Source organism: Quercus robur, chromosome 5 (genome assembly GCF_932294415.1).
Source record: "Quercus robur chromosome 5, dhQueRobu3.1, whole genome shotgun sequence".
Classification (NCBI taxonomy): Eukaryota; Viridiplantae; Streptophyta; class Magnoliopsida; order Fagales; family Fagaceae; genus Quercus; species Quercus robur.
Genome location: NC_065538.1, coordinates 61,941,191 through 62,013,279, shown reverse-complemented (window position 1 = coordinate 62,013,279; position 72,089 = coordinate 61,941,191). Strand labels below are relative to the sequence as shown.

General features: G+C 36.4%; 3 protein-coding genes across 5 annotated transcripts; all 3 read right to left on the bottom strand.

Annotated features, from left to right (window-relative positions):
* Positions 1-5,184: 5,184 nt before the first annotated feature.
* Positions 5,185-9,308, bottom strand: LOC126726589 (uncharacterized). Of its 2 annotated transcripts, none has more exons than XM_050431871.1 (6): positions 9,140-9,308; positions 8,226-8,397; positions 7,146-7,841; positions 6,057-6,504; positions 5,844-5,925; positions 5,185-5,591 (listed from the first exon to the last, which is right to left on the bottom strand). In XM_050431871.1, the coding sequence occupies exons 1-6, from the start codon at positions 9,167-9,169 to the stop codon at positions 5,385-5,387; spliced, it is 1,635 nt and encodes a 544-aa protein (XP_050287828.1). In that variant the 5' UTR covers positions 9,170-9,308; the 3' UTR covers positions 5,185-5,384. The 2 variants fall into 2 exon arrangements, 1 of the variants encoding a protein (XP_050287828.1); XR_007655998.1 differs by having other exon boundaries at positions 5,398-5,591; positions 6,062-6,504.
* A 16,258-nt stretch (positions 9,309-25,566) lies between these two features.
* On the bottom strand, positions 25,567-28,471 carry LOC126726588 (uncharacterized). Its single transcript, XM_050431870.1, has 3 exons — positions 28,064-28,471; positions 27,221-27,286; positions 25,567-26,187 (listed from the first exon to the last, which is right to left on the bottom strand). Exons 1-3 carry the CDS (start codon positions 28,235-28,237, stop codon positions 25,684-25,686), a joined length of 744 nt encoding a protein of 247 aa, XP_050287827.1. The 5' UTR covers positions 28,238-28,471; the 3' UTR covers positions 25,567-25,683.
* Positions 28,472-33,092: 4,621 nt separating this feature from the next.
* LOC126726586 (putative hydrolase C777.06c) lies at positions 33,093-47,278 on the bottom strand. 2 transcript variants are annotated; one of them, XR_007655997.1, is made up of 11 exons: positions 46,946-47,278; positions 45,248-45,383; positions 43,726-43,853; positions 41,519-41,666; positions 41,322-41,427; positions 39,720-39,778; positions 36,826-36,861; positions 36,597-36,706; positions 36,270-36,331; positions 36,106-36,172; positions 33,093-33,582 (listed from the first exon to the last, which is right to left on the bottom strand). XR_007655997.1 is itself a non-coding variant. In XM_050431869.1 (10 exons), exons 1-9 carry the CDS (start codon positions 47,122-47,124, stop codon positions 36,274-36,276), a joined length of 960 nt encoding a protein of 319 aa, XP_050287826.1. In that variant the 5' UTR covers positions 47,125-47,275; the 3' UTR covers positions 33,093-33,582; positions 36,270-36,273. The 2 variants fall into 2 exon arrangements, 1 of the variants encoding a protein (XP_050287826.1); XM_050431869.1 differs by lacking the exon at positions 36,106-36,172 and having other exon boundaries at positions 46,946-47,275.
* Between the last annotated feature and the right edge of the window lie 24,811 nt (positions 47,279-72,089).

The following is a 72,089-nucleotide window of genomic DNA, read 5'->3' as shown; positions in this document are numbered from 1 at the left end:
GTAACTAAAATAAGTGATCTTGAGGAGTTTCAATTATAATTTGACTAGTTTTTTTAAAAGTGCAGTTCACTCCTTTTATATATGCCATTGTGTCTTCCTATTCTCTTACTTTTAACTTAAGCCAATATAGTACTTCGTATGGTGAAATCTTGAGTGTTTCATGTGCATGGCAATGTGGCATGTTAGCTTATTTAGGGCCTATTAAACCTACAATTTGGGGTTTGCTTAAATTCCAAGCGAACCTACAAAGAGTTAGAAGGTGGTGAGAAGAATTATGATACTCGTACATTATTAGGTTTGTACCTATTCGTAAGGTTGGAATTTTCTTCAGGGGTCCTACGCTAACATATCCACAGTACCTAAAATGATAGTGACCAAACACTCTAAACCCTGTTAGTCATCCAACTTCTTGGTCCAGCTCAAATTCAGACACTGCTGCAATCAAATGGGGTCAGCCTGTGTACTGTAATCTATAAAGACTGACTATCCAGCTTATCTGAGTGATATTGCTTCACTAGTACAATTTTTGAGGTAGTCCTGACCACTATGACATTAAAAAAAAAAAAAAAATGTATTAGTTCATAAGAGTATAAGACACATGTCTACCCTAAATCTAATCACCAATTATAAAAACATTAATGCCTTGCTTCTTTTTATTTTTATTTTTTTAGAGTGAAGATATATTCAAGCATTTAAACTCGTGCCACTGATAAAAAAATTTCAAATATTTATTTATTTATTGCTAGGTAAATAGGGGAGGGGACTAGTGGGGTTTGAACACTAGTGTTCAGCACTAGAAAAAACGCTCTGGGAGCTTGGAACCATTGAGATATCCCTCGAACCTCAGACATTTATTCATTATCTTATTGAATTGACACTAATTATATTTATTCTCATGCTAATTAGCTTATTAGTTCTTTTAAAAGAAAGAAAAAGAAAAATGATAGTGATTTTAGCAATTTTATTTTGTTTAGAGTCGACCTGTTTTTTAATATTTTTGCTGAAAAGGAAGATTTCGTTCAAAATCACATCACACGCACAACAGACGACACGTAAGTTAGAACCAAGTAATACACCCAAAAACATCATACACGGACACTAGAAACATCAAAACACTATAAACAAAAGCTAGCTAGAAAGCTAGACACTAAAGCCAAGTACCCCCTAGGAGCTAGGACATGTACCTGTTTAACTTTGAGTGTGGATGGATATTTTATTGATTGGCTGATAAATCACAATGCTTACCGGAACAATGCTGGTGCCACAACTTGTGGTGGGTTGTGATTAGTGGAGAGATGTCCTTATATAGACCCACCATCACCCTTCCACCAATAACATAACTACAATTGGAATGTAAAGTTAAGACCGATTTACAATTATTTCATATCATCAATTCACAACTAAATTTGTCTAAAATCATAATTTTGAAAAAGTAAAGATTGTCTTACAAAATTTGGCCAAAAAATAAAAATAAAAATAATGTTCCGAATTTATATTATATAACATCATATACAGTGTCAAGAGACTTGTAACTCAATTGACATTTTGTAATGTTTTCAACAGAGACGTTACGTACAATGTTCAAATCTCTCTCTCTTCATTATAACTATTGAATCGTCAAAATAAAATTACACGCAACATAAATTGAACACCTTTTTTGCTACAGTAAAGATATCCAACATTTATGAACAACAACAACCAAAAATAGCAGCAATTAATCAATAATAGGCAACAGCTCATTCCCATCATTAATGTAGTTAGATGCAAAAATAAAAGAATTTCCATGCACAAACAATTGAACTGGCGCCAACCTCTTGGGGGTGACAGTGACACCTACATTCAAATATGAAAGCAATAATTCATTCAAAATTGGATGATAGTGTGTGCAAGTGATGATGCTGCTACATGCAATAACAAAAGGCTCGGCAAAGTTACCCCAGTAACTATTACACGATGCAATAGAAAATTAATAGTTGAAATTAAAAGTTGCAAAAGTCATTTTTCTTTTAATATCAGCCTTTGAATAAAAAAAAAAAAAAATTTACCTTTAATTTTAACCATTTTACTTTTACACTTTACTTTTTAACTTCTCTCTTACATAGTCATGGTTAATTAGATGGTGCAAGTTATTGCACCGGATCTCAATCCAGTAAAATCACCATTGGTTCATTTGTAGTTGCTGCAACCAATAAAATATTATCTTTACCGAATTGTAGGATGTGAATGAAAAAAAAAATCCCACAAATTTATAGTCTGGCTATGACTAAAAAACAAAGGATAATTTTCTTACTCTCTTGAATTGTTTGTGTTAAGTGGGCTCTGGTTGGCCAAAACTGGGCAGCCCATCAGTGGGCGCGTGAAAATAATGGGAGCCTGTCTCTCCGTTTTTCTTATGGAACCCTCATTACATAGAAATGGATACAAAGGTTTTAATGTTTTATCTCTGTGTCTCTCCAATGGGCTTTCAGGTTGTCAAGTTAGTATGTCTTGCTCTTATAAGAAGCACCACCTCCGGGTACTGATAAGTGATAACAATTTTTTGGATCTGTATCACCCCAAAATTTCTGACTTGTGAGTCAATGTGTGGGGGAGGAAGAAAGTATTTTTTATTTTAAAAAATATTTTCATTTCCAAATGATTATAATAGTTATCATTTATTTTTAAAATTAAAAAAAAACCTAAATATTTATATTAATTAATCAATTGTTGTCTCCCTGGGGTACTATCCTAATTTTTTCGAAAATTGTCATGTCATGGTACTAGTACCTCGTGTCATGCTCATGTCGGTGTCAAGGTGGTATTACATGCATTGGGTGCATGTATTCTCCCTTACATGGGGGCGGACCCCACAACTCGATGCATGGTAGAGGTCCACCCCATGTGAGAAGGGGGATACAAGCACCCGATACATGGTATATTTTCTTCTTTGGGAATTGCAGCATGCTCGTGGCAGCCCTACGTGGACATACAGCCAAGATCATGGCATGCCCGCGTGCACGCTGCCTAGGCCATGGCAGCCTAGTGTGGACAGCCAGCTTAGGCCATGTTGGTGACAGTGGATGTATCTGTGTCCATTTATGCTTTTTAATATTTACAATTTGTATGTGAGATAATCCCCCAAAGTTTTTGGCTCTTGTATTTCAGCTGCATTAAGGAATGCCCTAAACTCCATGCTTTTCCCCACGATATGTTCTCGTCAATATCAATTTCCAACAAGCTGGAATGTATATTGGTTTGAAATTTACATAACCAAACTTGAAAACCAGGTTTTAGAATGAAATTTCATCAACAGACGGCATTAATTCTAGTGATTTGATTAACCCCGGTAATCATTAAATCTAGGGCTGTTCGGCAAGTGTACTAGATTTAATTATCATACGATTTAGCAAGTCCAGGCAAAATTGCATCCAAGGACATGTATAATCTCACAGTAGGCTTGTTGAAAACACATTAGTTAAGATATTACTACAAGTCTACATGGTCTAAGAATTAGAAGTTTTTATGCCTGGTATATTTGTTTTTTAGTAAGACCACAGAAAAGAAATGTAAAGCCTCTTCGTTCCTTTGCTTTCTTTTCGTTTTGGCTGCTTCATTAAGGTCCCAAAACAGCATTATATATGTAGCTGTTGGTGGCCGCTCTAGAAATTTTTTTTAAGGTGGTCACTAGAGAGAATTCACAACCACAATATTTTTTTTGGTACTTTTTTTTTTTAATGAAAATGAAAAATGAAATTATAGATTATTTTTATGTAATGTGCTGAATGAGTTACAAATTTGAATAGATTAAGGATTTTTATTTTTTATTTTTTGTTTTCGAATAGGGTTTTTGTTGAATAATTTGTTCACTTGTCGTTTGGTTTGGTCTTCTTTTTATTTGGATTTTTTTTGGCTAATTTTTATTGTTGTTATTAAGCTTTTTTTTTTTTTTTTTTTTTTTTTGGGGGGGGGGTAGTGTTTAAGGGTTAAGGATTATGTTAAGGGGCAAAATTTATTTTTGGAATAATGCTACATCCACAACATTTTCACAACAAATCTTATACGATAAGTTATTTTTATTTGGATTTTTGTTGGCTAATTTTTATTGTTGTTATTGAGCTTTTTTTTTTTTGGGGGGGGGGGGGGGGGTGGGGGGGTTTAAGGGGTTAAGGATTATGTTTAGGGGCCAAAATTATTTTTGGAATAATGCTACATCCACAAAATTCGCAGTAAATCTTATACGACAAGCTATTATTGGTAAGTTTAAATGTGATGTAAATGTTGGGCCCAAAATAAAATAGTAACTACTTACTACATAGGATTTGTTGTAAAATTGTTGTAAATGTAGCATTACTCTTATTTTTGTTGAACTCAAATTCTTGTGATTTTTAAGTCAAGGTGTTCAACAATTTTATTAGGGATTAACTTTGAGGTGGAGCGCCATTGTAGCCGTTAATCAAGAATCTTGTAATTCAGTGATATTACCTACTCTTTATAAGAAGAATCGGTGTTCGAATCCTCTCTCTCTCCTATCGTTATAACCATCCAATTATATATAATAATAATAATAATAAATTGTATCCTTTAGTTGCAACTCTTTTGGTTTTATTCTGTTTAGAGAACAAGTTTGTGCAGGGCTAATATAAGCAGTTTTTAAATTCATGTCTTAGTGCATCTTGACTTTTTAGATTACCTTTGAGTAGATATAAAAAGGGTGGTTCTTGGCGTGTAAGTTACGGGCATAGTATGAATATGACAACAGCAGAGTAATTGTACATGCTTATACCATTTGAAGAGTAAATTGGTGTTCCATTATTTTAAATTAAATTGGATGCTTCTTCTTTGGATGCTGATTTGATGATGAATACCCTGTACCAATTTCTGGAATATTCAAATTCTTGACCCTGCAAGCACCATATGTTTGACTGAGCTCTGACAACCACACCTTAACTCATCACGAGATGCAAGAGCAGCAGCAGAGCCCTTTGTCATTTAATAATCTAACCATCATATTGTGGCATGGGAGTGATAGTAAAATATGATTTGTCAAAGTAGATGCATTCCTCGATCTTCACCATCTTCAATCAAAAGGCATTTATGTTAGTCTTTTGCAAATTTTCTATTTGGCGTGCTATATGTGATTTTTTTTTCCTTGGTTGCTTGTTGAATTTAAGAGCTCCTAACATAAAATAACTATGAACAATTCCATGACCAAATTTTAACGCATAAATTGCAAATTTCCTTCATGTAACAACTTAAAACACTGAGGTTGCTTAGTTACAGGATTGATAAACAAGCAGGACAACACTCTCCAGGTCAAGAATTCATTTCCAAACAGACTACAAGAGGAAGGCTACTTCGGCAAAAGCTACCATACGAAGCCTTTCCTTTTATCTGTAATTTATTGTTTATGACAGCCAACCACAACAGATGTAATGCCTAGATGGCATTTGCCCGGTTTGACGAATATATTCTGTTTGGGCTGCAGTCCTTTCTGCATCACGGTTTCTTCTGGCTTCAGCTGCAGCACGTTTTTCTTCTGATCTTTGCCTTGTCATTGCAATCTTCTTCACCATCTTCGCTTGAGCTTGGACTCTCAATTGTTCAACTTGGGCCTGAAAAATGCCAAATTGTATTCAGAGTCTAACAAACATGTAGAAAGACTATTATTCCGAGTGAACAACGAATAACATGGCATTTGCAGTTGATTGGTACTGCCATCCTCTCTATGGTGGAGAGTCTAGAATTCTATCTGTCAAGGGTGTCTTATGGGATTTTGTAATAATGAAATATAAGCAACGAATGGATCAAATCTGTCTCATGTTTGACAACAACACAAATTCTCCTTCACTCAAAAATTTAAATACCTCTATTCTTCGCATCTCTGATTCTAGTTTTGCCCTCTGCTGACTTTCCCATGCCTGGATTTTGATTTCCTCACGCTTATATCTGAGCAAATTTAACATCCTCTTATCAGATTATGATGGTAGAATGCATTGAGATAAGCGTACAGCAGAACATATACATGGCTAAAAAAAAATGTTTTGCTATTGAAAGGTATTTGGGGCTGTAGAAGAAACCTTGCCATATGTTTCGATTTTTCAGCATCTTCCCATGCAGCTGCACGTTTCTCATTTTCAATACGCTCAAGCTCCTCCATATCAATACTTTCATTACAAGGCCTTTTCTTTTCTTGCTCATCCTTACTTGCCCATGCAGCAATGTTCATCTTACCTAGTTGGACACCCAGGGCTACAATTTCTCTCCTCGTCTTGAGCTTCAATTCTTCTTCTGACAATTCTTTTTTGGTTCTTTCTGTTGGATTCTGTGATTCCTTGTCAGTGCTGTGCTCCTTAGGTGTTGGAGCAGGTGCACCTCCTCGGGGAGTAGATGGAATTGAGGAAGTTGGGCTGCGAAGTGGAGTTGTTGCCCCAACCGGAGTAGCAGTCCTTGAAGGCTCTTGACTTGTGGCAGGGGTCATTTCTGTTCCCATGTCTCTCATTGAGACTGATCTTATGGCAGGAATTCCTGCATAATTAGATCAAGACATCATCAAATTTTGCACACTAATAAATAATTGCCAGGGATCCATGAAGCCATTTCCATTTTAATGTAAAGACATTTATCGATAGTCTATAACCATATAATTGAGGAATAGACAACATTATTTAACTCATCCATATATGTCAACTAGGGATAAAAGAATGTGAAGGGAGTGCACATATATATATTATCACCACTTTGAAGTCTGATATCTAATTTAAGATAAATAAATAGGGCCTAGTATTGAACCACCATATCAATAAGACCAGATCAACCCTACATGGTTGGTCCTCATTGCCATAATTGTTTGCAACAGACCTAGATTGCTAAGCTTTTCGCCAATCAAATCATTTATAGCCTTTTTCATATAAATAATCATTTAGCTGTTTGAATGTTACATAAAGTATGACCAACCCAATTGTTTTGCACACATGAAAATGATCAGTGTATGATTTCAGTGCAGAGATGTAGCTCTGTCCTGCATATAGCCATATACTAAGAACAAATCCATTCATAGAATATAAATGCTTTTGCATGGCATTTGTCAAAAACATATCAGCATCTTGATCAGTTTCTAAATTCTGAACCTATCATTTAACATAAGCACAATGAAGGCTTGTACGTACCTGTTGTATCTCCCGTTGAACTTTTTGTGAAGGGTAAATCACTGTGACCAATTTCCTTCAAATCCTCATTCTGAGGACATGGATCAGTTACTGCATTTCCCCCATATGCTTGACCCGAATTGGAGTGACTCCCTGAGGGAACAAAAGAGAACTTCTCGAGCCCAATCTGTGACGCAGGTTGACAGAAATCAACCCTCTTTGTGTCTGCTGTTCTGCTAACTGTTAACTTATGATCATAATTAGCAGACTCTGGAGCAATCCTTACCATATTTGACACTGGCAACCTATTTGGTTGGTTTTGTAAGCAATTCTTTTTAGAATAATGGGCTTGTACATTTTGCCTATTCATTATCCATTTTTCTGCATCATTCCACTTAGATGGCATTTGTCTTGAAAATGATCTTGTAATGGGATTGTGTACTGATCTCTCCCCTTTATGAAACTCAAAACTGGAAGAACTAGCATTGCTATCATAATCAAGATTTTCCTCATCTATTATGTTTCTCACAGGGTGCACTGCGCTTGAATTACCATTTTCACACTTTGGATACTGCTGCACTTTAACACGACCAACATCACCGTTTTCCCTTGGCAATGACTCTTTTGGTTGGCAACAAGTCTGGTCACCTTGTGTGGAGTTCAAGACTGCCTCACTTGATAACTTTATGGAAAGAACTTCTAAGTTGGCAGATGTAACTGGAAAGGCACATATGCATATCTAAGTCAGTACAAAAGTTCGATACACATGTTTCATTCATTGCTACAAAACCTATCCATAATCAACAATTAACCACTACTAAACCAACCCGAGTTAATTTGTTGTCAGTGTTTTAATGCAAAACGTAGTATATCTGGCTTATTAACTTGAACCAAATGCACAAAGCCCCCAGTTCTAAGGAGGTCTGGAAGAGGTGATTGGTAAGCAACCTTACCCCCAATTGTTTTTGGAGAGGCTGATTCCTAAAATCGAACTTACCACATATCAGTTTAGGTTGAAAGCACTTGCCATTACACAAAGGCCTCTATATCTGGTTTATTGACTGGGAAAAAGAGAGAGGAAAGATTATGAAAGTTTCTGACCTTCTTCATCAAAATCTCCATTTTTGGAGGCTAGCAAGCTGTTCGCAAAATCATGATCCTCAAGCTTGGAAGGAGAAGTTCTGGAAGAGTTACTGTTTGATCCATCCTTCTTTCTAAGATGGTGAGGCCCTATGAGCTTCATCCTCAGTTTACTTGGAGAAATTATACCAGTCTGCAATTAAGAAACCAAAACACTATAAACTGTCAATCTACAGCTCATTTAGAAAGTTCCAAAGCCAAAACTTTTAACAAAGCAAACCCAATAATTACTTAAACCATCTAAGTCATTTCATTTCTGTCCATTTCAAATACTAAATTTGTATTCTTGAGGCATACTTCTGTGGTAGAGCAGAGTAATAGTTTGCCAACCAAATATAAAAGCAAAAATCAGTTTAAAAAAATTAATATATATATATATATATATATATATATATATATATATATATATAAGAAAAATCATGACAAGATAAACTATGTCATTCACAAAAGACTTAGAAAAATTAAACAAAAAAGGCCAAATTTATGTAGAAATCATTTGTACAGAACCAAATTCCAGGAAGTCATCATTGAGAAAATTCTGCTATCCATCCACACAGACACTCTAAACTAATAAAAAACATAAACTAATTATAATTCTCACATTGTTCAAAACCTTTTTGAGGACAAAATCAAGTGCAATTCTGTCACGTTTAATGCCCACATTCAACCATTTCCATTCCACACCCCATTACAGTCTACAGAACAATGAAAAAGAAAGAGAAAGGAAAAAGAAAAAACCAATACTTTTTCACAACCCACAAGAACAAAAGCACTTTTAACATGAAAAAGAAGTTCAGAATTTCAGAAGGACAGAAAAATATCACATGGGTGCTTGATATTTTCTTTCAGAGTAGAGTTGCAAGAACAAGCCGAACCTGAACTTTGTGTATCCTCTCGTACTCCATTAGATCTCTCTCTCTCACTCTCTCTCTCTCTCGAATTTAGCAAAGCAAGAAGATAGAGATTTTCTTGCAGAGAGAGTAGGGTGGTGAAGACAACGTTTGCTACTTTGTGTTCAGTCTGTGTGTTTGTGTTTTTTATTTTTGACTGTTTTTGTAGTCTTCACTGACAAAAGTTTGTGTGTTTGATCCAGTGGGCCTCGTCTTCAGCGTAGAACTTTCTGTACCCCCTATTGTGATCTCGCCACGTCAGCATCTGGGTCCACCTTAGTGTGTTCCATGTGACGTGGCAAGATCTTATTGGGGGTACTAGATTTGGAACTACTCGCCGACCTTTAAAAACTGGTGGTCGGCGTGTTACTCTTACTACATTTCCCACCCAAACAACCCAACCATCCGAGGAATTGCCGAGTTTTTAAACTCCTTGTGTTTTTCGTGTTTTTGTATGGACTTATCGCCGGTCCTAAGCTTCGTGACAATAATAGATAATATTATGTCTATCATTGGAGCTTTGATTGAATTAACGCGAGAATAACACACTCGTATAATTGTCACTATTCAAAAACGTTTAAGGCATGTTTGGTACATATATTTAAATATACATTTTTATTTTTTTTAAAATAATATTATATGTATTTTTATATATTTTTTTTATCCGCATATATTTTTAAAAAAATTGAAAACTATTGTTTAAATATATATACTAAAAAGGTTTTTAATTTCTACTAAAATATCTTATATTATTATTATTATTATTATTATTAAGATCATACTAACATGTACCTTTAAGATCATGATTAAAAATTTATTAAAAAAATTTTTTGACACTATTTTTATTAAAAATAAAAATAATTATTAAAATATATATATATTTTTTTTACTTATAAGGCATTCGTTAATATTTATTTTTATTTTTATAGGGATAAATGTATTTTTGCTTTTGGAAAGAAGACAAAGGAAAACGTGGAAATGATTGAGAACGGTGTGCTCAACAGTGGCAATGATGAAAAGTAGAATTTTACTTTCCTCTTTATGGTAACTGATCACAGTAAATGGGTCATCATAACCAATCAATCACAAAAATTACATCTCCATTCTCCACCATATAAAATACCAAAAATAAAAATTAAAATTAAATTAAATTAAATCATTAATGTGTGATAAGACTAGACTAATCAATCAATCAAGTTAATCAAAATGAGTAGTCTTATATTTCTTTTTTTTTTCTTCTTTTGTTGAGATAGTCCTATATTTCCTTTAATTATCACATATTACTTTGCTTTCACTGTCAATGAGGATATTATTTGACTATTTGCTTTTTACCAGTCCCCACCTAACCTGTTTTTCTTTTGGGTAAGTAGTCCGAGTCCCCAGTCCCCACCTAAGAAGTTTGAACTATATGAGTTTCTCATTATTTTAGTGGCAAAATATTCTCCATGAAAATCACATTTATTGTTTTCTATATTTGATTTTTAGTCAAATTTCGTCGCTAGATTTTGTCATCTGGTACTTTGAGTAAGTCTTACTTTCTCTCGTGGACTGGCCTCAACTTAAATAGGCCAAATTTTTATGCCGCCCACCATGAATAATTTATTACTACCTATTTTACATTCATATATAGGTTTCACTCTCTTTTTTTTTTTTTTTTTTTTTGAGGAAAAAAAAAAAAATATATATATATATATATATGTTCCATTTCGAGTAACTTGATTTTAGTGGATTGCTTTGATTAAAAATTAAAATAGGTAAAATTATAATCATATTAAAAAAAAAGCTTCTAAAAATTGTGCATAATTGGTGATAGTGAAAATAAATTGTATTTTATACTTTATTTGTTTTAATGTAAAATTATTTTTTAAGAACACTCACATCAGTCAATGTATAATAGCATAATAAGTAGAAGATTTTGCATGACCAACCTTAAAAATGACCAACGGTAGTTAAGCTAAACTTGTGTAAATTTACATTTTTGTTATAATAACCATATAAATATTTATTGTTCACATGTAAATATATTTTTTAATACTTTCTTTACTCATATACACAGAGAGAAAGAGAGATAATTTGAGAGAGTAATAAAAATTTTATAAAGAAATAAATTTTAATGAAACGAAGTGTAAAATAAATAATTTAATGTAAATGTTTTTAAAAGTGGTTATGTGAAATAGAAAATGTAGGTTTTTATGTTAAAATAGATATGAATTTTTGCATGAACTTATGTAAATGCTCTAATTTTTCATTTTTTTTGCAAACCCTAGTTTTCTTTTTTAAAATTCTTCAATTGCCAAAATCTTTTTTTTTCCTAGTCTTTTAAGAACATTCACATTAAGTCGTGCAAATTTTGTTTTATCTATTTTAATATAAGGACTTTTTTCCCCCTATTTTACATATTTATTTTTCAAAACACCTCACATCATATTATATATTTTATTATTATTTCTTACATGGGTTTACATAAACTGATATGAGTGATTTTTTGAGTTGAAATTTATTATACATTGAATGGTTCGAATGCTAGTTCTTTATACTTACTCATATACTAGGCTACATTACTCATCCTCCATACTCCTCAGTACTCAGAATACTCCCTGATTGGGCTTTTACCTGCTTTCTTAAATCAATTTGATCCAGTGGCATCAGTGATCTTTTTCTGATTGTGACACAAACTCTCATTACAAGTTTGTAAGATAAAGTCTTTACTTCGAAGGTTTTTCATCTCGGATTAGAGAGTTTCTTGCAAATCCAGACAGAATTATTAAGCCGAGCAAAAAAGACCCTTAATTATGTTAGGTAAAAAAAACAAAAAAAAAAAAAAACAAAACCCTAAAAGCTAGTAAGAAAGAAGCACTTAATTTCTTTGGGCCAAGAGCATGTGTGAGTGTGACCTATCGAAGCAAGTTTGCATGAATGGATGAATTTGCTTTAAACAGAGTTTGATAGAGAATCATGTAAGGCACGTTAAAGGTACTAGAATCCTAAATTGTGGCGAAATGTAAAGCCTTCATGAGAATAGGAAATGAGATTACAAGGCATTAACTTATATAGAGGGAGGCCCTACACATGATTAAGCTAAGGTCTTTAATTAACTGAATGGACTTTTCATATAAGAAAATTTGGATAATCCTTTAATAAAGACAAATGAAGATAATGTGATCACTTTTGTGGCTGTGACGAGTTCATCCAAAATGGAGAGAATTTATAACCTTGACTCTAGAGATTCTCAAAAAAATAAAGATAAAAATCTATATATGTCGATAATTTCAAATTAATGTCAAAATTGTGTTTGTTTTTTAAAATTGTTGTTTTGTTTAGGAGCATTTCAAGTCTAATTTAGCTTGAACAAAGCTTAGTTTTCTTGATACGTTTGTGAACCCTAAACCAAGTTAGACAAAAGTCACAAAACCTAAAATAATAGGAACTTAAAATCATAATAAAAATTGAAATTTCAGTTTCAAATTAACACAAGTTCAACTTGTACTCAACAATGATGTGGATGAATTAAACTTGAATATACCTTAGTGCTCAAGAAAGCTGCAAACTTAATTCATAATTTTTGCCCTATTTTTACCAATATTGATGAAGATATATAAGATGAATCATATAATCATCAAAACAACAACTTTGGTGGCTCCCATGAGCTCAACTCTTTTTGATACTTCGCATTTCAAACTCTTCAATTTTTATTTTTTATTTATCATTGTTAAGTTCAAGTTGAACTTGAGTTTAAGACTGAATTATCTAAGCTTGGTTTGTAACTTCCTCAAATCAACGAGAACCAAGAGTTTGGTTCCTATATTATTTTAGGTTTTGTCTAACTTGGTTTAGGGTTCATAAAAATATAAAGAAAACTTAGGTTTGTTGATGTAGGATACAATTTTCAAATTAATTTATGTAATTTGTTATTTTTAGTATTTTTATGTAATTTTAGGTTTAGGGCATTTATTTCATTGTTTTTAAGTGCTTTTAATTCTTTTTAGGTCAAATTTGATTTTTGTTATGATTATGTATTAATTAGGACTTATTTTAAATTTTTTTTTTTCTATCAAATTTTATGGAGCTCGTAAATAGGTCCTTAAATCTGTAAACGTTTTTTTAGATATTATTATCAATAAAATACATTTTGTCAATTTCTTTCTCTGATGAATTCCAATTTATCACCTTATGAATTTAAGAAACTACTTTTAAATTTGACGTTTACTATCAGAAATTAATAATTTAATTTCTGTTTCACTAAAAGAATATTGTGTATGTTTTCTTGTATACGTACAAGTTTCCTATAAATGAAGTGGATTTGAAATGGTGATTCAGCTTGGTTGACTACGTAAAATCAATGAATAAACAAATGGAAGAACGGTCTCACTTCATCTTTAAAAGCTGTACCTGATTCTTTCACAAATAAAATTTGAAAAACAACGTATTTGATTCAGTAGATTACATCATTGTAAAACTGAGAAAAGGCGGGAATCAGTATGCTGATTGCTGACATTGACCAAGTTTATGATTGAACAGTACGTGGTAGGAAATTTGAGCATTCAATCGTTTGAATTGTACTCATTCTGAACAGTGGAAAAATCAGGACGAATATAATCACGGGCATGAGGTTTGGATGTGGAGAACCCAGTTATAAATTCAACTGACTTCGAATATAATCACGGGCATGAGGTTTGGATGCGGAGAACCCAGTTATAAATTCAACTGACTTTTAATATATATGACATTAAATATTGCAATAATAAAAAGAGAAAGATTCTCAGCCAAGAAAAAAAAAAAAAAAAAAAAGAGAGAAAGAAAATGATATCAGATTTTCGTATCCGTGCAATGTGATCTTGACTCATGAGGCAGAGGCAGAGGCCAGACAGCAGTTGGAAATTACTGATATCAGATTTTTAAAGTCAATTGTTTTTCATTTATCAACAGAAAAATGAATGATTTAAAATGATACTTAATAAGTTAATGGATCCTCGTTTTCTAGGTAGGAATAGGTTTATTTCTTTTTTAATTTTTGAAGGCATACATTTATTGTATTTAATTTTCTCATAATTTTGTAAAGAATTTTGATGGCACTTTATGGAATACAATTTTTAGGAATATTTATTATCGTGGTTAATACGAAATAACAATATGGTTTTAAAAATCAGTATGGTCAAAGATCCAAAAAAAACTTTGTTCTCTTTTTTACCAATTTTGGAAGGGTTTTATCAGACGAGATTGGTGTCTTGTTTTACCAATTGGATGGGGCAATGTTGGATAAAGGATGACTCGTCCTTGTCCCCTTTAGGGTAAGTAACAATTTGGTTTTTATTTTTTGGTAGAAAAACATGATAACATTTTGTAAACACATATTTTGATATTCAGTAAGTTTTCATAAGTGCACTTAATGGCCCCACTATCATGATTTTATGCGTTTTTCATTACACCATTCGAGTTGCAATTGCAAAACGCACTTAGAAAAACAAGTTTTCAAATGCCCAAAAATATAAAGTTGATCCCATAATAAATTATAATTAGAAAAAAAAAAATTGAACCAAATTGACTCTAGGAATGGGACAAGTCAAAAAAAGAAAAAGAAAAAAAAGAACAAAGACATTTTATCATTCCTAATAAGGTAGGTCAAATTTGATGGGAGAAAAGAAAAAATAATGAATATAAGAGTATCGGAACTCGAAAAATAAATTATGTAGAAATATAATACTAATATATGTATATTAAAAAAAAAAAAATCAAGAGCCTTGCAACTTAAGCTCAACTGGCATTTTCAAACCGAAATTCAAATCCTCTTCTCTCAAAAATTAAATTATTAAGAAAAATATATAAAAGAAGGAAGGCAAAATTGGGTCCTATACGAGGTAGAAAAGCTCACATGAGAATGGATAAGATGAGATAAGAGGTTTGTAGTGATCCTTTTCACCTTTCCCTGATTGATTGTTACAATTATTATTATTATTATATGTTGTTTTGAAAATTACTTCCGCTAATCGCGTCATCATTTGTGCCCTTTATTATCTGCAACAGGTTGAGATATTATATGAGGTGTATGATTTGTATACATTCTTTAAATTAGTTTGAATTCCTCGCAGGTGAATTGGCGATTATTTAAAGAGATGTGTTTGTTTTAAGAAGAAAATGAAATAATAAAAAGGGTCCAGTTTAAATTGGTGAGGTCATGAGTCAAAGATAGGTTTGCTAAGCACATTCACCGAAGCAGAGACTGTTGTTTATCGTATGTGAATGAAGGAATGATTAATAGTGCGTAGTCTGTAGACTGTAGACTATAGACTGTAGAGGTCTATGGTTCAGAATTCTATAATGGTCCCAAATGGTCTCTGGTTCAAAAATGGACCCAAATGGTCCCATATTCTATTTTTTGGTTTTTGCCAGAGTTGTTAATAATAGACTTATAATTTTATTTATAATTTGTTGAAATGACATATATATATAATTTACCTATATTTAGTCTTTAAGCAATAATATAATATTATATTATTTACATATTTAATGGTGTATATCTTGGGGCTGAGCTCTCATTAAAAAAAAATTTATTGAGGCTGATGAAAGAGGACCCTGAACCCCATACATTAATCATTATTTTGTACCTAATCCACAATATAGAGAATGGACACTAAAAAAGAATTTCTCTACCCAGCCCATGTATTCTTGGAATGCTAAAATAGAATTTCTTTTTGCTAGTATTTCTGTATTTGTTTAATCTGCCTAAAATATCACCCCTACCCGTTTTTTGTGCCACAAATGTTGCTATTGTTAAGGTTGAGGTGAGATCTAATTAAAAGGGAAGTGATGTCATCGACTTTATTAGGTTTATAGAAATAATAAATAAAAGTTTTTCATTTTAAGTGTATTTAACTTATGGATAAGTTTCTCAAAAAAAAAACTTATGGATAAAAAATTGTATTAAAAAAAAACTAATGGATAAAACTTATGAAACTCTTTCTAAAAATAAAAGAAGAAGGTAAATTTCAAAATATACAGCTAAAGTTTGGGGCTTGAATTTTATATCTTAAAATTTGAGAAATTTGATTTTACACCTTAAAATTTAGTTTCATTAGCAAAATCATACATTTAGTTAGTTTTACTATTAAATGAAATGTCATCATGCTGAATTTTTTTTTTTTTTTTGTGCGCCCAAATCAGCCCTTAAATGGAGCCATTTTGCCCAAAATTCACAACACAAACTGCAGATTTAATATTACATTGTTTCACAGCTATTACCAAACTTAAAACCCCATGAATAGCTCATTTCCAAATCCCTTTTTTACAAATTTTGGCAACACATTATTTTTTTTCACCGAGCGCCCCATGAATGCTCCAAACTGGCCGGGTTGAGTGAGGCACGCCAACTGTTTGACTAATCTGCCTATCTTTTGTCTTTTTAAAGAAATAATTTGTTTAAATCTATTTTTATCTTGAAAATTTAAAGACAGTCACTTGATTAACAAAATTTGATAAAAAAAAAAAAAAAAAAAAAGTATTTGGGAATGAGGTGTTCATGGGGTTTTGAGTTTGGGAATAGTTGTGAAACGGTGTCATATTAAGAGCATTAGCATCAGAAAACTCTAATTCTACTCTATTTTACCATTCTAAAAAGCCACTTTATCATTATACCATACCATTTTACAATTCCTTCATCATCTCAAAACTCTATTTCTATTAAAATATTATTTTTTAATATTTCTTTATAACTGTCATTTTTTTTCAGACTCATATTTCCTAGACTTTCCAACAATCTTTTTTTTTTCCTCTCCTTCTCCCTCAACCTCTAGCAACACACAAGCCATCAACAACCACAGCCACGGCACCAAAAACCCAAGCCACCGATCAACTCAAGCCACTGATCAACCCATCAACAACCACAGCTACGACACCAAAAACCCATCAGCACCTCAACCCATCAACAACCACAGCCACGGCACCTCAACCCATCAGCACCTCAACCTATCAACAACCACAGTCACGGCACCTCAACCCATCAACAACCACAACCACAGCCACGGCACCAAAAACCCATCAACCCATGCCGCCGATTTGAAACCCACCAGAGCAAACCCATTAAAAAAAATCATCACTGAAGCCACCATCGGAGCTACCGATGATCAACCCAACCGATCAACAGATCCACTGTTTCAAACCCACCATCAACCAATCCCAGCCCACCGATCCAACCATGACCCAAACACCGGACCCAACCCACTTCAGCAACAACCCAACCACAACCCAAACATCGGACCCAACCATGACCCAAACACCGGACCCAACCACAACCCACAACCCCTTTAGGCACCGGTCATAGCAAAAAAAAAAAAAAAAAAAAAAAAACCACAACCACCACAGTGACCCATGCCGTCAGCCACGCAAAAAAAAAAAAAAAAAAAAAAAAAAGCAACCATAGAATCGCCGGATTGCAACCTACCGGAAAAATTGAGCCACCGTGATGTGTGATGTACGTTGGGAGGAGAATGATGTCTGGGTCTGAAAAGAGGAGAGAAAGAGAGAAGGAAGAGAGAGAAGATAACTGAATAATGAGATAGAGGAGAGAGATTTCGGGGGAAAAAGGGAATAAAAAAGTATTTTTTTTTAGAATACTTGCTACAGTACAATTCTAACTTTAGAATTGTACTGTAGCATTATTGCAAAAAAATTTGCAATAGTTGAGTTTAGCATTGTCTGATGCAAAGGATTTTAAAGCTTAAAATGCCAAATTGGTCTTAGATATGGCATTTGGAGAAATATGTAGTTTGCGTTGTGAGTTGTGGGCAAAACAGCTTCGTTTAAGGGTTGATTTGGCACCAAAAAAAAAAAAAATGTTAGCATGATGATGTGTCACTTAATAACAAAAACTAACCGAGGATGTGATTTTGCTAACAAAACCAAACTTTGAGGCATAAAATCAAATTTCTCAAACTTTAAATTATAAAATCCAAGCAATTCCAAACTTTAGAAGTGCACTTTGCAATTTACCCAAAAAAAAAAAAAAAAAAACCTTATTGATAAAACTTACAATACCATAAACAATAAATAAATAACTATATATATTTGTGTGTGTGTGTGTGTATATATATAAATAAAGGGAAATGCTAACAAGTGCCCTTAGGGCACTCGTTAACAATCCAATTAAAGAAAGTTTTTATGGGAAAAGGAAAAAAAAAAAAACAATTAATGTTTTGACAACTTTTTTCATTTCCCATAAAAGTGATGTCAAAACTTTCCTAAAATAGATTGTTAACGAGTGCCCTAAGAGCACTCATTAGCACAACCCATAAATAAATTTAAGGAAGATAAGTTTAATACTTTTAATATTTGATAACATTATTTATATTTTATTGATCAATGCAACTATACATTTAAATATAATTAGAAAACTTAACATGTTACACTTTAAATATTGTGTATAAATTTTTTCCTTTAACCTATTTGGTAATATTGAGAATTTTTACCTATTAAAAAACAAATTTAGTAATAGAGACAAATTTAGGATGAATGCAATTACACACTTGTGGGGCTAGTGAATTCGCGGCTCAGTCCCACTCTACATGGGGGCACAGGCCCTACGGCCCAAGCCGAGGAGAGCCATTGCCGAGGACGACCTCTTGCTCGGCACCTCATGAAATGCCTGAAGAAAGGGAGAAACTGAGTTCAGGGGCAGGGTAAGGGAAAAAGCTGCCAACGTCATAATACCAAGCCCTGTATCTGACAAGTCCATCCTTTAAACCATACCCTTTAACTTTCCCAACGACCCCAAATCATACTAGGTATGGGTTGACAGGACAGGTTTGCACACCAGAAAAGTGAAACTTACACATGGACTCTAAATAGGAAAACAAACATGGGTATAAAAGAAAGAAGATCCCCAGAAGAAGGGAGGACTCTCTCCTCCAGGTAAAAGGGGAGAGAGGGAAGGACACAAGGATTCTTGGACAGCGTCCGAGGATAAAAGTCCTACAACCCGTTCCAATGGAGGGCTTAGCTAGTCAAGCCAGGCCCGCCCGTACAAGAATTTCCATGGACGCCACGATCTAACCGTCCACCTATACCCAAGGTCATGCCATTCAAGCCCACTCTCTACAAATCATATTGTTGGGATCCATTGCATACGAGCCCAACGTTACTCTTGGGCCGTTAAACAAATCGTGTCCCCACAACACTCTTTCACCCAAACTTACACATGCAAAATGCACTGAAATCGTGACTTTAAATCATGAATTCAATGCACTTTATGTGTGTATAAGTTTGTGTAAAAGATTGTGTAATATACACCACTCATGAACTTATTGGCACAATTTGATCAAGGAGTTTCTCTCTCTCTCTCTCTCTCTCTCTCTCTCTTAAGAAAGAAATTTGTCACCATTCAGTTTTCAGGCAAGGAAGGAATTTTACAAAAAGAGACGTGATCCAATGAGAAAACATCTGGAGAATAAGAAAAGATTTTTATCTCTTCACCGAATGTTTCTAGGGTTACAAAGTTCGATGTAAAATAGGCTGACCCATTATTGGAGAAAACCCTTTCTAGAATTTCCCACGGGCCATAGCCAAAGGCATCAGCAACACTAAGAAGCTAGTGTAATTATTAATTAGTACTAATCTAATGAACTTTGGTTCCCATTGTACGAAGCTATAAAGTCTTAAAGACTTACACATGGCTGTATGGCTCACTAGTACATAAAAACAAATCAGAATAAAACCCATATAATTAAAGTTTACAAAATAAGATATATGCTTTTCGACCAATTAATGATCATTAGTAGATAGAGTTCACCATCACCTGTGATAGCTGTGATTATGTGATCACTACAAGACCCAGACCTTTGTTTCTCTATCTAGTATCAATGTCTGTGGGGCTCAAAGCCCAAGATTATTTGTCTCCTTCCCCAATATCACCATCTTTAGATTAACAAAATATAGGTAGAGTTATCCATAAAAGCGAATTTAATACTCAAAACCCTAGGTAAAGTAAGGGGTCCCCCCATTTCAAGTGTTAATTTTGATGGGGTCCTATACTAATTGCAGTCCTAGCAATAACCTTCTCAAAAGAATTAGAGCAAAGGTATGTGTCCAAAAACATTCTTTATAACAAAGTGCTATTATTAAACAATAGTGGCTAGTGTGGGGACTGTGGATTGTTGCTTAAGGCCCTACTCACATGTTGTGTTCCCCTTGTCTCTGATCCGAGTCATCTGACCCATGTCATTTGCTTATGATATCTCATCCTGGTTGCCTGGCTTAGTTTATATACAAAGAAAGGGGGAAAAATTCCTAGGTTGGAGTTTGACCCATTGGTGTTTTCATCACCTTACAAATACACGGGAGCACCGACAATGGGAGGAGATATACCATGCATCCGGTGCATGTATCTTCCCTATCACATAGAAGTGATGGGGTCCACCTCCATGTGAGATGAAGGCAACATACATCGGATACATTGTATATTTTCTCCTACATTGGAAGTATTAAAACTCCTAAAATGCTATTTTAGCACTCCTAAAAAAAATTCATTCGCTATCTCGTCTCTTTGACTTTTCTCTCTCTCTGACCTCACCATTGGCACCTCTGAATTGAGTGTGGTTGATCTTGGGTATTAAAGTAATATGGGTATAATTTATTTTCCTCAACATGTAGCCGGAATTTAAAGTGGATTGCACCTCTACAATACCTTATGCCAATTTTTTTTGAAGAAAAATACCATCAGAACTAAGGGCTCTTCAAAGGGTGTATATGGAACATGGCATACTTGACTTCCTCAGCTATGAAGGGCTATTGCTGTGGATTGAACTAATTACCTTTTTTTATAGTGGCCAAAGTGTCTTCCATATGGGGGGTCACTCCAACAAAACAATATACTTATTTTTAGGTTGAAAGGGCTAACATATTAGCTAGACAACAACAAGAACTAGACTATTACAAGTAGTAACTGCCCTAACAAGGGGTAGCAAGTTCTCTATCATAGGCAGTGGTTTATCAAAATGCACAAAAGAACAAGACAAATAAAAGCTCAATTTTACGAGCGCATCAGCGTACTAGTTAGCCTCGCAGTAAATATGCTCAATCTGAGTCTTGAAGATAGTTCTCAATAGATTCCTACAATTTGTGAGCAGTGGTTCCAATAGTTGGTTAGCAACAGAGTTCTTCCTCAGTTGAACATTAGATAACATCTAGATTCCGATTGAATACAACTTATTTTTGCTAAAAATTAAAAACTGAAAACTAAAAACACGATAGTAAAATAATTTTTAAATGTATGAATAATACCGTGAGACCTATTTTTAATAAAAAAATTGCTGAAAAATGTAGTTTGTAGGTCAGTAAACAGTGCACGGATCCACTAATACTAGTTTGTAGGTCCGTAAACAGTACGGATCCAATGATGCGCACTGTTGACTGAAGAATAGCCACTGATGCGCACTGTTGACTGAAGAATAGTCAACAACTGCGGCTGAAAAAAAAAACGCGCAAATAAGAAAAAACGCACAACTAGTTTGATAATAAAATTTTCAATGTGGAGTTTTGAGGCTAAAGTAAGCCCATCTCTTTAGGCCCAAATTTCCTCTAGACAGCTTGTAGAGGTGCCATTTCCTCTGGAGAAACCACAGAGCCATTCACCACTCGAGCAAAACATTGCTTTTAATGGAAAACTCCATTGATTTATTGTCACTAATGACATAATTTTAAAAGGCAATGAACTGAAAGATGAAATTAAAATTTAAAAGGTTTTGTTTCAAAAAAAATTTAAAAGGTGCAAAACGAATTTTCATTTTTAAATACGTTTAGAGCTAAAGTTTTCAACTTTAACATGTAGATGTAGTTGTCCCAATAAAGCCTCAAGAAAAAGAGAGTAGCAGGAAAAAGACATATGGGGGGAACCAACTTTATAAACCAATTACGTTTCTCATTTCCATACTTTTCTTTAGTCTCACCGCGTAAGAGAATTCAAACTTTTCTTTGCTTTGCTTTAATTTTTATACCACAACTAGGGCCTAGAACCCATTTGGTAGCGACCCTTGAGAAAATCTCTCACATGCCTAGCTTATATTGGATTGGAGAGAATACTATGTTTGTTGGGACCTATATAAGTTTGACTGAGACTGGCATAATGGTTACAACCTTTCTAACATGGGTCCCCAAGTTTCCCTCTTTTCTTCCATTCTTTAAAAAGTTTGAATAATTTGGTTTATAAAAGTTCCTTTTTTGTTCTCCAATTTCAATTTTCAAATAAGGGTCTATGTTAGTTTGGCTTCAAAGTCAATGATGCTATACAATTTTTTGCAAGGAGAGCAATTGTAGAAATACTTTGAATTAATTCTCAATGTGGGCCATGTTCCACTAAAAGGTTCTTTGGCTTCTAAAGTGTAAGTATATTTCTTCAAGAAATCAAGTAGGGTTGGATTAAAATGATTGAAAAATCATTTATGTAGCTACATGTGTCTTTAACTGGCATAAGTTATATAGAAATGGCCTCAATCTAAATTCAATCAAAGTGGTTTACTCCAAAAAGGACATTAGATAGGGACAAATATATCAAACCAAGTTAGAGAATATGGGTTGATAACAATTTGATAAGAGATTTCAGTATATTTCATACCAAAAATACAAAAGTAGAGTAAATTATGATTTATCACCTTTTGATTAAACGTATTTACAGTTCATCTCTTTGTAGTTTAAAAAAGGGGAACAAGGACACAATTTGGTGAACCAATCAAGTGATGCCATATCATTATCTATGTGAAACCCTTTTTGACACAACAACTATATGAAATCCTAGTTGCACATAATCCTTTTTCATTCTTCCTTTTTCTATTACGGTTGCATTCTTCCTAATAGGGTGATTATATTTGTGGTTTAGCTCTTAATTTTAATGAAAGCAAGGTCCCAAGTGATTGATTATGTCGTGTGTTGAACCATAGACTCTAATAAAGTGTGGAACTTAATTGGTAAGAAAAAGGCTTTCATTAAGGTGAGTCTTTAACTAGTTGTAGCCACAAAAGAATCACTCAAGGACGAGATTCGTTGGCATAATAATCTAGTTAACCTTATACCTTAGGAACATCCATTAATCATCAATTTTAGGAAAGTTTTATGACAAATTGAAAAAATTGTCAAAAAAATTAGTTATTTTTTATTTTACCATAAAAGTTTCGTAAAATGATTTATTAATAGATGTGTAAAGGGCATTTGTTAGTAAAACTCTATTAACTTTGAAAAGATAATATTGTTTAATTAATTGGGTCCCTTATTAGGTTTTAATGGGTCAAGATTGAATTGGATTTGAGTGTTGTTGATTCAATGAAAAAATATATTAACTCAAAAAGTTAATATTTTTTTTTTGAGTTAATATGTACCAAGCTCTCTCAAACTCAAATATCAAATTAGACAATAAATATAAAAGGCAATTTTTATCATGGGTTTGGAAGTTTTTGGATCAAATCATTTTTTCTACGAAGCTTAATATAAATAAACTCTAAAACGGTAAAACCAATCCGTCCTCAACTTTATTCATTATATATCTCATGTCAACTCAAAATTTCATTGTTTTAGAAGTCGAAGAAAGCTGTTTCATGAAAATTTTGAGAAAAAAGAAATCTTAAATCGGATGAGTTTAACTTAAATACAGATAACAATACTTTGCCACAATCTATTAAACTATCGGACCTTATATAAAATTTTAATCGATTCATTTAGCTTGTGAGAAGCCCTTGAAGTTGATTGCGATCCCAATATGAAGGCCCCTTTTGCTTTAGGGGTTGCCTGACTCGGGGCCTTTGTTTGAGGAGATTCCAGCCCAGCTTAACTGCATCATGGGCTGTCCTCGTTCGACAATCAACTCATGGGCCTCATCTTTTTCTTTGTTTATTGAAGATTTTTTTTTTTTTTTTTGTTGGGAGTAATTATTAAGGGCGTTTAAGAGATTTCCAATAATATTGTTTAAATGTTGTGGAAATACGTATAAGTAAAAAAATATTATGAAAATACGTGTTGTGGTGTTTAAATAATAAAAATGATTGTTTAAACAACATTACCTCACGGGACCTAGGTTACAGTGATGTGATACTTTTTTTTTTTCTCACATTTATGACAAATTTGATTAATAATTTTCGTTCTTTTCAGCATCAATCCGTTATCGTCATCACACCACAGTTGTATTGCCTGAAAAAATAAAAAATAAATAAAAAAAGGGGAAAAAGAAAGAATTTGTAATTACTTAAACATGTCTCCCCTCGTGGAAAGAACTGAACAACACCACTAATCACAAAGCTCTTGGTCCAAACTCCACCAAAGTTAAAAGCTTATAAATTTTGTACTGTGCATTAACGTAATTTAGGGATTTGAAATCCCAAATCTGTATCTTACCATTCTTACGTGCCTAGATGGATGTGAGGTTTATTTGTTTGTTTTTGTGTTTTTGTGTTTTTTTTTTCTTTTTCTTTTTCACATGTTAGTACTTAGTCCACGTGGACAGGGACGTAGCTACCTTTGGACTAGGAGGGACAATGGGCCCCCCAATTTTTTTTTAAAAAATATTATTATTATTATGTAATTATGTACTAATTTTAGTAATTTTAAATTACATTTTTTCCCCTTAAACAATATCATTAATTATTTTAAGAATAATGTGTTATACTCACAAATTTTTTTACAACATTTTACAAACTGTTTTGGTAGGAAATTCTTATTAGTTCTCACATGGGCTCATCGCTCACATCATTTTTTTACTTACTAGTAACCACTTATCACATCAATAATTTATAAAAAAAAGTTTGTTGCGCTAGTATTTTCCTCATTTTAGTGACTATAAAAAAAAAAATTATAGATCTAAAATCTAAAACAAAATATACAAGCCCAAAAATAATAGCCCAACAACAAAAATTACCAATGGTAAAACTTAAAAAAAAAAAAAAAAAAAGCTCAATTAACCAATTTTATTTAAAATAAACGACCCTGCCCCTTAAAAAATTCTAAACAAAAATAATTTTGTTCTTACCATCACCAAAAAAAAAAAAATCTCAGCAGCTAAATAGTAGCAGAGTCAAAGATTGAAACCGTTGCACACAGTTAACAGTAAAACCGCCCCCTCAACTCAAAGTTCTGACTCCGTCCCTGCATGTGGAAGCTCGAGTGACATACAAAAACACATTTTATTTTGATCATTGTCATGTCAACATTTTTCATCTATCACTTATAATGGCAAAAACTATTTTAACATATCACCAAAATATTATAATCTAAACTAATACATTTAAAATGTTAGAAACCATTTTGACATACAGTCCAAACGATAGGAACTAGGAACCAAAATGATAATTAACCCTTAGAGAAATATATGCTGTCACCAATTTCTCGTGATTTTTAAAACAACATTGAGAGGAGAATAAATTTCTTGTTGAAAAACCAAAGTAATATGGTATTAAGGTCGCCATAAATTCCTTCACTTTATAAAACCAGAATGATTCATTTACATAGCATAAAGCATGCTAAAGTAAAGGGGAGACAACATGCATATTCCTTGGGAGCATTACTCAATTTTGCATGATCTGCCCTTCTTTGCTTTCTCCTCCATTCTCTAACATTTCGATAGGAGATAAAGACTGAAAATTTTGTACATTGTCACCATTAACATAGACTACCTTAAAGATGTCATACTTAAATTCGAGAGAAAGACGATCAAGATAAGGCAACAGCATTGAACTTCTATGATCCGAGTTTAAAATCCACGAGTAACAAAATTGGAGAGACTTCCACACATAAAGACATGCCACCCTTGGGCTGCTTTGGCATTTCAAACAAACTCCAGCAGCAACACCTTCCATCTTTAGAAAGCGAGATTTGAATAATGCTAAGCATGCATAAGAAAGGTCATTTAGGTCTCCACCATCAGAGGTTATTGCTGCATTCATGGATATTGTGTCACCAGTGGAAAACCTTACGGCTGAGAAGCCATCTCTTGATTCTCCAGCATATGCATCAAAGAAGCTATGCTCAACTAAGATAGCCATGCTTGATATACTGGTTAACATTGAGACCTAGGACAAGAGTGAAGAGGGTATTAGAGGAGAAGTGCCAAAAAAATTAAAGAGAATCTGATGAGGGATGCAAATTATGACAAAATACTTAACAAAAGAAGTCATTATATGATCTTTTTTGAGCTAAAATCATCGGAGAATTCCCACTCTAATTGATTAAACAATTATAAAAATGAAAAATTATTAGGTATTCATAGAATAAACGACAACATGATACTCCACACCAATAAATATAATTTATTTATTACATAATTACTGATATAAACTCAAAAAGTAAATATTAGATAGCTTATATTTATTAGTGTGAAATACCATGCCAGTTGTAATCTAGGAAAACTCCCCTCCTCTGGCTCCATGCATCAAAAGAATTTAAGAATAGAGGAATTAAGAGAGTATATTTTAGGATCAATATTTTTTTTCCCCTTCAAAATTTAACAACATATATAATGTCATGTCATTAAAAATTTTAAATAAATAATATTAGATATATATTTAGATCTTTAATATTTAATATGAAGATTATAAACTATTAAGTAGATCAAGTCAAATAGAGGAGATTTTTTTTATTATCTGAGATTGAATTTTAGCTTTAGACTAGCTTAATCTAAGTGTATGTGTGTTGAGTTCTCAGAGACTTGAACCTCGATTTTTACCCCTCTCACACCTTAGAATTAGAAGTATTTATACTTATGAAGTAACCATCATGTCAATGAAGCGTTGTGATAAATACTAAATAGTGGAGATTCTAAGAATAAGTAAAAATTTAAAATTTTCTTGAGCATTAATCACGCAATTAAAGGCAAATAATCATGTGGTAGATGGACCTCATGCGGCCCATTACCCTAAAGTAATGCCCCATGGTTTACTTTGTTGACTTATATGGTCTATGTAATTTCTTAAGGAGAATTTTTTTTTTTTGGAGAAAATTAAGAAGAATTATTTTAGTCTATCTAGAAGTGAACTACATAAAAATAAAGCTAAGCTATTTAAATAAAACACAAGGAAAAAAAATTGAAAAAATTATTTAACTTACAAGGCTAGTACTTAATGATTCTTTGTTTTCACAAGATCTCTTCAGCCATGCTCCATACCATATAATCTGAACGAAAGATTAATCAATTAAGATCTCCAAAAAAAAGTATGTTACTGTTTGGTTCTTCCCATTCAAATGAAAATGGCATAAATGAATTATCAAAGAAAATCAAATACACTTCTAGGACCAAAAATACACTAATAGTGTGTGAGGCAATGTTTAAAACATCTTAAGTTATATTAGTCTCATTGGACCATCGAAATATGTGCCTGGAAATCAGGCTGATTGGTTTAAACTTCAAAGGACAATCAAAAAATTTGATTTGATAGGAAAGGAGAAACAAAATTAGTACATATTTTCTATCCCAAAAAAAAAGGTACATATTAAATACCAATTTACTCAAATCACAGGATGGCCAAGTGTTACTCAAATGTAACCATAGTTGATTAAATGATTAGTAGTAATAATGATACTAAATAAACAAATAAAAGATTGATCCATTGATTCAAAACTTAAGTTGGAAGCTAAAAAAAGGGCTTATACTTACATAAAACTGCTTTTTCAATTAATTTTATTTAGAATAAGAAAAGGAGGTAAAGAAAGTTATATATATATATATATATATATATATATATTGTAATCCAAATTCCAAAGACAAATAATAGTTTAAAAAACTTTATGGAACACTTTTAGTGAGAATCAAATTCGGAAACAAAAGCAATTGAAACAAATTTTGTTCATGTAAAACAGTATAATGGAAACTGAAATACAGTAAAGCAATTGAATATAAATACAAAGCAAGTAAATTTAATCTGAAATGAAGTGAAACATGAAAGTTCTTACCATATTTCCATGAATGCTCTTGAAAATAGAGTTTTGTACACAACCAAGAGTCTCAGTGCATAAAGAGAATTGTTTGAGGGCGTCAATAAATTCATCAACCAATACTACTGTTGGCCTGAAGATGAAAAGGCATACATCCAAATTTCTATTGTTAAAAGGCACAAAGCAAGCCATTCTTTTTCTCTCTGAGTCTCAGTCTCAGCTTCCTTTGCTTATTTTCTTTGAAGCTTCTGTCTCTCCTAAATGAACCAAAGGAGAGCAAGAAAAGCCAATGAATACTCAAAACTTCGATGAGGAAATTGTTTAAAGGTATAGTTGAAAAGACAAAAATTCACTTGGTCATGGTGACTTGCCGGGTCTTCTTTGGCTACTTCAGCTTTTGAGACAGTGAAAAAGTAATTTAAAAAAATAAATAAAGGAAGACTTTGAAGTAGAGATGCTCAAGTCTTTTGCATTGACTAGTTCTAGATGTTCACTGGCAAAAGAGAAAGACTGATTCTAGACGTTAATATACAGAGAAAAATGTAAAGTAAATAATAAGAAATTGAACAAGGTTACTTGTATAACTCAAGGATTGGAAGTTCTTAACCAAATTATTGACACCCTAAATCCAAGTTATTGGTGTTCTTCTTTGTTTTTGTTTTATTTTTTTATTTATTTATTTTTGGTAATGTGATTAATAATTTACTTGAAAATTCGATGTCTCTTTCATTGCGTGATACTGATATGATACAATTACATGAGCCTACAGGCTCATGTAATTGTGAGAACCTGAGAAGGCTGAGATAGCTATCTCAGCCTTCTCAGGTTCTCACAATTTGATTTATTATATTTATATATAAGCCATAGTTAATCTAATTAAGCTAACCATTTCTATTTTTATTGGGGCAAGTTTCATTTTAATAAATTTCAAATTTTATGTGTGATTTCAAATTAAACCATAAATTCCTAGAAGTTTTAAATTAAACCTTTTGCTATAAAAAAAAAAAAAAAAAAAAAAATTCAAAGTTCAAAGCATAGACCCATTCATAGTGATGTCATTAACAAAATAAAACAAAATCTCTAAACAAAACACCGTCGTGTAATTATTTCAACACATGTGCCTTTTTCTTTTCTTTTATTTTTTTCCTTGAGAAGAACACATGGGAATACATCCTATCTGATGTCACTCCGTGTAAAACGTGCGCATCATGGATTTGCAGTTTTATTCCAACCCATTTTTCATCAAATAAAAAATCAAAAAATTCTTATTTAATTATCCTTAAAAATCTATCCATTCTTTTTATTAAGAACAAAATTTAGGATGTGTTTGATTGGGGTGAAAACAAGGAGGATGGAAAATAAGGTGGAAAATGTTGTTTTCCACTATTTGGTTGAGGACAGAAAATAGTGGAGAAAGTTTTCCTTCCTGGACTCACTTTTTTTATCTTTCTAAATTGGGAGAAAAATGAGGAGGGAAAAGTGATGATAAATGCATTTTACACAAATACCCCCATTTTATTACACTTACCTACTTCTCTCATTTTCCCACTATTATATAATAAGGACATAATAGTCAATTTATATAAACTACATTTTTCATCCTCCTCTTTTTTCTCTCCAACCAAATAAAAAAGTTTTCCACCCTCCCATTTTTCCACCCCTCCAACCAAACACACATGAGAGAAAACCAAATCTTTTCTATCCTCCCATTTTTCCATCCTCCCACTAATTTTCTATCCTCCCATTTCTCTACTCTTTCAACCAAACGGACCCTTAAGTACGAGAAAGTATACAATGTTTTAGTAATACCAACTCAACATCTGTTTTGGTATTTCCTACCCAATAAATGAGTGACACTTGTTTCAAAAAACTATATTAGACTACTCCAATAAGTTAATCACAATCTTATATACTATTGGGAAGATAAATTAATCATTTATTGGAGTAGTCTGATGTGGTTTTTTGAAACAGGTGTCACTTATTTATTGGGTTGGAAATACCAAAATAGATACTGAGTTGGTATTACTGAAACATGATATACTTTCTTCTTAGGTACACTAGATGTACATTAAATTTCCCAATTAAATTCAAACATTTTGGTAAATTGAATATAATTATTTTTTAAAAGGTTTACTTAGAAATAGATGTATTGGTTTACGTAAGAGTGTGTGTAAAATATAAAAAATAGTTAATATTCAAGCAAGTTTCAACGATACCATTGTAACAGTTACAACTCCGCTTGTACTTGTGGTTTCAAGAGTACATGTAGAGATACACCCCTTGTGGTCCAAACTACAACAGGAAATGCTATTCGGACGATAGTTGATCGAGGTATGCAATAAGCTAAATAAAAGGCCCCAATCTCATACTAGATTTGTTGTTTCAGTTTTATTAGCCAACTAGGTATTTTAATTTAATTGGGGAACTAAGTGTATTGCATCTAATGTATTTATTATATTTGTGTTTTATCCTTTCATTAATATCCCAAATTAACCCATGAATTAATGATAAAAATATGAAGTTACAAGACCAATGCATAGTGTGAAATATTATAACTAGTCTCATTTCTCCTTTGTTATATTTCAAAATTATGTAAACGAGTTTGATCTTTATTAGGGGTGTAATCGGTTTGGTTCGGTCGGTGTTGAATGCAATTTTTGCACCGAAACCGATTTGTAAGGAAGGGATGTCGAATTGACCAATTGCATTCGGTTTCGATTCCGTTCAGTTGGGTTTCGGTGTTTGGGAGAAACAAAACCAATTAAAAAAAAAGAATTTTTTTTTCATCAAACGAAGATATTATTGAAACATAATAGCAGTACAACAACTAACAAGAAAAGCAAGACCAACACAGACCTTGTTTTCAACACAAAATACAGAGCAACACAGCAAAAAACATAAAAAACACAAACTAAGATTAAGCCACCATCTACAACAAAAGGTAGCAGCTTCAGAGTTTCTTTAAAACAAAATAAGAAGACATACCCATAGCAAGAAACCGTGAGAGAGAATCGATGCTGGAAGAAATGAGAAAAATAAGATCAAGGTATGTGAATATCAATAAAAGAAAAAGATGCAAGGTATGTGTGGGGACCCGAGGACCGAGGAAGACTAAGAATGCTATGACCATTATTCGTTCATTAGGTGAAAGCACCTTAAACCCGAAGAGTGGGATTGCCCGCGAAGAAGGTGGGAAGGAATGAAATATTTCCTGGAAGCTTGAGTGAAGAAAATGGCATTCAAGGAGAAGGTCAAGGTATTAGAAAGAAGTTTCCTGTGGAAGCCTACCTACTACCTCTGCATTAAATGATTGCCAACAACTTTATCAGCTACATTGATGAGGAAATGACACTGAACAGTGGATTCACAACTAAACAGCTCCTTCTAATACCTTCAATAGGAGTTTGATGGGACAAGTGTCCTAAAGAGGACCTAGAAGGATGCAGATGGAAGGTTAGGATGCAGGAAACATAGGAGTATATAAAGGAAGAGAACTTCCAGATGAAGGGACTAGGAAAAAATTAAGAAAAAGAGATTAGAACAAGAACAATAGGAAAAAGAGAAAGAGGAGAGTGCATATCTTTGTGTAAGAATTATGTCCTCAAGCTAGCTTGAGGAAAACATTAATACTACTTGATTTTCTCTTCTAACCGATTCCTTCTTACTTGAATCTTAGGACTCGAACACGGACTTGTTTATCCCACTCTCTTTATAAATTCTATTTGTTTGGGCCTAATTTGGTGGTACAGGCCCCACTATTCTAAGTGGGTTTGGGCCCCAAACTTTTGAATTCCTACAATATGTGTTTGTGATAGGGAGAGAAAATTGGGGGAGAGGTGGCTGGAATGAGAGTTGTAGACTATTAGGGTTTCAAGTTTATAACATATAAGATGCTAAGGTTCAAATTTTTTTTAAAAACTCAAAATGGGTAGGGCGAAGGCTCAAACCTGTGAATAAGTGGCTGAAACACGTGTGTCATTCCACTAAGCTACTCACACTATTATGTTTTAAACTTACATAAACCTCTATATATCAGTTGATTCAGTTGGTTTCGGGGTGAAAAAATCCAGCACCAAAACCAAAATATTTCGATTTCAAGAAATTCAACTCGAAACCGAATCGTATCGAAATTGAACCGAAAAATTGGACTTGGTTCTGCCGGTTTTAGCCAGTTTTTTCGGTTTATTGGTTTTTTGCGCACCCCTAATCTTTATATACATAATTATAATAGACCACTCCAAAAAAAAAAAAAAAAAAAAAAAAAAAAAACAACAACAACAACAACAATTTTTTTTTCCTCTCAATGGTAATATATGCCAGAACAGTATTGTTAAGAACAAACTTTTTCAAAACTTACAGATATAACAAGTTTTGATTAGTAGAATATCATCTTCATATGAGTGTATCTTTAACACTATTTCTACCATATACCAATCACCACATGTTACCTTAACAAAAAACAATTGTTCCATTAGACTACATGTTGGAAACATTTATGTGTGGCTAATTTGCCCGACCATTGTGAAAATATGAACATACTGTTGTGATTGTACATGGCAAGGAACTTTCCTTGCAGTCCTCCATATAAATTGAGAAGCATTTTGTCCGTAATATTTTCACAACACTTTAAAAACAAATCTTAGGTAGTAACTTGTTATTGGTTTTAATTTAAACTAATCATTGAAATTACTCTTTTGCCCATTAGTAACAACTAACAACTTGCCACTTAGAATTTGTCATTAAAGTATTATAAAAATGTTGAAGACATAGTATTTCTCATAACAATTACATAGAATTGATTATATTTCCACCATCCGTTGCAGGCCAATAGTTTATTTACCCCTTCATCAGCTAAAGCCTAAAGCATAGTTTTTGTGGGATAATAAGCAAGCCCATCCCATAACTTTCCCCGGAATGCAAATCAAGTGCATCAAGCTAATTGCTAAAGGCTTGTATTGGTACTGACGCAATAGCAAGCTTAGCAACCCTTGGAAATAAAAATAAGACTTTTTTACAACCCGTCATGAGCATAGAACCCAAAATGATCTAAACACCAAGGCATCCAACTAGAAGTTCATAAAACATTAGCTATCAAACAAGTACTCGTTCAAGCCATCGACTTGTACCTGACATATTAATCGAAATTAAAAGATGTCTAGTGGAATATTCTTTGTCCAACATTATTGTCATCCTGTGACATAACTCAGAGTTCTTGGTTTACTGCATGTAGATATTCACTTCTCTTTTGCATCTTAACACTTTTCTCATTTGATAAATGCATGACAGATTAATTGCTTGGAAATACATTATAAGGTCCTTCCTAATACCAGTTCTGAAAGCATAACCTTCTGCCTCTAGCATGTGAATCAAAAATCAATTTCTGCACTACCCTCCATATAATTGTTTTAATTCTTCGGACCTTGCTCTTGAAAATACATATAGATGACTCAAACATTATTGCCTTAGTTTCCTCCAATCAATTTGGGCTGGGAACTGTAAGTATATATCTGATCTTAATTCAAGGTTCATGCATTAACCTACATACAAAAAAGTAGAAAAGATATTCATTAAATTTTGGCTTTTCTTCTTTTTCCACCCAGTGCCAGTAGAAATTATAGATGAAACAACTTTAAAACAAGAGAACTACCAACTTGTGCACTAGTTTCAAAGACATTTGGTGCAGTCCAAATAAATTTTATACTAGTGACTGGTGTTAATATTACACTAGTCATCAAATCAAGTTGTGTTTGTGTGTGCTCTGTGCAGTGGTTAAATTTAATTATGTACAAAGAACCAAGCTAAACTGTGCACAAGTGAGGTCTTTAATGCGATGAGGTACATGGGTCCTATCTATTAGGATATGATTAAAATTTGTGTGTTTCTTTAAGGTCTCCATGGAGCATGATTGACCATGTGGTTGTGGGTTTGCAGTGGGGATGGTGGTGAGCTTAGTTGTAGATCTGAAATAATGGAATCAAAGAGGAAGGAGAAAAAGTCACTTGTAAAACATGTTGCCTCTCTTAGGCATTTTAATCATAACGAAAAAAAAAAAAAAAAAAAACTCATGTGTGCTCTCCTCCATCCAAAGTTGTCAGGATCGAGGTCCTACGTAGGATTGGTGAGAGGGTCCCGTAAATTAGGTCATAGAATCAGATCAAGGATCTTAGGATTCTACTTTCTTTAAAAATAAATAAATAAATACTAGTAATCATAATTTACAATATATTTTAAAGAATCATTAGAAAAAAAAGGGGAATTTTGACATAAATGATATATAAAGGCAAGTATATATATATTTTATAATCAATCCATTAACCAGATATAGATATGTATTATATATTGATAATTTACAATATATATTTATATATATTTAAATCTCAACCCAAGGCATAAATTAAACCATCATTTACATCAAGACATGATCTGGCATCAACTATTATTATTAGTCAAGTTTTATATAGTTTATACAGTTTTAAGAAAAAATAAAAAAAATCAACTCCTTTTGTCTTATGACATCTATATATTGACATACGCGGCTTCCACTACAAGCTACTCCTAAATAAAACCATCATCACTGATAAAGTCTATCACACATCTGGCTCCTAATTTCAAGCCACCCTCCAAGACCAAGTGCAAAGAAAGCACAGAGCAATTGAGAAAGAAGTGGAGAAAAAAGGGGAAAAAAGAAAAGAAAAGCAGAGGAGTAAAGGGCATAAAGCTGAAGCTACAAAAGGCATCCTTCAGTCAGTGGCAAAAAGCTATCGGTGATCAACGCTCCCTCCGATAAGTGCATCTTTGTCAAGACCATCGACATGCAAGAGGCCGTCTGTCCATACTACCATCACCATCTGGGCCTCTCTCTCTCTCTCTCTCTCCAGGCTTATGATTTTTCTTTTTCTTCTTGAAAATTGAAGTTGGTATGTGTGAATGGATTTGTTAGCTATGTCGAGAAGCATAGTGTGGATAAAGGATTTTGTTATTTTGGCTGAAAGAGGTTTGATTTGGGCCTGTGGTAGAATCATCCAGAATCGACACTGGATCGCAATCCTACGCGATCCAACATGAGACTCTACCCTGATTCTAATGTATGAACAATTTTATTCCGGTCCGGATTGCAATTTGATGACCATGCCTCCATCTATGTAAAGACATGTGATGAAAGGTGGAGAATACAATAGTTCTTAAACTTTGAGGTTTCCATTGCTAAAAACAACAAGACACAGACAAAATAGAAACCAAGACCAAAGCAGAGAGCAGTTAGACCAATTTTCTAATGATACATAACTAGAATGAGGTGTTACATTTTGCACGTGTTATATGTGTGACGTAGGATAGATTTCAAAAATCAATTAACGTGTGCTTGTAGTATAGTAGATCTAGGGTTAGGAGAATTTGTGGATTTAGAGTTTAGAACCTTAGAAAGAAGGGTTAAGTTTCAAGAATGTCTAGGGTTGAGTAGGGCATAAAAAAATTTTGATTTGATGGGTTGCAAAAGAGATGAGAGGAAACTGGAGTTGAATATACCCACAAGCTGTGAGCAGTGCACATGAACAATACACATGAATAGTGACAGAATATCAAATACAATAGAGAAGGGAAGGGAAAATGAGAAATGAGCATTGAGCACTCTAAGACCAACATGCCTCAACATTCAACACTCAACTTTTCTATTAATAGACTCCATATACTCTTTAAGTATATTGAGCACAAATGGAATTAGGACTCCTAGCATTCTAGAGAGGAAACTTTGGTTGTCATCGTAATGGTGTTATCTAAAAGGCAGTCCCTCATTGTTTAATGTAGTGCATTTGGCGGGAGAGAAACAATCGGAGCTTTGTGGATTTTGAAAGGACAATAGCAAACCTAAAACTTTTCTTTTTTAAAACGTTATCGGATTGAATGTCAACCGTATGAAGTCATTCTATTTTTTTATGATTTGAATAAATTTCCATTAATTACCAAAAGAGAAAGAAAAAAAAAAAGGGAAAAAAGAAAAAAGAGTATAAGGACTCCTAATTTGACTAGTAAACTGAAATCCAATAAGGCAATGAAAGACTAACTTTGTAGGGGTTGATGTGATTAAAAGCTTGTTCATGCGGCCAAGAACTCAGAAGCCGCATCATTCAACTCATGTATCATAAAAAAATTTCTAACTAAATAATTATGATCATAGTATAATAAAATAAGAAGAAGAGAAATTTTAGTTTTAAGGGCATTTCCTCACCTTATCATAGGTCTATGGGTATTCTCAAACCATCATGCGCAAGCTGCACAGAGATTCCTTCCCTAAACACATTAAATGGAAAAACTGAATATGAGTGTCTTACTTTATAATATTTCCAGCATCTACAGATAGAGTGCAGAATAAAATCTCAATCCCCCAATTCCATGGGGTCTTTCAACTTTCTAGGTCCAGCTCCATAGTGAAACAAGAAACTGGTAAACTATATTAAATACACATTAAAGGTTAACAGCCAAGTCAGGCTGTTACTTAAATGCATTTGGACCAGTTACATTGTGATTCACTTCTAAAAAAGAGAGAATTTTGTACCTTATAGACCATTCCATTAGAAATTCATTGTCCTTGTGATGATCAAACTCATGAGTCATTCCAATTAACAGGGCTCGCTTAGGGCATATCCTCTTCAAAGCTTCAAGGGTCTGCAAAATTAGTTAATGTGATATTAGCAGATTATGTGCTTAAGGGGGAAAAAATCAAAAAAGAATATGTCCTTTAGGGAAGTCAGATAAAAATTTTATTTGTGAAAATGTAAACAGACCTGTGGGAGGCAAAAGTGGACATTATGGGATCCTTCCTGCAATGAGAAGAAAGGCAAAGCAAAATATAAATAAGACTAATTATTAAATGAAAAGATTGGAGCAAGTCGCTTTTAGTACTATAGATGATTATGGGGCCAGAGTTTCAAAAATCACATTTCTTGCCAACAGATAATGTCATTGTCTATCTTGCAATTTATCAATGCCAACTAGACGTCAATGGAAATATCAAGAGACATATTGAGATATTAAGATACATGTTAAATTAATCAACTCTTACCATTTTTACCCCCATCTACCCCTCCCCCCCCAAAAAAAAAAAAAATGGTGAAAGGAATTCTTTTTAAACAAACTACAATTTTGTTATGCAAAACGGTGATCATAGTCAAGTTATTCTGTATAAACATACTTATCAAAAACAAAAACAAAAAAGTTACCATATAAACATAAACTAATAGAAAATATGTGCAGGTAGAACTGCAATAAACCTATTTAGTGTATACATAACTTACCTTATCATTATGTTGTCTGTCCTGCAATCTATCTGTGAACATACTCCATTGGATATGTTCTCTACATGCATACTGACATGCTTTGACTACCCACATCACATACTTGATTGTTGTGCAACACATGATTCTGCTGTGACTTGTTCACTATTATCTCTTTACCATTTTCTGATTTTATAAATAAACTTAATCTTTAGAAATTGATATCAAACATAGATATCAGTGTCTTTGATTTTATGAACCTCGACAACATACATTTAAATTTTCTTGGCAAGTCATATGCATAAGGTAACAAATAGAAACAGCAAGAGTGTTGAATATGCCTCTCTTAAGTTAGTCATTTACTTTGTAAGAAATGAAGACCACAGCAATGAGGTGGTATTTGTATGATGGGGATATATAACACCCCACTCACATAGGGGTGGGTTACACACTTGTTGGGTTAACTCCTATGTGAGTGGAGTGTGGGGTCCACTCACAACAAGTTAGAAATTCTTCATGTAATCTCAATAAAAAGATGTCATAATAATTAATAGATTGCACAAAGAGCATTGACAAGGTGAATTAATGGTCAAGACAACCAGGCGGAGTAAATCAATTGGTTGAAGATGTGCACTGTAGCATTAATGATCAAGCATTGAGTGTTGTCAAACTGCAATACTTGAAGATAGCATTTATGCTGCATCATAGATATGTAATAATTCCAGCAGATTCATTTATGTTATAGCCGTGCACTGGGTATAGCAGATACATATAAAGCTGTGCATTACATTGTTTGTATGTAATTGTAAATGCATCAAGAACAGCCATAAATGGTAAAAGCAAAAGAGTTATTCATCAACTTCAGTTGACAAAAGAACAAATCACAAACATAAAACTAACAATGGGGATGAAAACTAAAAACCTACTTTAAAGGGGACAATGCTCTTCTGGTGTGGATACAGAGCAAGGATGCAAGGATTTTTTTTCCATAGTTGCCATATTGGGGATACCATTTCTACCACTTTATTCCAGACTTTATTGCTTCAGATAATTTCTCATTTTACCAGTTAACATTTTCAAAATTTTGAATATTTGCTTTTATTGTGATTGAGTGATTTATGACGTACTAATGTCTAAATGTAATCTTTGGAGCCTATTAGAAGGGGACTCCACAAACCTTTTGAGTAGTGCATTTTGAATGAAAATATTTTATGGTTAGAATTGTTTATTGCTTAGTGGTGATTCCATGCACCCTTAGGTATGAAGCCTAGGACTTTCTTTTTATTTATTTTTTGCTTTCCCTCCCACATGCTCTGCATCAACTTCTAATCAGGGCACATAAAGAATCTATTGATGCTATTTTGGATGAGTAATTTGTTTTCACTAGGGATGGAACTATTCAGGGCTTAGACTGCACTTGGATTAGCAGAGATGAACTACAGCAGCTTGATCCAGATTCATTTGAGCACTACCAAAATGGCATGGATATCACCCATCTATCACGCGAGTTTACGAGAGACGGAGATGACGTAGCACTCACCCGGCAACCTTATGGCTGGATGATGGGGATTCATTTCCTATTGATTGACTTGCTACAAGAACACCCAGGACTTTACTCGACAGGGTTGAGTTGCTCCTACCCCAGGGGAGCTGGTGCAAACACAGAGCATGGATGCAAGGATTTTCTCCATAGTTTCCATATTGGGGACGCCATTTACTACCCCTTTATTTCAGACTTTGTTGTTTTTGATTGATTCTCATTTTACCAGTTGACATTTTTAAAATTTGAACACTTACTTTTATTGCTATTGAGTGATTTACAGTGTATTGATGTCTGATAGTAATCTTTGGAGCTTAATAAAAGGGCACTCCACAAATGTTTTGAGTAAAGCATTTTGAATAAAAATATTTTCGGTTGGTGATTCCAAGCACCCTTAAGTGGTAAAACTTAGGGTTTTCTTTTGTTTTCTTATTTTCTTGCTTTCCCACCCACACATTCTCCATCATCTTCCCAAAAGGGGAAATTACATCGAATATAACACACACACAAAGACTAGTAAAATGTGGAAGGCCGTGGCTGGTCCCAAGGAGAGGTGGGGGGGAGTACAAGTGTAAAACTTTTTTTTTTATTGGTAGGTTACATACTCATGGTGGGTCTTGAACCCATGACCTCACCCTCCACCATACTCTTATAAGGGAAGGAGTTCCAGTTGATCTTTAACCATAGATGAAAAGAAAAAAAAATGCCCACAAACATTTTCCTTAAAAATTGTCTATTTAAGTGTCCGGATTTCCATTGTGCATATCTTTTCATTAAACTTCATGCGTATCCTCCAATTCAACGTTAATGATGTGTTTAGTTGATCCTCTACCCATTATGAGTATATGAAAAAGATTTGACTAACCTTATATAGTGTATCCAATATAATAAGATCCAACTGTCCAGCCCCACTTTTTGAAATAACTACAAAACCAAAGATCAAGGTTACATAGATTAGAGGACACATTATCACAAATGATAATTCTTTTTACACTAGTGCCTAATAAATGTCACAAAACTTAAAGAATAATATATGTAGATAAATACAAAACTTCCAGTATATAGACACAAGTGGTACAGAACACAAAATATGATCATTCCTTTTGCAAGAAAAGTTAAAAGAGACAGATGCAATAACTTGTAATCTTTGAACCAAGGGCACAAAATCAGCCATTGACACGAATCATAAACCATTAAATTTTACATTTACTATGTGCAGAAAAAAAAAAAAGCAATACTTATAGGTCAACAGTCACCATCTTCTGCATGTGAAAAGAAAGTTACCCATTTTCTATACTAATTCTTGGGGATCATGGAGGGGTGTTTTGGACATCCCTGCATTTATTTATTTTATTAGTGATCAAGTAATCCATAACAACTATAACTCATAAAAAACAAAAAGACTTTTTTTTTTTTTTTTTATAAGTAAGAAGAGAATATTATTACAAAACAAAAAGACTCAAATAATTTAAAGCTAAAAAGGTACGGAAAGCAAGCATAATATTTGCCTTCAGCCAGAGAAGAAACATAAACCATTGATAACAATAAGCCATGTTCTTTTGCTAAGTGAAGGTCAAGGAGAATCGATCCCCGGACCTAACCCCACAAACGAAGGCAGAATACTACTAGGCCAATTGGACCATAGATTAAAATGAATCATGTTAAAATAAATGTTTGTCTAGAATGACACAACACTTCTAATGTCAATAAGCCACCAAAATTTGTCCATGAGAATTCTAGATTAAACCTTTGGTCCCTAAAGTTTAAGGTTGGTCCAATTTGGTCCTAGAAACTCAAAAAGTTGCAACCATGTCCCTGAAGAAGTGATTTCAATGTTGGTCTAGCACTAATCAAGGTGACACTTCCATGACAAAAATGGTTGATGTGGCTTAAATTTTTCTATAATGATGTATTTAGTTGGATAACCATTCTCAAAGTGACCCAACTGTCTCCCATATGCACCCCCATTTTTCTTCCAATTTTCCTTCACAAGAAAATGTCAATAGTGTGCTTAATCAACATCATTTCACTATGAAAAAAAAGTTTTGGATTGTCATATACAATAGCTACCTACAGATATGCAAGTCATTCTAACAAGTCAAAAGCAGGAGTTGCTACAAACGTGTCCACAGATTATTGTTAGATAAAGTATTCCAAATACATTGACAATGTATGGCTCAAAAGGGGAACCCTTAGTTGATAAAACTACTTTTTTGATAAGTAAAAGGAATTATATGAAAAAAAATAAATAAACAAAGAAAAAAGAAACAGATTCAACAAGAACAAGTATAAATACCATATACCTAAAAGCTCCATGGAAAAAATTACAAAGCATCCAGAAAATCACACAGGTTGGAAGGTCTACACCCAACTAATGACATCCAATAAAATAAAGATCCAATCATCCTATCTCTTTGTACCTCAAAAAACCTCAGATTTCTTTCCTTCCATATAATCCAACACTTACCATACTCTGTGCTTGCAGGAAAGCGTGAAACATCAGATATATAAGCTACTCTAGACTTGTCACCAAAGAGAAAACCCAAACAGATGTAATCTTCTCCATGCATAACCTATAATTAAAATATAAGCATTAAGATACTAATAAGACAGACAAAAAAGGGTATAAATATAATGATTAAGAAAGATGTGGAGCTAACTAACTGGCAAAGGAACAAATTTTAGGCTTGATGCAACAAATGGTTTCTCACAGTCATCCTCAATTATCTTCCAGTCAAGCTGCGCAACCCGTCTCAATTCTTGACCTTCTTTTAGTTTCTTTGGAATCAAGTAAGGAAATTTCACTGCAAGACTGTTTCATAGGTATAACACACATATGTCAAGTAATAGTACAAATTTGGAGCATGAAAAGTTAAACAGAAAGTTATATTAGTATATTCTAAACCATTTTACATCAAGTGATTTCCTGATTATAAATTCTCTGTTAGGAAATGTAGTGCACATAAGCGTGATGCTCAAGTAATTCAGAAACCAGACAAGTTCCACCGTGTTTTTCCATCTTAGTTGAGTCAGTAACCCAGTAGTCTGGGCCTGTAAGCAACTTAACTATGATAGATCACAGGTGTAAAATCTTCTCAAAAAAAAAAAAAAAAAAAAAAAAAAGATCCCAGGTGTAATATGTAAAAATATATAGAAAAATAAATTGTATATAAGCATCCAATTGGTTCTAAATTTAACATGTATGATCACAAGAGCAAAATTCTCATTGATGAGGATATTATAACACAAGTCTACCTTGGCATCTGAAATGGAGGGGGAATATCTGTTCAAGCCTTACAGACCGTAGAACAAACTTGTTTAACCTATCGTATTGCTTCTATATAGAATTGAATCAGAGATTAAAAAAAAATGTTTCCAATGGCGCTAAAATATAATAAGCATGAAGCAATAGGTCAATGAGATTTGAGAACCCAAGTGGACCAAGTTGATCGTGATCATGATACATGCTACAATAGTCCTGCAGTAAATAGTGTCTTGGTGCCTCCTAAATGCATGAGAGTTGTTCATACAAAGGAAGGCAATAAGCCCCCTTATAATTTATTAAAATGGACAAGCAATTTTATGCAAAGACAAAACTCATTCATCAAACTCACACATCTCCATTGCCTTAAGAGGGAATGCATGCTTTTAAAGAAGTCACTTTCTCAAATGTAAAACAAAGAGTCCAAATAAAAGAATGATTAATGCTTCAAAATTTTTTCTTTAAGAAGTCACTTTCAGACGTAAAGCAGATGCATCAAAGAGAATTATGAAGGCTCCAAAAGCAGGATCCTACCAAGGTACCATGGAAATCCTTCACTGGCTGAGAATTAGAAAATAACAAAGTTCTCTCCACTTGCAAAGGGTCTCCTCAATGAAAAGGGGCATGCCCAACACTTCCATTAAGGGATATGGCCTCCAAAGAAAGAACATAATGAGAATGGATACAAATAAGGGGAATACAACACCAGGACTGCCCAAATATTGAAGGCAGGTATGTATTGTTTTCAAGTCTCATTTTCTAATTTTATCAAATGTTTCAAAGGCTTGATAAGGAGGCCAAGTCTCTCTTAAAGGGGGTAATATAACAGACATAAAAGCTAATAAATACTAAGAATTATATGGTTACCCTCATATTAATAACCCAAAAAGAGTTGTGACCACATTCTGAATGGCAGAACCTTGACATGGTAGATAAACCATACACGCGATAAAAGCACTTATTAATCAAAATTATCAAATTACAAACTAAATAAGCCATAAAATTTCATATCTTGACTAAAGTACAAAATATAGGGCACTGCATTTCCAAACCCAGCAAAAAATTGATTGCAATTATCAACTACGACATTCAGTTTCATAATAACTTCAAACCTGATCTCTTGAACTACTTTCAACCCCAAGTTTATAAAACCAAGACAGAAATACAACATCAATGCATCACATGGTACAAGTACAACTACTGCATGTATCATAATCACATCCTAAATATTAAAGTTCAATTTGAAAGCTATTGATAAAGTTGATGTAAAAATAGTATACACATCTCCCCCTTCTCACAAAAGCAAAAAAGATATAATGAGATAAACTATGAATTAAAACAATTCCTTTCTACAAAAAGATTGACACCTTTTTTTGTTTGTTCCTTTAATATAATTTTCCTTTCAACTACTACAATCCAACTAAAATTTGACAAATGTCTAAACTCCAAAATCCATAGATTAATTTGAGAGGTTTAGATTTAAAGTAATCCCATTGATACAGGCAAAACTGGGTGGAGCCAAATCAACCTTGAATAATGAGCACCCTATCATAATTTATACAAAAATTAAAGATGGAAAAACAAAGAAGAAAAAAATAGATATAAGTACCTCTCCATTGCATGCTGAGATAGGTATATGGGAGTGGGATCAATGTCATTTGTAGGACTATATGGTTGCACAATACGAATATCATCCAGACCAAGAACTGCATCAGCATGTTCATGAGTCAAAACAATCTGCAGTTCAACCAAAAGCAAGTTGTAATAATCCCAATAAGGGCAGGGTTTCAGTTATCAATAAAATTCAGATTTTTCAAAAAATTACCAGCAGGCATGCAAAATAGATGCAAATCCGCAATAAGAATAAATGGATTTCTCTTCAATTTAAGAGTAATTAAGATTCATAAACGTCCACAGCTCATTTCATTCAACATTTTATCCACAATAAAATAAACAGCAGCCTAAAAGAGCAGATTACAGCATAGAAACTCTAATGCAAAGCATGTTATAACATCTCCAGTGGCCCAAACATGCATTTCAATCAAAGAGTTTTAGAGCTGCAACCTATTCTTTGTTTGTTTTTTTTTTTTTTAATTTATTATTATTATTATTATTTTTTTTTTTTTAAAGTAGATCTGCAACCTATTCTATTGCTCAAGCATTATTGTTCTTAAAGTGATGCTTGACAAATTTGTTTCATCTGTTAATCGGACTAACTTTCACTGTATGTGTAAGTGACACCACAAAGGGTTAGTGAATTAAGTTAGAAAGAAGTTCCAAACATATGTTCAGAGGGAAAAAGTGTTTTATAAGTTCGATTAACAATAATGTACTGGCATGGATTTAGAAATCACAAATCAACAAATTTCCGTTCTAAATGTCAACATCATAGCCCAGGTACAAACTCAAAAATATCATGCCAAATTGCCAATGATAATCATCCATCAAATTAATCACTCACAAAGAATTGAAAGCAAAACAAAAAGGACATAAATGTCAATGAAAGATCAATAAAATGGGCCATAGATGTTTGGGTGTGCAGGGAAACTAAGAGCTTCAATAAGCCTATTTATTACTAGAGTGTAAGCGAGAGAGGGAAGTGGTTGTAAATCAACAAGGTCTTCCAGCACTCCCATTATCACACACACTGTCCAAGACTGCCATTATTTACTGATAAGTAATAATGATAAGAGGTGAAATACAGGGAGAACACAACGAAGTCCCCTAAACAATTACAAAGGAATACAGTTGAAAAAATTTGAATCCCCCCCCCCCTTCCTAAAGTTACGGGACAATAGAAAATTTCCCACTAAAGTTCAAAATCAAGCAATAAAGCTCAACATTTGGCATAAAGAATCACTGTGATTGAGTCAATTATATTCATGACCTGCTTTACCCTCATGTGCATGCAGGAGCTGGGGAAGGGGGTGGCTGGGAATTGGGAAATTACATATAAAAATATATATGATTATGAAGATTAATTGTACGCATGCAATAGGTGAATGGAGGTGCATACTTTAATATAGCGTCCTTACGACAGACCTAAAATGTCATGTTTTAATAGAATACATGTTCTACAAATCATAGTAATTATCATAAACATGAGAAAAATGTGGATAAAGAATACTAACGGAATCCACTCTAGGAATCTTATGGACAGTAAACCACCGGAGTACTTGCTCCCGAAACGTCTTCCCAACATCAATCAATATATAGCTGTGATTACCATCGCTACGGAAATAATCAATCAAAAGGGATGTATTGCACCTGTAAATCCACATTGTTAGAAATAATCCAACACATTGCTACACAAGTCATGGACAGAAACCATATCAAAAGAATACCTACTATCAAAGTCACACAATCAACTCATGTCCTTTGTAAGCCCAAAGCTGCAACCCAGCCTAAGATTCATCTACAGCAGCCCCAACAGCATAACTATACACGTGTGGAAGGACAAAACATAAGGCTAGGATCAAAAAACTAGTGCAAGGCTAGCCAAGAAAGTTAGTTTGTTTGTTACAAGTACTTGCATAAGTTGTTAGTTGGTTGAAGAACCAGTCTTTAACTTTTCTTTCTCAATGTTAGTTTGGTAATACACTAGGCACGCATTTACTTATTCTTCATTATGAAAGTTTATGTCAATTGCCCAACTATCTTTCCAGTTTCTAGGTTCTCTTCATTATCCCCAATCTTTTTCTCTTGGAAGTTGACTACCCCGTAAACTCTCCATTACCACAAATCATTTCATCTTGCAACCCTCTGCACCCGAAGCAGATTCATTACATCCTCTTACATGTTTTGAGTCCTATCACTTTACGACCCTTTTGCTATTCCTAAGAACAAATAAATCTCCCAAACTAACTCAATTTGTATTCTAGATAATTGGAAGTTTTAGTTCTCTATAATTCCAAATAACAGAAGCTTTGCTTAGCTCATCAATGGTGAATGTCCCTGGACTGGCCTTTTTAGCCCATTATGCTATTTTTGCAAACATATTCGTTGTGGCCAAAAATGAAACATATTAGTAACATGGCGTCATTTGGAAGAGTCACTCGAGCCTTAGAGACTCAAGTTCAATAGAGAAAAACCTGAGGGTTGCATTTGGATACTTGAACTTGGATTTGAATTTGAAAGTGATGGATTTGAAATGCCTTGATTCCAAATCCATAAATATTTAAGTATGTCATATGAATTTCTAAAAAATTCTATGGGTTTTGATGTTATTTCAAATTCTAGGATTATAAGGTTTAAAATCCTTGGTGGATTTGTCAAAATCCAAATCTTTGACCCTTTGTAAACTATCCAAACAAGGTATTTGAATTTTAACCACCCAAATATAAATCCATGTGCCCAAATCCTGCCATCCAAACACACCAGAGAAGAATTTTTTTTTTTTTTTTTTTTTTTAAGTTCCTAGTGGAACTCGATTTCTCCACGTAACTAATATATTTCATTTTTAGCCACATAACGAATATGTTTACAAAAATAGCCCCTGGATTACTCTGCAACTGTTTAAGACGGTGGGGTCAGTTTCCTGTAGATTTTACTGGCTAAAGGCAAGTCCAAATGGCTCTTTTTTAGAAACGTTCAGTACGTCATATAAAATTTTTAAAAAAAAAAAAATCAAAAAATTCAAAAACTTGAGCTCTAACAAGGAAGATCAACCAACCACTGGATTCAACCACTAAAACACAACAATAGCATTGAACTCGAGTGAACGCTAACAAGCTACCAAACAAAACAAGCCTGGAATACACAATGCCAGATCTAAGTTACAACAATTAGGAACAAATCAAAGCGAAAGTACAACTTCAAAGTAGTAGTACCTGTAATTAGGGTTACGATCGGGCGGTACGGACAAGGACCGAAAGCAGACCTCGCAAGGAGGATCGGAGGGCTGGATGAGGCACCGCGCGTTGGGGACGGCGCTGGAGCACCCGGTCCCCAAAAAGATCAGCGCCGACGAGTCGAGGACACCGTTCTCGGTCAGATTAGGGTTCGCCATTTTCGCCCAGAAGAGAGAGAGAGAGAGAGAGAGAGAGAGAGAGAATATTTGGTGGAAGTTGCTGAGAATGGAAGAGCAAACGCGTAGTGTAGAGGCAAGGCAACGACGTGACTAAAAAGACTTCTCATTTATATTTGGAATCTCGCCCGCGTAAGGTAACAGTTTTGGCGGTTGGACTTTCTTTTACAACAGCTCTTTTTTTTTCTTTTTTCTTTTTTTTGATTCATTTCCTTATTTGAAAAGTTTTCTAAATTTTATTCAATAAACTTGATTTTTTTTCCCTTATCAGTAAACTTTAAAATTGAAAATATATGTTTTTTTTTATTTATTTATAAATTACACTTTGAGTAATATACTTGTTCAAAATTATTTAAAATTAATTGAATTTCAGTAACTTTTATGGACATCACGATTGTGAGATGGTAGATGATTCATTATATGTGACATACAAAATTTATGAGTAAAACTAGAGACATATTCCTTCCTACATTCAATCGCATCTTACTTATGTATTAACTTCTGAGTCTACCATATGTATTTGAAAAAGTTGAAATTCAATCAAGAATTGATACATAAGTATGGTGTGGACTTTAGTGTGGGAAGGTGTGTGTCTCTAGCATTGCTAAAAAAGGATTGAAAGATATTGATGTTTAATATGAAACTTATTAAATATCAATATTTTTAATTTTGGGTGTGGGAAGGGGTGTGTCTCTAGTTATGTGGTGAATAGTCTGGTTGTGGGGTTTAGCTTTGAATTGAGTAGTGAGAGATCAAGGACATGAAGTAGGAGAAAGGGAGTTCAAAGATGAGAATATAATCAGTTTCTAATGTCCATATTGGACAGAGGGGGAGGGAGAGAGTAATGTTTGCTAAAAATCGCAACCAATTTCCAACTAGCTATACTTTACTCCTCCTCCCTCTCCCTTCATCCAAACTAGCCATAAGAGAGATTGCGTTAGGGTTAGGGCTAGGGTTTGTGATAGAGTTAGAGAAAAAGCACAGACTAATGAGGTATTTTAAAATTTTTAAAAATTAATTAAAAAAAAAGTTTTTTTTTTAAAAGAAAACAAAATAATTTTGTAGAAAAAATTGTGAGGCCTCCAAATAGGGCTATAAATAAGCCAAGCTTTGCCAAATAGTACATGTTCAAGCTTGAGCGCTTGGCTCGTCAGTAAAAGTTAAAAGCTCAAGCTTGGCTCGAGCTCGTGACAAGCCTAAAAATAATGTTTGACCTTGAGCTCATAGGAAAGCCAAAAAGCTTGAGTTTGGCTTGGCTTGGCTTGATTAATTAGCCAAGCCAAGTTCAAACTTAATATCAAGCTCAAACTCGAGCTCAGGTCAAGCTGTTGAGCTTGAGATCTAAGAAAATTACATTATCAAATGCTTAAATCTCTAAAATTAAGAAAAAAGAATAAGAAAATGTTATACTCATTTTATCATGCGTCTAATCCTACTTATGATTAGCCATTATTCAAATTAAAAACTTACATAATTAAATTCATTCATTCATCTTTCCTTGTTTACAGTTAAAACAATTGTTCAAAATACAATTTTTACATTCATGTTAGTTGGTGAAAAACTAGAAAAATACTTGTTTGTATCAATTATGAGTGGGAAAATACTAACATGTTTCATAATTTTACATTAGATGATTGATGAGGAAGTATTATATGTGGTCCACTTAATTAATTAATTATTTTTTAAAATGTAACTAAAGTCTAAAGTGATTCTTGGTCAGTTTAGAGGGAAGGAAAAAAATTAAGGTAATGGATAGTGGTTCCATGTTGGCCATATCATTATTAAGACAATGAGTATATTTAGCTAACACATATAAACATATATATGAGTCTATGCTTGAATTGTTTTGTATAAAGCTTTATAACTCACGAGCTTGTTCGCAAACAAATTTTTTTGCTTGGACTTGGCTTTTTTATTAAATGAGCCTAAAACTAATGCTTAGGCTTGGCTTATTTATAAACAAACAAACATGAACAAGTTTTTTATCGAGTCGAGCTCGAGTTGTTTATGATCGCCTTGGTTCATATATATATATATATATATATAAACGCTGTTAAAAAAAAAATTTAAAACTACAAGTTTATCACCATACTCATTGCTTTTGCTTGGAAAAGGTTCAACTAAACTAGAAGTATCATCTAAAGGGAGGGTCAAGTTGCTACCTATGCTTCTTTAGATCCCAATGACTATGTGTTAAAAACCCCCCTACATGTTCTATATCGACTCTCTATTTGTTTCAAAAAAATGCATACAAAGTTAAACTATTATGCCAATGGATATAATGGTGAAAAGAAAAAATGTGACTTCTACGTCAGTTATTTTATTGATGCTATTAATTATAAGGTCTTAGGCGTCCACTCCTGATAATAGCTCTTTATCATCAGATCAAGATAACAATAAGTTTTTGGTGTAGGCACGGATTGAACCCCAGATCTCTTATTCAACTATCAAAAATTTTACTAGTTGAACTAACTAGAACCACAGTTACTATTCAAGATCACTCAGCCCTAAAGTTGGCCTCCCATCATTGTGTCCTATATCTTAACCCTATTAAAAACTATTCAAATACTTGGATTCTAGACTCACACGCACACTAACATACATCTAACTGTAGGGGCCTTTTTTGTGTGATATGGTATGTTGGGCTGCCTCCTGCGGTGATGGGCCCTAGTGTTTCTGAGTAAGGGAGTTGGGGCCGGTCCAATTGTAACTCAACTTGGGCCGGTTTGTGCACAAACTTATGCCTTGTCTGCCAGGAGCAAATTTACGGCAAGCAGAACTGTTGCAGACGAGTTACGGCAGGCAGATATAATAATAACTAAAACAGAGTATTTAGACTTATTTAAATAAACGGCTATGTATTCCCTGCTAATAAAGCACGATTACAGTCATAATGATATCAATCACAGAGAAGAATGAAGAAAATAATACTGGCTAATTTAAATGGTCATAAATTAAGTTTTAGGCTTAGTCTGCTGCGGCAAGGCCAAAGAGGAGAAAACGCCTCTTCTCAATGCAAATAATCTCCCCAGGAAAAGGATCCTGCTGTGGAGATTAATGGCTTTGAGGGAGTCAGCCCTGAATGGTTGTTGCCCAAAAGAAAGAATCCTTGTTTGCGTTTTAGAAGAAGGTAAGATTTGAAGGGGGAGAGAGAGAAATCGATCTATGGGTGCATGCCCTATTGAACCAACTCTCGTTTTCCTTAGTTTTCTTTTCTTTTCTTTTCTGTTCTCTTTCTTATCTTTTTCTTTTCTTCTTGCTCTGTTCTTTCCTTTTATTCTCCAAAATATGCTATGTTTTTTGATCTCCCCCCACAGGGCACGGCAAGAGCCTCTTTATAGTGCCTGCTGCGACCAAGGTTTTATTATTTTGCCCCTTAACTGCCTCTGTCTGGTCTGGGCATACTTGCCGACCACCAGAGGTGTGTGCCACTCACCTTTGCCAGACAGAGGCAGGTTTCAGTTCTCCCCCTGCCGTAGCACTTCTTTCCTGCCACGGTATAAATGCTTTCCCTCTCTACTCTCAGAGCATGCACCAACGGTTCCCCCTCAAACTTGCCTCTTTTGGGTGGTCTATCATCCCAGCAGGACGTACTTCTCGAAAGAGGCTGGGCAGGAGCCGTAAATAGATCTTTTCCCCTCTCCTCACCACCAAACCATACCCCCCTTTACCTCTTACCTTTGACCCATGGCCCCACCATGTCCTATATTGGCTGGGTACAGGCTGGTGGTGTCTGGGCCTTATGCGTGCTTCTCTTTCAAATATGTCCAAGAGTCTACCTGCTGCTCATGTGTCTGCCGTGACCTGGAGACTCTCCGTCTGCGTTTTCCTGGCCTTTCATGTGGGCTTTCCTTTGGTTTTTTCGCTCCATTCAGGAGCTGAGCCTCGTATGATAATGGGCTTCACATTTCCTTGGCCCACTTTTGATTTTCTTTACTGCCTGCCATGTTGAACTGTTATTCTTGCCGTAATAACTTAATCCTGCTGGACCTCCTTTTGGGCCAGCCGTTTATCCCTTTTCTCAGTGGCCTATTGTGGGCACTGTTTTGCTTTTACTCATGGGCTCCTATGTCCCTTTGGGCTTTTCCTTTGGACATCCGTGGTCTGATTGCTTTCTTTGGGCTTCCTCGGCCCGTTTGCTAATTCCACACTCCCATGGGCTTCTTACTAACTTCATTGGGCTTCCCCGGCCTAATAACCTTATCCTTATCTTTGGAGTTCATGGGCCTGCCATAAACTCCTTACTCTCTTAGTTTACAATTGCATTGGGCCTGCGACAGCCCTTTCTCACCTTTCTACCTCATACTCTGCCCATGGGATGCTACTTCTTTCTTTCCTGGCTTCTTTGAGCCCGCTTGCCTTTTCAAGGGCCATTTATTCATTTGTTGGGCCTGTGATCCATTATTCCTGCCGCTTGGGCCTAACGAGTTCTTTGCTATTTATCTTGTCAATTCTTTGTGGCCCTCATAATTGGGCTTTTCTGTCTACTGGGCTTCCACAAATGGCCCTCAACATTTAACCCCCTGAACATATGAAATGTTCCTGCGATTCATATGTGAATGAAAAGGCGTTTCTGCCCTTCTCTCATCTTTCTTCTTCTTCTCTTTTTTTTCGCAGGTCTTTTTTAAGCTGTGGACCCCTTCTTATTCATACATATATTCTCCTTCCTGCCGCGAACAGGGTTGTCTCTTCGAATTTCCCAGTTTGGCAGTTATTTTCAAAACAGAGCCGCCGCTTCATTAATTCCATTCCCTTCTGATGGCTGACCCGTCACCTCCTTTCGTGCTGATATTAATGACCTGGGTATTCAAGGAGGAATCCTTCTGCACTTTAATCACAAACTCTTTCCTTTCCCAAAACACACACTCTCCGTCTCTTACTCTTTTTCTCCCTCTCAAACACCTATACCCATCTTCTCCGACTAAGCCTCATCACCATGTCGCCGGTGAAAAGTCAAAGCTTTTCCCGCCGCAAAGGAAAGGCGGTGGCTTCCGATTCTCCTGTCGTTCCTGAGGAGGTGGATAGTTCCGATTCGGAGCGGTCCGCTGAGGAGGAGACGGAGCGCGACCCTGACAGCGAATGCGCTCCTTTACTCAACCCTTGGTATGAAGTTAACCTTCACTTCCCAAAAATCTTCGGTGACTATGTACCGCCGCCACCGGGTCGTGTATTGATTACCCTTGTTCGGCGAGACCCCGATGTTTCTTGGGCTCCTTTGACATCTTCAATCCCCGATCTGTCCATTCACCAATGGGTTTCGCTTCCTGTACCCCTTCATTTTGAGTTTGGGTCCGGCACATCCTCGGGTTGGAAGGAATGGGTTAACAGCAAGCTTTCCGACACGGGTTTCATGGGTTTGTTGCAGCGAGCCGGTGTTTTGAAGGCCGTAGTCTCGTCCCGTTGCTTGTCGAACTTCCAGGACCTCTATAACCTCCGTCATTTGGTCCGGCGATGGTGCACCACCACCCACACCTTCTTCTTTTCGTGCGGCGAACTCACCGTGACTCTCGAAGATGTGGCTAACCAATTGCTTTTGCCCATTCTCGGCGATACCGATCCTGCCGCCTTAGTGCTTTCTCCTGAGGAAGAGGTCATTGAGGTTGAACTGAGGAAAAGGATGACCGGAAATGCCAAGTTGTCCTACTGGGTGAGTTCTTCCTTTAAGTTTTCTGCTACTGCCCGCGGTGCGGCTTTTATTGCATTTTGGCTTTGCAAGTTTGTTTTTGGGTCCCATCCCCACTATGCCATAAAACTTTTGTATTTTCATTTGGCTATCAAAATATCTGCGGGGGTGAGCCTACCGCTGGCTCCTATGTTCCTGGGGCACTTGTATGTTCAGTTAGATATCCTCCGTAATGATGAGAATCAGGCCGGGTCTTGCCACATTGTCACTTCTTCCGTTCATTGCACTATACTCCAGCAATGGTTGTTTGAGCGTTGTGCTCAATACTTGACGAAATGTAGACCTGCTTGGTTTGCCAGAGAGAAGTACCAGAGTTGTCCGAAAGTGATCACCGATTTTTGTGGCAGGTTTGAATCTGATTTCCCGCTTGCTTTTCGTTGGTCTGGTTTGAAGCCGATTGGCTTTTCTGTGGTTGAATCCTTTGATGAAGGTGTGGGTTTCTCTTGGAGAGCCTATAGAAATTTGAGTGCTGATTATACTTGTGCGGACTTTGTCATGGGTTCGTTTGTTGACACCGTTGGGACTACGACCCCATTGGTCAGCTTTGATGAAACTGGAATTACCTATCTTGCCGCTACCAATGCCGAATGGTTGCCCTATCTAGCTGATGAAGGCATTAGATTTGTTCACTATCTTGCCAACCGGGTGAGGAGGCAATTTGGATTGGATCAAGACATCCCTGACGACATTTCTTCCCTCATGGGAGCTCCTACTTCAGTCCGTCCTTTCTTGCGGCAGACTGCCTTTGACTTTTGGAAGAAGCGTTTCAACGCCGTTACAGTCCCCGGTTCGCTAAGGGAGGGTGTCTGCACTTTTCCCATGCACGGCTACTGGCATGCAGTGATGGATTCATTTGTGGCTGAGTTAGCAGGGAGTCGTGGCTTCTCCCTTATTCCTCCTGAAGGGTTAGGCATGGTTGCCTCGGTTAACCCTCGCCTGCTGCTTCCCTCTAAATCCGTTGTGGCGTATGCTAGAAAACAGAGCCGGTCAGCCATTTTCGAATGGGACGCAGAGAAGAAAGGATGGTTTTGGCATGCTGACGACTACCCCCCTGGTTGGGAGAAAAAAGTTAAGGTAATCAATCTTTCTGTACCGAGCAAGAAAGCGCCTGCCAAACCAAGTCTGCTGGCAAAACCAAGCCTGCCACACCACTGCCTCCTGCAGGTGCTCCGCTGGCTAGCAGGACTCGTGGTAGCAAAAGGAAAACTACTCCTCATCCCGTTTCTGCCACTGAACGGAGGGTAAGTTATTTTTCCCCTTTTCCTTTTTTGACAAGATTTCTTAATTGTCTTGCGGCTAACTCGCCAATTTCTTCTACCTCTTTCCTTTTAGTCTAAGCATAAGGAAGATTCATCAGTCACCCGCCCCATTTTACTTGATGATCCTGAGTCTGAGGTGAGTCCCTTTTCTCCACTTCTTTCTTCTTTCTTTTTCGCATGCCTCTGCCACGGGTCTTTTGCCCCCTTTTTTGTTTTTACTTAACAAAAATTTTCTTTTTAGGAGGAGCCTGAGCCTCTGTCCATATATCGCCCCACCGCCGAGGAGGTTTCCGCCTCCATGGGTGTGCCTATGGAAGGCTTTTTTGATGGGACCGAGGCGGTATTAGCGACGCCTGCCCCTCCTACTGCACATAAGATTCCTGCCAAAACTCCCACCCCTTATGCTGAGCCGGTACCTAGAGAGGGTACTCATGTTGAAGGGGTTGATGAGACTACACCTTCGCCTGCTGAGAGACCCACTCCTTCAGAGGGAGCTATTCCTCCCGCCGCTATTCAAGCCAAAACTACTTCTCCCGTTCTGCCGCTAGTGATTTCGACTAGTGATCCTTTTGCAGCTATTTCCCAGGCTGCAAAGGGTAGTGCTTCGCTTGTTGTTACTCCTTCCTCCATTCCAGACTCCGCTACCCGTGGTCCTGATCCGGACTTATCTTCAGAGGGATCCGATGACATTTTTGAGGATCCTGATGATGCACCCGTGTTGAAAAAGAGAATTTCTGACTCTGATGAAGAGGGTAGTGCTTCGCCCGAGCCTGACTTCATGGGTATGTGTCTTCCTTTCCCTTTATCTTCTTTCTGCATTTGCGTTTCATTTGCATACTTATCACCTCACTTGCAGAAACTTCTGAGGGGCCAGAAATTGCAGCAGGCGTGGGAATGACTGCTCCTACCGCACTTGTAGCGACTATTCCTGCTGCACCTTTAGTACCTGTTTCAGCCGTACCTACTACCCCTGTTTCTTCTGTGCCTGCAGTACCTGTTTCTGCTACACCCGTAGCCCCCATTCCTGGTAATTTTGGCACTCTTTCTTTCTCTTCCTATTTCATCCTCTTTTCTTTTGCAAGTCTTTTCTCCCTGTGCCATCTTTTTTTTCATTTTTGCCTTGCATTCCCCTTCTTTTTTGTTGTAGGTCCATTTCCTACTATCCCTTCTCAGTTTGAGGCGGGTAGTAGTTCTGCCGCCGTCCCGGATGATGCTGCATCTTTCTTTGTCCGTTTTGACCAGCCGGAGGTTAACGACCTTGGTCCGGCAGACTTCTGGGCCTCCGGTCCTCCCTATGTGGACTTCTATGGCTTCCGAGTCCCTGAGGACTGCGTCTCACACTTGGTGATGCTCTACAGTCGCCACGGCAATTTTATGCGAGAGTTTCGCCTTGGTCGCTTTTCTAGGGAGCATTTCTTGTAGATGCTAGGATGTGTGCTAAATGACATCGAGCATAACTTCATCGACTCTATTTCTGCCGAGAAGATCTTGCAGTGGAGGGCCGTGATACAGGAGCTCATCAATGTGGGATTCGCTGTGGAGTTTATTCTTGAGCATCTACGTGAGATTGCTCGGGCCCTTTTCATGAGGAGAGTTCAGCCAGCTGTTGAGGCCATAGACGCTCGTATTGAGCTTTTGAAGAAGGAGGTGGCTGATTTGGAGGGTCGCTATGAGCGTCTTCTTTCCGGCGTTGGTGGACCCAGTCGCTTTGGAGATCAGAGTCTCATTACTGGACTTCATTGATTATAGCACCTTTTCCTTTTCTTTGTTTCTTTGTTTTTTGTTATGTCATACAGAACACTTTTACGTTTCCTGCCGTAGTTACTTGGCTTGTGTTTGCCACAGTTTGAGTTTGTAATAATGTTACATTTTGCTACTTTTTCTTTACTATTGCTATGATATGATGCTAATACTTTGTACTTTTTCATTACATACTCATGAAAGCACGTTACAATTTCTTTTGTGACATAATCACTTGGAGGAATAAAAGAAAAAGTTTAGTAAAGGAAACATAGACAAACAACTAAGGAAAGGGGGTCAACCACACAACTTTCTTCTCTAAGCAAAATAACGCTTCAGCCATTTTCCATTGATGGGGTCCATCAAGTCCTTGTCATCCATTTGAGTTAGGCGATAATACCCATTTTGATGCGCTTCTCTTATCACAAGGGGTCCCTCCCAATTTGGTGCAAACTTGGATGGTCTTGCCAGACCTCGCCTGACGTAGTCTGCCACTTTTAACACTAATTGTCCTTCCGCAAACACTCTTTCCTTGGTCATCCTACTGTAGGCTTCAGTAATCTTCTGCCTGTATCTCCAGTTGCGTTCCTGAGCTTCTTCCCTCTTTTCATCAAGTCCTTCCAGGTCCTCAAACCTTTCAGCCACGAAGACTTCTCCCTCTTTTTCTTTTTCTCGCATCTGCATAACCTTTAGGGATAGTGTCATTATTTCTGCCGAACTCACTACTTTAGTTCCGTAGATTAAGGAAAAGGGTGAAAAGCCTATGGCTAACTTTGGTGATTTTCTGTATGCCCAGAGAGCATCTGGCAGGTGCATTGCCCATCCTCTCGCATACTCTTGGCTCATCTTACTGATAATCTTTATAAGAATTTTGTTTGTTGCCTCTGTCTTCCCGTTCCCTTGAGGGTAATAGGGTGATGACCTGTGGTGCTTGACTTGGTAGAACTCTAGCATTCTCCTCACATCACTGTTGACAAACGGTGTGCCATTGTCGCTGATGATCTTGTGGGGCACCCCAAACCTCACAATTATATTTTCTTTGATGAAGTTTGCCACTGCTCCTCCTGTAGCCTTGCGGAGTGGTACTGCCTCCGCCCACTTGGTAAAATATTTTGTAGCTACCAATATCCATATGTACTCACATGATGGCAGATTGACTGGCCCTACCAAATCTAGCCCCCAAGTGTGGAAGGGCCATGGGGTGACCATGCTATGCAAGCCTTGTGGATGGGTATGAATTAAGTTGGCTTGTACTTGACAACTGTGACACTTCTTTACAAATTCTGCCGCCTCTTTCTTCATGGTTGGCCAGTAGTAGCCCATCTGCAGTAGGCACCTGTAAAGCTTTTTCTTCCCCTGATGTTCACCACATTCCCCAGAATGTACTTCTTTTATCATTTCTTTAGCCTCTTCAGGACCCAAACACCTCAAAGGGTCTCCATCATATCCTTTTTTGAAAAGGACCGTGTTATGCAGGAAGTAATGTGTTGCCAGCCTCTTAAGCTTGTACCTTTCACTGTGCCTTTGTGGTAGGACGCCTTCTGCTAAGTACTGCATGAAAGGGCTTCTCCAATCCTTGCTGATGAACACAGTATAACTTTCCTCCTTGTCTGCCGCAAGTTGGCAGGTCCCACACTGGGTTTGGACTTGATCTGCGTCTTTGTCCATGCTTGGCCAATAGAAGCCTGCTCTCTGGAGTCTGCGATAAAGACTGACTTCCCTGCAGGACCCACAAGTCTTGTAGTGTATTTCCTTCAATTTTCTCTGGGCTTCTTCTTGGCCCACACATCTGGATAAAATCCCACTTGGCATCCTGCGGAACAGCTCTTCTTTTACCAAAGCATAGTCTTTCAATATCTTCAATTCTGCTGCGTCGTCTCCCTTCACCAAGGTTTCCTTTATGGGGATTCGCCAATCTCCTTCGCCTTGTTCTTCCCAAAATTTTTCCTTCAACACTTCAATGATGGATTCTTCCCTTTTACTGACTTCTATGTTGGTGCTACTCCCTTCAAAGATTATTTGCGAACCCAATGCGGCCAAAGCGTCCGCAAACCGATTTTCATTTCTCGGGGCATGTTCTATCTCAAAGGTTGAGAATTTCTCTTCCATCTTCTGGGCCATTGCTCTGTACGAAACTAGGCTGGGCTCCTTCGAGGAAAAACTTCCATTGGCCTGGCAGACGACCAAGTTGGAGTCTCCCAGTACTTTCAAATGTTTGACTCCCATTTCGAGAGCTGTGGCAAGCCCAGTTAGATAGGCCTCGTATTCCGCCGTGTTGTTTGAATAGGGGAATTCCAACTTAAACGACAGTGCCACTACCTTGTCTTCTTCATGATACAGAACTACACCCACCCCTCCGGAATGGGTAGTAGAAGACCCATCGAATTTCATTACCCACTGTTCCCTGACCTCCTCTGCCATGGCTACTTCCCCTGGAACTTCATCATCCAGCGGGAATTCTTCCTCTCCTGGAAACTGCGCCAATAAATCCGCTATAGCCTGACTTTTCACTGCCCTAGGTGTCCCCATTCTCAAATCGTATTGTGATAATTGTAGCAACCACTGGGATATCCTGCCGGAGAGAATCGGCTGTTGTAACAGAGCTTTAATGGCATGTGACTTAGTCATCAGCCACACTTCATATGCCAAGAAATAGTGACGCAACCTCTGCGAAGCGTACACAATGGCTAGGCACGCTTTCTCTGCCCTTGGGTAACGAGTTTCGGCATCTTTTAAGGCACGGCTAATATAGTATATTGGCTGCTCAGTACCACCTCCGTCTTTCTGAGCGATTAGTGTGCCAATGGTGTATGAGTTGGTGGCCAGATAGAGTAGCAGTGGTTTTTTGTGAATTGGGGCCTGCACTGTGGGGAGGTTCATCATTATCTGCTGCAGCCTTTTGAAGGCCGTCTGCTGCATTTCCCCCCATTCAAAACTTTGCCCCTTCTTAAGCAACTTGGTGAAAGCAGAAGTAATTGATGCCAACCCAGGGATGAATCTACGGATATATGAGACTTTCCCTAAGAAGCTTTTCAGTTCTTTTACTGTGGCAGGAGGTCTCATAGTCGCTATGGCCATGGCTTTGGCCGGATCCACGTCTATACCTCTGCTGTGAACCAGGAAACCCAAAAATTTCCCAAAGGATACTCCGAATGCGCACTTGAGGGGATTCATTCTTAGCTTAAAAGCTCTGCATCTTTCAAATACTCTTTTTAACACCCGAAAGTGTTCTTCCCTTTTTCTTGACTTGACCACTACGTCATCCACATAGTCTTCTAGCTCCTGGTGCATCATATCGTGAAATATGGCCGTCATTGCTCGCTGGTAAGTTGCACCCGCATTTTTCAGCCCAAAGGGCATCACGGTTTAATAGAAATTGCCCATGGGTGTTATGAAGGCAGTTTTCTCGGCATCCTTTGGCGCCATCTTGATCTGATTGTACCCACTGAAACCATCCATGAATGAGAACATGGCATTTCCTGCCGCAAAATCTATCGGTAAATCCATGTTTGGCAATGGGAATTCGTCTTTTGGACAAGTTTTGTTGAGATTCCTGAAATCTACACAGCGTCTTATCTGCCCGTTCTTCTTCTTTACTGGTACTATGTTGGATAGCCAACGGGGATGCTGGATAGGCTTGATGAATCCTACGGCTAGCAACTTTTGTACTTCTTTGACTATTTGCCCTTCTATTTCTGTGTGAAATATCCTGGCAAGTTGGGCCACCGGTTTGGCCTCTGGGTCTACATTCAACGTATACGCAACAAGCCCGGGATCGAGCCCTGGCATTTCGTTGTAATCCTAAGCAAAGACGTCCTTGAATTCTTTCAACAGTAGTATGAGTTCTGACTTCTCCGTTTCTGTCAGGCTTGCACTAATTGAGATGGGCCTTAGTTCTTGTGAGTCAGACCCCAAGTCAACCTCTTCCAATTCTTCTTCTGCCATAACCTGGATGTCCCTTTCTATCGTAACTGCCTCATCTATTCCTTCTTCTTTTCCCAAACTTCCTTCAGCGACGCAACATGCCAAACTCTTGTGTTGCCCTTTTTGGGTGGGACCCACTTGCATCTCACCCGTGGGCCCCACGCACCTTCATAATTTATAGACGATCTTGCTATCAAGGCCTCGGACCCTGATGCACTGAGGTACATCGTCTGGCTCTGCGGCAGGCGCTTCTTTCCTTTTCTTCTTTCGCGCCAGTAGCTCTCTTAAATCAGGTTCTGGATCATCTTGAACATCTTCCCACCTAGGCACAAAGGTGCCTCGTGGCTTTGCGACCACATTTTCTCCAGATGGAGCCCATTGATCATAAAACATGGTTTCCACCAAATGGGCTTCTGCCTGCTCGAACGGCGAAGGGTTTGCCGCTATGCGTATCATCTTGCCATTCAATCTTCCCTTCACACATTGGTGGTAGGTGGACGGGACTAGTCGGTGTTTGTGTAACCAAGGCCTTCCCAAAAGCACATGGTAAGATACTTCTGTTCTGACCACATGGAAGCGAGCTAGAGAGGCTATAGGGCCTACTTTCAACCATAACTGAATGTGGCTTGCGGTGTACTCACCTTTCCCACCGAATCCCGTTACTTCCATCGAGCATCCTTGGATCTTTTTTTATGAAATTCCTGCGGCTTGCAGGGTGCTCAACGGAATGAGATTTACGGAAGCACTTGTATCCACCAGGGCCCTCTTGATGGGGATTTGATTTATAGATGCTGCTAAGTAGAGAGGCTTCCTATGATCTGGGTGCCCCACTTCCATATCTTCACTGCTAAATGTGATTTCTGTTGATTCCTGCAGGAGGGCCCTGTCTCCTGGCATCTCTACTGACAGGCATTCCACCCCTGCTTCGGAGGCGATGCTTACCAAAGCCTCCGTGGCTATTTTTCTTTCTTTTGCTGTAAGTCCCAACTGGTCAAATAGATTTTTGAACTCGGCACTCTGCTGAAGAGTGGTAATCACCGCGGTAGGCAGGGCCAAGTTTTCTTCCTCGTCTTCTCCCGGGTCTGCACATATCACTACTGCTGCTACACCCTTTCCCTTGTGGTTTGGGAGCAGGTTTCTCTGGACTTCCTGCTGGGTCAGCTCTAATGTGCCTTCTTTGATCCTGTGGTGCACCAGCCTGCGGAGCGCCCAGCATTCTGCAGTGGGGTGTTGTACATAGTTGTGCAAGCGGCAGAAGCGAGGATCCCTCCTTTCTTCCTCCGTAGGCTTTCTAGAAGCCTGGTTAGGTTTAAAGATCTCGTCCGCTATCCATTTGTCAAGTAGTACATCCAGCTCCTTAGGAGTGCATGGTAGGGGTAGGGGTGTATCATACTCCCTCCCCTCTGTTTTCCTTCTCTGGTTTCCAGTGGACACCGCCATAGCCTGCGGTGCGTTCCTCTTGTCTGAACTGGGTTTCACAGACTGAGCTGTTTTTCTAGCCTTCTGCAATAGCTGTGCAAACTGGGAAATCTCCAGATTCTCCAGGACAGCTTTGAACTCCCGAATCATGTTGGTCATGCACATTTCCACTAATGGCCTTTCTTCACAGTGGTCATAGCAGTCAAGTGCTATATCCCTGAACCGTATGATGTACTCCATCAGATCCTCTCCATTCCTTTGCTTGGTTGCTTGTAGAGTTGCAAGCGTCACCGTTTCTTCCCCGTGAAAGTATTTAGTGCAAAATATGTCCACCATGTCATCCCAGGTTGGGATTGATCCTGGTTTTAAGCCAATGTACCTGGTGTATGCCCGGTCGCACAGTGACTTTGAAAACTCCCGCAGACATAAGTCTTCGTCTGCCGCGTAAGGGCCAAGGCTGTCAATGAATTTGCTCATGTGCTCTACGGCGCTTCCCTTCCTGCCATCGTACTGGGCAAAGGCCCTTGGTTCATACCTCTCGGGGTACGGCTTACTAAGTACTTTTAGAGGATAGGGAGGTCTCCTTGCGTAAAATCTCTCCTTTGGTGTTCTGGCTCTCTCTTGCTCCAAGAGAGCCGCTACCTCAGCCATGGTGATGAAACGCTGTCCTACGTTCCGAGGGGCACCTCCTGCCAGTGTTTCTTCTCTGTCTGCCGCATGATCCGGGTCATGCTGGCTGCCTTTCTCTTTTGTTTTGTCTGCCTTCAGTTGGCGGATCTCTTCCATCATCTGTTGCTGTGAGTGCTGCAATGATTGCAATACTTTGATAAAGGTGTTGACATTGTCCACGGGGACTCTTGTCTGAGGCTGAGGATCAGCCCCCATTCTGTTGGCACCTTCCGTTTGGTTAGGTTGCTCTTGGTGAGGCGTCATCGGCCTGGATTCTGCTTGTGAGGGTACGACACTCATATTCCGTGTCGTCCTGGACTTGGGTGGCATTGTTTGCGAGGGGCTCTGTTTTCTTTTCCTTTGTCCCTGTCTGCTTCCCAACTCCCCAGTGAAGTCGCCAATTTAATGTAGGGGCTTTTTTTTGTGTGATATGGTATGTTGGGCTGCCTCCTGCGGTGATGGGCCCTAGTGTTTCTGAGTAAGGGAGTTGGGGCCGGTCCAATTGTAACTCAACTTGGGCCGGTTTGTGCACAAACTTATGCCTTGTCTGCCAGGAGCAAATTTACGACAAGCAGAACTGTTGCAGACGAGTTACGGCAGGTAGATATAATAATAATTAAAACAGAGTATTTAGACTTATTTAAATAAACGGCTATGTATTCCCTGCTAATAAAGCACGATTACAGTCATAATGATATCAATCACAGAGAAGAATGAAGAAAATAATACTGGCTAATTTAAATGGTCATAAATTAAGTTTTAGGCTTAGTCTGCTGCGGCAAGGCCAAAGAGGAGAGAACGTCTCTTCTCAATGCAAATAACCTCCCCAGGAAAAGGATCCTACTGTGGAGATTAATGGCTTTGAGGGAGTCGACCCTAAATGGTTGTTGCCCAAAAGAAAGAATCCTTGTTTGCGTTTTAGAAGAAGGTAAGATTTGAAGGGGGAGAGAGAGAAATCGATCTATGGGTGCAGGCCCTATTGAACCAACTCTCGTTTTCCTTAGTTTTCTTTTCTTTTCTTTTATGTTCTCTTTCTTATCTTTTTCTTTTCTTCTTGCTTTGTTCTTTCCTTTTACTCTCCAAAATATACTATGTTTTTTGATCTCCCTCCACAGGGCATGGCAAGAGCCTCTTTATAGTGCCTGTCGCGACCAAGGTTTTACTATTTTGCCCCTTAACCACCTCTGTCTGGTCTGGGCGTACTTGCCGACCATCAGAGGTGTGTGCCACTCACCCTTGCTAGACAGAGGCAGGTTTCAGTTCTCCCCCTACCGTAGCACTTCTTTCTTGCCACGGTATAAATGCTTTCTCTCTCTACTCTCAGAGCATGCACCAACGGTTCCCCCTCAAACTTGCCTCTTTTGGGTGGTCTATCATCCCAGCAGGACGTACCTCTTGAAAGAGGCTTGGGCAGGAGTCGTAAATAGATCTTTTCCCCTCTCCCCACCACCTAACCATACCCCCCTTTACCTCTTACCTCTGACCCATGGCCCTACCATGTCCTATATTGGCTGGGTACAGGCTAGTGGTGCCTGGACCTTGCGCGTGCTTCTCTTTCAGATATGTCCAAGAGTCTGCCTGCTGCTCATGCATTTGCCGTGACCTGGAGACTCTCCGTCTGCGTTTTCCTGGCCTTTCATGTGGGCTTTCCTTTGGTTTTTTCGCTCCATTCAAGAGCTGGGCCTCGTATGATAATGGGCTTCACATTTCCTTGGCCCACTTTTGATTTTCTTTACTGCCTGCCATGTTGAACTGTTATTCTTGCCGTAATAACTTAATCCTGCTGGACCTCCTTTTGGGCCAGCCGTTTATCCCTTTTCTCAATGGCCTATTGTGGGCACTGTTTTGCTTTTACTCATGGGCTCCTATGTCCCTTTGGGCTTTTCCTTTGGACATCCGTGGTCCGATTGCTTTCTTTGGGCTTCCTCGGCCCGTTTGCTAATTCCACACTCCCATGGGCTTCTTACTAACTTCATTAGGCTTCCCCGGCCCAATAACCTTATCCTTATCTTTGGAGTTCATGGGCCTGCCATAAACTCCTTACTCTCTTAGTTTACAATTGTCTTGGGCCTGCGGCGGCCCTTTCTCACCTTTCTACCTCATACTCTGCCCATGGGATGCTACTTCTTTCTTTCCTGGCTTCTTTGAGCCCGCTTGCCTTTTCAAGGCCCATTTATTCATTTGTTGGGCCTGTGATCCATTATTCCTGCCGCTTGGGCCTAATGGGTTCTTTGCTATTTATCTTGTCAATTCTTTATGGCCCGCATTATTGGGCTTTTCTGTCTGCTGGGCTTCCATAAATGGCCCTCAACACTAACAAACAACATGACATCTTTAACCCTAAACACATACTTATCCATCCATCCAAACAAAATGAAACCCTAGCATTCATCTAACATGTGAAATCCCCATCATACATCTAAAACAAAGCAGCAAGCATATCATCAAACAAAACATATCAAAAACAAATGTTAACACACTAGAAACCCTAATCATACATCTAAAATCCTAACGCAGATGCATGAACATTGCTAATGCATGACTTACCCTTTACTTACCTCTCAATAACATAGCACCTATGGCATCAATGCATGAACATGTGAATGAATGGCATAACATTAAAACTAAGAAAACCCTAACCTAAACCCTAATCTAAGCATGTGATAACAACAAACACGTTAAAAGGTAAACAGACAATCATAGGGCTTGAAACATATGGAAAAGAGGCTATTTAGACAAACATGTGAAGGCAGAACCAAAACAAACAAGAAATTAGGGTTTCTAGGTAACGGCATCACGCATGTTAGAACAGGTCTACGTATGCATGAGTTCAGCCTATGTGCGCAAGCTAGATCATGCTTACGTAGATCATTACCCAAAAAACCTAACTTACACAAAAACAAAATGGAGGCATAAAACGTAAAATCTAACAACCTAACATGCTTTAAGATATAAAGAAAACCTAAAACTAACCTAAACAAACATGTGTAAACATAAACTAAACAAAAGAAGCAAATTAAAAACAAAGATTAAGGCATAAAAGAAAAAGAAAAGTTTTTAAAGCATACCTTAAAGCAAAAGCTCCTAGACTTGATTTTTTACCGTTCCCCTCAATCAAATCTATCACAATTCAATGAAATAGTGATTAGTAATCTTAAACTCAAAGGCTTAGGGCCAGAAAAGGTCCTAATCAAATAAAATTGACTTAAAGGTGTTTTGTAAAAAACTCCCTTTTGATTCACTATTTTTTAGTGAATCTTAGGTTTTTCTTGTGGGATTTCTGTATGTTTTGAAAATATACTATGTAAGGCTTTTTTATATTTGAAAAAATGGGGTTTGGAATGGCTCTCAGACGATGTGGGATTCATTCCAAACCTCAGCCATTATTGCAGAAAACTTGCCTTTCTAATGCTTCTAAAACCCTAGCTGCGTACGCAGATCGAGGGCCACTTTGGTCAATTTATTTCCAAAAATAGATTTTTGCTCATTAAAAATATTATATTTTCCATTTTAACACTCCTAAAGTCAATTTAATATCTGATTGGGCTCTAAACTGGCCTTAAGCCTCAGAGTTTGAACATTATTGAGGAACAGGGGCTCGAGTTGTAAGGGGTACAAAATGCATTGTCTACACCTATTTTTAACATAGGTGGGTAACGAGAGACAAACGGAACTTACCTCAGGTGGGTAAAGTGCCAATTTTTAAACCATAGGTGGGCAAAGTGTGATTTCCCCTAACATAAAAAATACAAACAAACAATATCAAAATGGGCTATTTCAAACCCAAGAATATGCGTCTCTTAGAACATGGCTCAAATAAAAAAAATTTCAAACCCACAACACAAGAACACAACATTTGTAAATATAGTTCAAATGTTCATAAAAATGTTCACAAAAATGGCATCTACCTGGGCCTCGGCCCTTTTTGGGTTTTAGACTGTTAGTTGTGGCCCTAAGGCCTTCCATCATATCAGTCCATGGATATCCTTGATGCTGAAAGAAGAAGAAGAAAGAGGAGGAATACTGAAAGCAGAATTAGAAAAAGGAGGAAGTAGGACTTGACAGACACATCATGGACATTACTAATGGTAAATTTTGATTTCTCAATTTCAATAATATTATTGTTCATATAAATATACTTAGATAAAAAGACGAACGATTAAGGTATGATCACTGATTTCAAAATTGTCACTGAGCTTCCAAAATTGAGATTGTCACATCATTTACAGAACAAATTTGTGACATTAGCTTAGATGAACCAAAATCCTCCGTATCTTTGGCAAATGAAAATGTTGGTTGTTTTGGTGAAGGTAGAAATGCAGTTTCCTTGTTGAACATCAAGATCACATCAGATATGGTAGGCCAATCAATTGCATTTTCTTGGATACAAAGGAGTGCTATGTTTATGAATCTCAACAAGACATTTGTAGGAAAAACCCACAACCAAAAAGTAAAAATAAAAAATTTGAAACCCACGAAGCGTTGCAGTCTAATCGCCCTCATCCTCTCTTTCTCTCTTGTCCACCCACAGCCACTACAACCAAAACCCCATCAAGCAAAGATAGTGGTGGTTGATCTGGGTTTTCACTGTGGTGGCTAATCGGCCTTGTCAACGCCACTATCAGAGAGAGGAGATGAGGGAGAGTGAAATCAAATAATTTACTCAGATCAACAACCCAGGTTGACTAACGGTGCAGTGAAACAAAGGGATAAATCTAAGTTTGAGAAAGAGATATGGTGGGAGTGAGTGAGAGAGAGATGATGAGAGTTTGAGAGAGAGAAATGATGAAGAAAATGAGTTGGCCTGCCAATTTGATCTTGTTTTGACACAACTTGTTTATCTACAAAATCCCCTTTTTGATCTTGTTTATTTGTTTTTTTTTTTTTTAATGTTATTTTTTGTTTTTGGAGGAAAGAGACATAAAAGGGAAGAGAAAATACATTTTTACCCTTAATTTTAACGAAGGTGGGTAATGGAGACTAAACAAAGTTAAGTATAGGTGGGCAAAGTGTTAAGTTTTAAACCACGGGTAGGCAAGGTGCAAATGGACTAAACCACTATTAGATTTAATGTAATTTGCCCTTGTAAAAATCTATATTGAATTTTAATTATTTCATAGCTGCATATGCACGTTGTCTTTCAAGATTTCTACAAAGCAACTTTTGATAGTCTTAGTGATATAGCATTTGTATTTACATTGGTCAGAGTTTGTATTTCTGAAAATATTAATTTCAATAATGAAAGCAATGGCAAGTTTTTAAATTTCACAACGCTTTCAAGCATACTAAGTCAATCGTGGCTAGATTCTTGAATGAATTTATGGGACAAATGGATATATTACTTCACACAAATGACATATTGTTGTTGGGCTCGATTGCACAAATGAACATGTTGACTATCTTCGTCAATGGAATGACCTCCTTGTCAACTCTATACATATATACAAGTATACAACAATAAAAACTAAAAAGTATAAACTTCACAAATTTTGTCTTCAACTCTGGCAAGTATCTAATATCATAAAATTCTTTTTCAAATGAGATAATGATTCATTTAAATATGTCAAAATATATGTTTATGTTAAAAATTATGTTCTAAATTCAATAGAGATTTACAAATAATAAAGTGTGGGTCTGTACTTTTATTAATTTAAATTTATCCATATAAATTTCCATTTATGGAGTATAATTTAAAATTATTACATTTGGTTATTTAAGTTTAAAGTAACTTGATTTGTATGAAAGGTTCGCCTTCATTGACATACTTAATAAACATAATGTATTTGTTATTTATGTATATATTTTAAAATTTTCTATTTTTTGTGCATGTGGCAAGTTCAGAACGCTAATGCTAATTATTGAAGTTCCATTGGTACTTTCTTTGACAATGTCATGTCAAAAAGTGGAATTCTAATTTTTATAGTAAATATACATATGTTTATATGTAATAATTTAATCAAATTGAATTTGAAATAGAAGTTTTTATGTCCATTTCATAGTGAATGAAATCTTCATCTATTATATTCATCATTCACTCTTTGTTTCATTAATTAATCCCAACAAACTTAGAGCCTTTGGATGTCATATACAAATGATCATATGTTTGTGAATACAAATTTAGACTGTATCTTTTATTTATTTATTTTCTATTTAGGATTCATGACCGCTTTAATAGCCAAACAACCAGGTCACTCAAGCTAGATGATGATATCAAATTTATTTTGATAATAGAAGCTCTGTTAAGCTTGTTGTCAAATTTCAAATGGGGGAGGAAAACCATAGTCTTAATGGTAGATACTACGATGAAACCAATGTTGTAGAATCAGTGTGATTGGTTTGACAATGAGATCATGGCATAAAGCCCACACAGCAAGACACTTTATTTTCCAACTGGGGATCAATTTTTTTAAGGGTGATTTAATTAGGAAAATGAAAAAAAAAAAAAAAAAAATCATTTGAACCGTTATCTAACATTATCCTAAATCCTAATGATCAAAACAACATTTTGCATGCAAAAATCGAATTAATAGAGATTAAACGATCATGTCATGTCAAGTTTCAAGTGATGAGAGACATTTTGGGATTAAGTTACATGTGATTATGGATGACTAATTATGATTGATTTTCAAAAGAATTCATTTTAATTAATTATATGTTCAAATCTCATGGGTTTAAGCCTAGAACAAAAATAAATCCAAATAAATTGGATGAAGTTGAAAAACAAGCCAATAATTCAGGTACTTTGACTGAAAAATTAATATACCTCTTGGCATATAAAACCAATTGATCAACACTTTAAATTTGTGTGTGTGCTTAGCAGTTAATTTGTTTCTCAAAAAAAAAAAAAAAAAAAAAAAGGCAGTTTGAACTTCTGATGCATAATTTTGAATGTTTGCTCGATTTTTCTCCTAAGTAAGCTTATCAAATCATCTTCAGAGATAAATATGAGATAAATAACTTAGAAAACAAGAGAAATTTATGTACATCTTCAGAGATAAGGTTGGGGGTAAGCTACAAACAAAGGGTGCCGTTCAGAGGGCACTGGGGGAGAGAAGCATAAATAGGTTACAAGTGTAGTTCTAGTACAAGTGTAAACTAGGGGAGAGAAGAGAGCCATTCTGATTACAAGTATTTCAGAGTACAAAGTAAAAAGCTCTGGAGGAGAGGACTTAGGAGAATTAAGCCTTGAGCCTTAATTTTAAGCCTGCCTAAGACTGAGGCCAAGGATGCCTTATATAGATGGAGGGAGCCTTGGATCCATTCAGGAGACTGCTTGAATCACGGAAGGTGAAATGCTTTTACCTTCAGGTGAATATCTTTTCAGCCGAAAGCAATAGTAACCTTAATGATTCTGCTGGGGTACTGTAGAGTGAACAGTGACTGGTCACTGTTTATGAACAGTATCTTGTCCCCTTGCTTTTCTGAAATAGTGAATCTGCATAGTGTTCTGGACTGTGCAGTGAATAATAGCTTGCTGGCAGCTCTGCATAGTGCGGGTACTGTTCTGAATAGTAACCGGATTAGCAAAGGTGGTTTCTGAGCTTCTGGAGGCCGTTCTGGGGCTTCAAGAAGTTTGAATGGGACTTAATCAGTATCATGGCCAGAAGGATAACCATCATAAGGATCCCATGGAGGATCGTAGTCATAGTTATGCTCATGGTATCTGGCAAACTTGTCGCAAATGCCGCAGTACAGGATAGGTTCATAATCTGCTTGTCGCATTACTATCTGTCCGGGCTCTATGTAGTCAATCCTTTCGGTGTGGAGAGATTCAGAATACGGCCTGGTGGTGAATACTGTAATTCTTCCAGTATTCCCAACAAAGTGGTAATTCTGCCATAATTCTTGGGTGACATCTATAATCTTATTGTTGAAGTAACCACTCCAGCAACTTGCAAGAGCTTTAGGGTCTTCATCATGGAGATAAGAGTCTCCTTCATACCAAGGACCATTGTGGGTGTACCCGTTGATGAGTACAAGGTGGTGCGCAGGTTGGATATCCATCCAATTGTTTCTGTCCCAGTGGGGGAGAGTACTCCAGCATCTGATAGAGACAAATGGACTTCTGATTTTTGAGACAACTTGTCGGATGATTTGTGGGAATTGGTTGATCTGATCATGGCTAGTGAGCCTGATGAGTCGGACGAACCCATATTCGAACATTCTTGAAAGCCAACTTGGGTCTTCTTCAACGGACCAATCTTCATAATTGCTTATTAGGCCAGGGAAGGGATGTTTCTTCTCATAGATCCTTTGACTGCTTCCAAAGTATTTTTCCCAAGTGGATAGGATGAAGGCAGCATCTTCTGATTCATCGTATACTGGGAAATGGGTGATGACCATTATCTGTAAATGCTTGAACCATTGGTCACATGATTCAGACATAGCCTTGCTTCGGAATATACATTCTTGTATATCAGAAGGCAAGTTGGCAACAGCACTTCTTAGCTGGTTTTGAGTCTTAAGACTTAACCTAGCATAATCGGTGCCCATAATAGTCGTTTTATCCATTGAATGGATATCCTCTTTGCCAAAGAGTTGACTAAAATTTCTTCCAATCTCAATTTTTGTCTCAAGATTTACTAGGCGCAATTCTAGTGCTCTGAGGGTTCTTTGAAAAAGGCGATTGTTGTTTTGGGTAAAGGCTCTTTGAAGATTATCGAGAATAATTTTGATGGAGGGTGGAAGTCCTGTATATACTCCATTTAAAAATTGAAAATTTCTGGATAAAACTTCATGTAAAGTGACAGTCTTATTACCACCTGAAAATGTTATTTGGAGCGGAACATGTTCTAGAAGGGATGTTACTTCCCTGGGTTCTGAACCAGAGGAAGCGCCTTCGTGCTTTTGAGAAGGAGAACCCTGAATAGGGGCTTTTCCTTTGTTCCTGCTTGAAGATGCCATTTTCCCCTTACTAGTGGGGCTAGTATGAAAAGTTATTTGCTTTTCTACCTGCCATGTATTAACAAAATGGTTATTTTTGAAAACATGTTTGTTAAAGTCATGAGATGTCATGGAGCAAATACTTCTGTATGTAATGTGATGAGATGATAATTTATGAGGTTTATGGGGACTCAAAGAATTATCAAATATGGTAGATGGTGCAATTTGATCAAGGTTCTGGGCTTGATTTGGACCAAATGAGGAAGTTTTGGCTTTGATGAGGTTAAGATTTTTAGAAACAGAAACTTTTTGGAGACTCTCAATCTCTTTCAGTTCAGGGTTTCTAAGAAACTTAAACTTGACTGGTTGGCCAAAAGGATAGGTAGTGATGCCTTCACTATCCGTAGTGAAAGGATACAACAGACACATGAATGGGTTTCCTAGGATGACCCTATCTGTTTTATTTTTGACAAGAACAAAGGTGGTTTTGAAACACGCATTGTCTTGGCAAACCTGTGCTTCTGGGATTTTGAATTCAATCTGCATTTTCCCACCACTTGCAAAGGTTAACCGTTCTTTGGTTTTCCGGAAGTATTTAGAGGGGATAATTCCTTCTTGAATGCAGTTGAGATCAGCGCCTGAATCTATTAAGGCAACTACCTCAAATTCAAAATCTTTGCTTATGACAATCCTGACTTTGGAATGCCATTTCTGGAAGTTAATTCTACTGATGGTTTGCAAGAATGATCCATTGGATGGCTCTGGCTCTATATCTGCAGTAGGATTAACTGTATGATCAACTTCATCATCAGAAGGGTTCTGTAATGAGATTCTGTCCTCATTGCCTTGATGAGAAGTATACTCTAGGTTTTTGACTCTTAAATCCATGAGACCATGATCAACCCTAAGGATGGTTAACTCCTGTTTAAGGTTTCTCATTTCTGCTTTGTGATCCTTGATCTCTTTCTGGAGGTCTTGGATGGTGAATTCTTTCTTGGATTTGGTAAACCTATTGTAGATTTCTTCCAAATCAACTTTGGGTTCCTGAAACCTAGGTTTGGATGTACTGGATTCCTTAACTAGGGTTTTATGGAACTCACTAAGTCTTTGAGCTTTTTCTTCTGGGTCTTTGATCTGTTCTATGAGATCTAAGAGCAGCTCTTCTTGCTTGGAAAGAACATGGACAGTTTTGTTTCTACAACAACTATCCTGACAGGCTAGGATTTCATCTGAATCACTAGAAGAACTAGAAGATACCCTAGAGGTTTCAGAAGATGTCCTAAACAATTGGTGCTTCTCTTGGTCACTAGACTCACTGCTTAGGTGATTGAGTTCTAAGAGTTTGAAGATTTCTTCTCTGTTGGTTTGGT

Coding starts and splice junctions, on each gene's coding strand:
- LOC126726588 (XM_050431870.1), bottom strand. CDS start 28,237: ATGGCTTGCTTTGTGCCTTTTAACAATAGAAATTTGGATGTATGCCTT. Junction 27,287..28,063: donor AGAGCATTCATGGAAATATG/GTAAGAACTTTC, acceptor TCTTTCGTTCAG/ATTATATGGTATGGAGCATG. Junction 26,188..27,220: donor AATCATTAAGTACTAGCCTT/GTAAGTTAAATA, acceptor CTCTTGTCCTAG/GTCTCAATGTTAACCAGTAT.
- LOC126726589 (XM_050431871.1), bottom strand. CDS start 9,169: ATGGAGTACGAGAGGATACACAAAGTTCAG. Junction 8,398..9,139: donor AGAGGATACACAAAGTTCAG/GTTCGGCTTGTT, acceptor TCTTAATTGCAG/ACTGGTATAATTTCTCCAAG. Junction 5,592..5,843: donor CAGAGATGCGAAGAATAGAG/GTATTTAAATTT, acceptor GGCATTTTTCAG/GCCCAAGTTGAACAATTGAG.
- LOC126726586 (XM_050431869.1), bottom strand. CDS start 47,124: ATGGCGAACCCTAATCTGACCGAGAACGGTGTCCTCGACTCGTCGGCG. Junction 41,667..43,725: donor TCTCAGCATGCAATGGAGAG/GTACTTATATCT, acceptor CCTATGAAACAG/TCTTGCAGTGAAATTTCCTT. Junction 36,707..36,825: donor TCCACTTTTGCCTCCCACAG/GTCTGTTTACAT, acceptor CTAATTTTGCAG/ACCCTTGAAGCTTTGAAGAG.